This window comes from Passer domesticus, chromosome 9 (genome assembly GCF_036417665.1).
Source record: "Passer domesticus isolate bPasDom1 chromosome 9, bPasDom1.hap1, whole genome shotgun sequence".
NCBI classification, from domain to species: Eukaryota; Metazoa; Chordata; class Aves; order Passeriformes; family Passeridae; genus Passer; species Passer domesticus.
In genome coordinates this window covers 26453199-26521981 of record NC_087482.1, presented here as the reverse complement: position 1 = coordinate 26521981, position 68783 = coordinate 26453199, and the positions used below count along the sequence as shown (strand labels likewise).

The 68783-nt window shown below is 52.6% G+C and overlaps 3 protein-coding genes across 5 annotated transcripts; all 3 read left to right on the top strand.

Moving 5' to 3' along the window:
• Positions 1–7738: 7738 nt before the first annotated feature.
• LOC135307743 (uncharacterized) lies at positions 7739–11733 on the top strand. 2 transcript variants are annotated; one of them, XM_064432177.1, is made up of 7 exons: positions 7739–7866; positions 8960–9016; positions 9218–9289; positions 9389–9475; positions 9920–10033; positions 10661–10826; positions 11357–11733. In XM_064432177.1, exons 1-7 carry the CDS (start codon positions 7761–7763, stop codon positions 11517–11519), a joined length of 765 nt encoding a protein of 254 aa, XP_064288247.1. In that variant the 5' UTR covers positions 7739–7760; the 3' UTR covers positions 11520–11733. The 2 variants fall into 2 exon arrangements, with proteins under 2 accessions (XP_064288247.1, XP_064288246.1); XM_064432176.1 differs by having other exon boundaries at positions 7741–7866; positions 9377–9475.
• Positions 11734–17179: 5446 nt separating this feature from the next.
• LOC135307742 (uncharacterized) lies at positions 17180–58599 on the top strand. Its single transcript, XM_064432175.1, has 32 exons — positions 17180–17267; positions 17626–17697; positions 18063–18119; positions 18321–18392; positions 18492–18581; positions 19011–19127; positions 19447–19518; positions 19607–19678; positions 19765–19866; positions 20325–20432; positions 21088–21159; positions 21248–21328; positions 21415–21516; positions 21946–22062; positions 22382–22453; positions 50973–51044; positions 51131–51232; positions 51690–51797; positions 52453–52524; positions 52613–52693; positions 52780–52881; positions 53311–53427; positions 53746–53817; positions 53906–53977; positions 54065–54166; positions 54625–54732; positions 55830–55886; positions 56082–56159; positions 56247–56345; positions 56788–56901; positions 57530–57695; positions 58226–58599. Exons 2-32 carry the CDS (start codon positions 17640–17642, stop codon positions 58386–58388), a joined length of 2877 nt encoding a protein of 958 aa, XP_064288245.1. The 5' UTR covers positions 17180–17267; positions 17626–17639; the 3' UTR covers positions 58389–58599.
• On the top strand, positions 25440–29410 carry LOC135307298 (uncharacterized). 2 transcript variants are annotated; one of them, XM_064431854.1, is made up of 7 exons: positions 25440–25543; positions 26637–26693; positions 26895–26966; positions 27066–27152; positions 27597–27710; positions 28338–28503; positions 29034–29410. In XM_064431854.1, the coding sequence occupies exons 1-7, from the start codon at positions 25522–25524 to the stop codon at positions 29194–29196; spliced, it is 681 nt and encodes a 226-aa protein (XP_064287924.1). In that variant the 5' UTR covers positions 25440–25521; the 3' UTR covers positions 29197–29410. The 2 variants fall into 2 exon arrangements, with proteins under 2 accessions (XP_064287924.1, XP_064287923.1); XM_064431853.1 differs by having other exon boundaries at positions 27054–27152.
• Positions 58600–68783: the final 10184 nt, after the last annotated feature.

Genomic DNA, 68783 nt, shown 5'->3' with positions numbered 1-68783 from the left:
TTCTCACCCATGAACCGCACACAAGGTACCCTTAAGTATCTGTTAAGAAACATTCCAATTTTTCTATTTGCTACTTTGTTAAGGTTACTGGGTGTGACTTTGTATAATCAGCACCAGTCATATCCTACCAGTTAATAAAATCAAACTACACAACCTACAACAAGTTACCATTCACACCCACAGGAATGAATTTAACCCTAGTAAAACAATGTAACATCAGGATCTAATCAAAATTGTAAAAGAGATTCCAAAGAATGGGAGGAGAAATCTAGTAACTGTCCATCATGATGTAACAGAAAACCAAGAAAAATATACCCCCAAATGTGCACAAATAACTCCTTTAGCATGTCCTCCTTTTCTTTTCAGCTGGTTTTTCCATTGTTCTCTGCTATCTTGTCCTCATCTTTCCACAATTCCTGTGCCTATTCAAGTCCAGCCTGGGACCGTGCACGCATTTGCTTTAGTTCTGTAGTGATTTATGCCCAGCCATCCTGCCAACCACACCCATTTCAATGTTGCAACAACCTAACTCTGGGCTGCAGTATGTGAATCACACTCTGCTGTGTGAGCTGGCAGAGCACCAGAGCAGGCACTGAAGAAGGGCCATTCGGTACATTAGTGAAGCGAGTGCTGGAACCTGGGCTAGCTCTTAGAACTCCGGCACTACGGCAGGAGTCGGGAACTGCCTCGCTATGGGGATTTACCAGAGGCAGAACCTTTAGTGCCACTTGCTCTCCAGTGCCAGACACAAGCCACGACAGGAACGAAGCACAGGAGAAAGGAGGAGGGGTCCCGTCTTCAGGTTCCACAAGGAACAGCTTAGTCCAGGTGAAGAGAACGGGATGAAAAGCCCCTAGCTGTACTGCCCAAGGGGTTTTGTACACATACAAGTCATGGGGTGGATGCAAACAATGAACCAATAGGGAATCCTCAGGAGAGGAGTGAGGGGATTACGTCAAGTGTCTGGGGCCAATTGGGGTAGGAGGGTGGAGAGGATGGGTCACAAGGGCCAATGGGGCTCCCAGGAGCAGGGGAATTCCAAAGGGGAGTTGCAGTCAGGGATTGGCCCAAAGGTTGGGGAACCAAGGGGCTGGGTTGCCTTGACAGGCAGGGAAAGAGCTGGACCAAGGGGTGGGGAAGGGCACGAGGGACAGTTTGGAGGGAGGGTAAAACCCACAGGTAAACCAACTCAGGAAAAACATGGGGGCACAACAGAGCCCTTAAACAAGACTTGAAATGGAATCAATAAAATAAATTTGAACTGCAACAATAAGAGCATCTTGAGGGACGCAGCCTGACCAGCAATGTCAGCAGGCAAAAGAAAGGATTTGCTGAGCAATGGCCCTTTGATGAAGCAAAAAAATTACAATCAGGGCAGTCCATTCATGCGGATGGGCGCACACTCTGGGGGTACAGCTGAGGCCATGAGGTCACAGCAGGGCTCTGGGGTCACAGCAGGCTGAGCTCTCAGCAGGCCCTGAGGTCACAGAGGTGCCAGAGGTGCCAGAGCCCCGTGGTTGCACAGCAGCACAGGGAGCCAGCAGTCAGTCCCTGAGCACAACTGTTGCGGCAGCAGCGGCGGTGGCAGCAGCGGTGCTGACGTTGGGACAGCGGTGACAGGACAGCGGTGGCAGCAAGAGCTGCGGGACTGGCGGAGGACAAGGCAGCATGGCCCTTGCTCTGCGCCTCCTACTCCTGCTGCTCCTGGCCGTGGCCCTGCCTGCCAGGGCTGCCCAGGCTGCTCCGCTGCAAGCGCGGCGAGCAGGTGAGCCGCCAGCCTGGCTGCCCTTTCCCGGGACAGCGCTCCCTGCTCCCTGGGAAGCGCTGGGGATGGTTTTGCCCAGGGCTTTAGGGAGGGTTTCCTCTGTGGGAGGGAGAGAGACCCCACGGGCCCTGGGCTACTCCAACCACCCCTCCAGAGATGTTGCAAAGGGCCTGCAAAGAGGTTGGAGAGTGACCAGGAGCCAGCCCAGAGCTCCACAGGCCCCTATGTACCTTTGGCCATGTCCATTCACATCTGGCTCCCACAGCCTCACCCAACACCCCTGCATTGCCCAGTTCACTGTGGCAGATGGGGATCCCAGCACACCATGGAAATGTTTCTGATCTCTGCTCCCTTCTAGACTGGAATCGTGACATGGGTTCTCGGGAAATCCTGATGAATGATGGTTTGAAGTTCCTGGAGGATGCTGGAGGCAAGTTTTCATTCTGACCTTCCTTAGTGAATAATCAGGGTCAGCGCAACAGAAGCTCACTTATAAACCAATTCCCTTAATATAATCTTAAGATTGAAAGAATCTGGAAACCTTGCCCTGCTCCCTTCTGGAGGCCTGAGGGCTCCCACAGGATCACTGTCAGTGGGAGGAAGGAGCATTTAGCTTTCAATCTTCCTCCCGTGTGCAATGCCAGTGTGTCCTTCCGTGTGCTCTGTGCAATCACAGAGAAGAGCAGAGAGGGAAGGGGCCGGGCCCAGGGCTGTGCCCCGGGGCTGAGCCTTGTGGGCAGCCTGAGGATCTCCTGCAGTGCCACAGGAGCTCTTCTGTCCTGCCTTTCTTTGCAGCTGAACATGCTGGTGAAGGCCCCACATCCAGGACTGAGGCTCTGGGAGATGGTGAGGGTAGGTCAAGGCCTTTCCCCTGGGAGAGGTGCCAGCTCAGAGCCCAACGCTGGGCCAGGGAGGCATCGCTGCAGGTGCCAGCACAGAACCATGCACGTGTGTGCCCTCGCCCTGCACGATCCCCTCACCGCTCCTGCGGCTCAGTGGTGCCCGTGCAGATCAGCAGAGATGGCAGAAGCTTCTGTGGCTGTTGAGTTTCAGGTGTGTCTGTGGGGAGGACTTTTCCAGCTCCAGGGGTGGATGCTTGGCCCCAACCCAGCTCCCATGGCAGGGGTGAGTAGTGTGTCCCTGCTGACCCCACAGGCTGAGCCCTGCTTTTGTGGGATCCATTCCTGGGAAATGGAAGTATTTTTCTCTAAGTTCCTCTGACAGGGAAGATCCAAGACACAAGAGACAAGATATCCCTGGAACCACCCAAAGAGACGAAGCAAGAGCTGAAGGAAATACGGCAGAGAGGACAAGGTGGGTGCATTTCCCTCATGCTTCCCCTGGGACTCAGCAGCCGGGGGCTTTGGCTGCACATCTAGACACGCCGTGCCCGGCACAGCGGGAAGGGATCCATGGCAGCCTCGTTGCCCCGCAGCTGCTTTCACGCCCTGCAGGGCTGCTTCCCAGCCTGGCCTGGCTGCAGCTTGTGCCCAGCCTCTGACGGAAGTTATTTGGCATCAGCTGACAGGCAGCCCTAACTGTAACACACCCTGAGATCCCCCACTATAACCAGCCCTGCAGATTAGGAAAAGGGTGTCTGTTTGGAGGTGGAAGTGCTCTCATCATGCCACTGTAACCTGGCCATTTTTCTGCTCCATAAATTTCACAAATATTACCTATGATGCCACCGCCCAAGTGGGGAACAGCTCCATCTGATGCAGCTGTCTCCCTTCCTTTGTCAAGAGATTGACATAGAGCTTCAGTGGAAGGTGGCAATTCCTGAAGGAAGCACTCCATCTTCAGTGCGAGCCCCTGCTGCAGGAAGGAAGGCAATGCCAGACACGGGCACAGGCACAGCAGGTAATTGCTGTGCTGGGCTCAGCCCTGGCTGGGGCTGTGTGGCAGCAGCTCTTCCCCCAGGGCCTGCCCTTGCCCGGCCCGGCAGCAGCCAAAGCTGGAGGCGCCTCGGCTTCCAGGCCTCTGGAGCTCGCTCAGAGCCCCGGGGAAACGGGACTGGTGCAGCAACGTCCCTGGCGCTGCAGCTGCTGCGGAGCTGGCCCTGAGTGCCCAGAGGCCCAAGGCACAGCAGCACCAACGAGCGGGAGCCCTGCCTCCAGCCCAGGGCCAGAGCCAGCCCTGGCAGACAATGGAAACAGTTCTCATCTTGGTTTGCTTCCAGACTGGGAGGCTGGGAAGGATTCTCCATTAGCCTGGCGCTCTGAAGTTGTGAAGCCCTCCGAGCATTCTGCAGGTATGTTCTCACTGTCCCACCAAGGCGTAATGTTTGACATACTGCTCAGGACCAGGTGACAGAAGCTTCTCTGGCTGTTGTTTTACAGCCGTGTCTGAAGGGACAACTCCACCAACGCCTACCTTGGATGCTGCACATAAGCCCAGCTCCCATCACAGGGGTGAGCAGTGTGTCCCTGCTGACCCAAAGGCTGAGCCCTGCTTTTGTGGGATCCGTTCCTGGGAAATGGAACTACTTTCTCTTAAGGTCCTCCGACAGGAGAGACCAAAGTTATGGCAGACAAGAAATTCCAGGACCCATTAGAAATCATGTGGCAAATGCTGAAGGAACGTCTGCAGAGAAGACAAGGTGGGTGCATTTCCCTCATGCTTCCCCTGGGACTCAGCAGCCGGGGGCTTTGGCTGCACATCTGGACACGCCGTGCCCGGCACAGCGGGAAGGGATCCATGGCAGCCTCGCTGCCCCGCTGCTGCTTTCACGCCCTGCAGGGCTGTTTCCCAGCCTGGCCTGGCTGCAGCTTCTGCCCATCCTCTGCAGGAAGGCATTTGGCATCAGCTGACAGATAGCCCCAATTGCACCACCGGACATGCCCACCCTCAGATCCCCTGCAATTTCCTGGTGTCCAGGCAGATCAGATACTGGGGCTGTTTGGGGAAGGAAGCAGCCTTGGGTTGTCCCAAAATCCTGGGTGTTTTCTGATCCTTATCCATTCCTTTCAAAAATGATGCCTCCTGAAATTGTCCCCTTCCCCATTCCCAGTCAGGAATGTTTCCATCTGATCCAGCTGTCTCTTTTCCATTCTCCAGAAATGAAAGGAGAGCCTGTGCAGAAGGAAGCATTTCCCAGAGGAAGCAGTGGTTCTGTGCCAGCCTCTGCTGCAGGAAGGGAGGCCATGCCAGGCACAGGCACAGGAGGTAATTGCTGTGCCTCTGGGCCTGAGCCCTGCTGAGGCTTCAGCTGCCCTCTCTGCTGCTTGGCAGTGCGGGCACAGCCTGGACTAGAGCGGCACAGCTCAGGGGAATTATCCCGAGCAGGCTCAGGGCACTCGGGTACTGAGCAGTCCTGCTGGGGTCCCTCCGTGGGAGACATGTCCTGAAACCTGGCAGCGACTGCACGGGGTGCCCACAGTGGGGAAAGGACAGAGGGGGAGAGCAAGGCTCCAGTGTGTCCTGAGAGGGCCTGGCTGTTTGCCCTTGGGATCTGGGGGGTGTCCCCACAGAAGGAGGGCAAGAGGGACAGAGGGAGGTAGGGAGGTATAGCTGTGGCACTGCCTGCTGCAGTTTTCCCCAGGGCTTTAGGGAGGATTTCTTCTGTGTGTGTGGGGGAGAGTCCCAGGGCCCTGTGGTGCGCCAGCCACCCCTCCCTGGGATGTTGCTGAGGGCAGGGAAAGAGTGTGGAGAATGACCAGGAGCCAGCCCAGAGCTCCCCAGGCCCCTGTGCAGCTTTGGCCATGTCTATTCACATCTGGCTCCCACGGCCTTACCGACCCCCTGGCAGTGCCCAGTTCCCTGTGGCAGAAGGGGATCCCAGCACACCCTGAAAAATGTTCTCATCTGTGCTTCGTTCTAGATGAGGTTGCTGGGAAGGCTTCTCCATCAGCTTGGATGAATAAAGTTTTGAAGCCCTTGGAGCCTCCTGCAGGTATGTTCTCAGTGTGCCACCAAGGAAGAATTGTAGACAAGCGGGCAGGAAGCAGGTGACAGAAGCTTCTGTGGCTGTTGTGTTACAGATGTGTCTACAGGGAGGACTTCTCCAGCTTCTCCAGCTCCTACCTTGGATGTTATACGCAAGGCCAGCTCCCATGACAGGGGTGAGTAGTGTGTCCCTGCTGACCTCAAAGGCTGAGCCTTGCTTTTGTAGGATCCATTCCTGGGAAATGGAAATATTTTCTCTAAGGTACTCCAACAGGGAAAGTCCAAGATACAACAGATAAGATGTCCCTGCAACCATCCAAACAGATGAGGCAAGAGCTGAAGGAGCCCCTGCAGACAAGAGAAGGTGGGTGCATTTCTCTCATGCTTCCCCTGGGTCTCAGCAGCCGGGGCCTTTGGCTGCACATCTGGACACGCCGTGCCCGGCACAGCTGGAAGGGATCCATGGCAGCCTCGCTGCCCCGCTGCTGCTTTCACACCCTGCAGGGCTGTTTCCCAGCCTGGCCTGGCTGTAGCTTCTGCCCAGCCTCTGACGGAAGTTATTTGGCATCAGCTGACAGGCAGCCCAAACTGTAACACACCCTGAGATCCCCCACAATATCCAGCCCTGCAGATTAGGAAAAGGGTGTCTGTTTGGAGGTGGAAGTGCTCTCATCATGCCACTGTAACCTAGCCATTTTCCTGCTCCATAAATTTCACAAATATTACCTATGATGCCACCACCCTAGTGGGGAACAGCTCCATCTGATGCAGCTGTCTCCCTTCCTTTCTCAAGAGATGGACATAGTGCTTCAGTGGAAGCTGGCATTTCTTGAAGGAAGCACTCCATCTTCGGTGCCAGCCCCTGCTGCAGGAAGGAAGGCAATGCCAGACACGGGCACAGGCACAGCAGGTAATTGCCGTGCCGGGCTCAGCCCTGGCCGGGGCTGTGTGGCAGCAGCTCTTCCCCCAGGGCCTGCCCTTGCCCGGCCCGGCAGCAGCCAAAGCTGGAGGCGCCTCGGCTTCCAGGCCTCTGGAGCTGGTTCAGAGCCCCGGGGAAACGGGACTGGTGCAGCAACGTCCCTGGCGCTGCAGCTGCTGCGGAGCTGGCCCTGAGTGCCCAGAGGCCCAAGGCACAGCAGCACCAACGAGCGGGAGCCCTGCCTCCAGCCCAGGGCCAGAGCCAGCCCTGGCAGACAATGGAAACAGTTCTCATCTTGGTTTGCTTCCAGACTGGGATGCTGGGAAGGATTCTCCATTAGCCTGGCGCTCTGAAGTTGTGAAGCCCTCCGAGCATTCTGCAGGTATGTTCTCACTGTCCCACCAAGGCGTAATGTTTGACATACTGCTCAGGACCAGGTGACAGAAGCTTCTCTGGCTGTTGTTTTACAGCCGTGTCTGAAGGGACAACTCCACCAACTCCTACCTTGGATGCTGCACATAAGCCCAGCTCCCATCACAGGGGTGAGCAGTGTGTCCCTGCTGACCCCACAGGCTGAGCCCTGCTTTTGTTGGATCCATTGCTGAGAAATGGAACTACTTTCTCTTAAGGTCCTACGACAGGAGAGACCAAAGACATGGCAGGCAAGAAATTCCAGGACCCATTAGAAGTCATGTGGCAAATGCTGAAGGAATGTCTGCAGAGATGGCAAGGTGGGTGCATTTCCCACATACTGCCCCTGGGACTCAGCAGCCGGGGGCTTTGGCTGAAGATCTGGACACGCCGTGCCCGGCACAGCGGGAAGGGCTCCATGGCAGCCTCGCTGCCCCGCTGCTGCTTTCATGCCCTGCAGGGCTGTTTCCCAGCCTGGCCTGGCTGCAGCTTCTGCCCATCCTCTGCAGGAAGGCATTTGGCATCAGCTGACAGATAGCCCCAATTGCACCACCGGACATGCCCACCCTCAGATCCCCTGCAATTTCCTGATGTCCAGGCAGATCAGATACTGGGGCTGTTTGGGGAAGGAAGCAGCCTTGGGTTGTCCCAAAATCCTGGGTGTTTTCTGATCCTTATGCATTCCTTTCACAAGTGATGCTTCCTGAAGTTGTCACCTTCCCCATTCCCAGTCAGGAATGTTTCCATCTGATCCAGCTGTCTCTTTTCCATTCTCCAGAAATGAAAGGAGAGCCTGTGCAGAAGGAAGCATTTCCCAGAGGAAGCAGTGGTTCTGTGCCAGCCTCTGCTGCAGGAAGGGAGGCCATGCCAGGCACAGGCACAGGAGGTAATTGCTGTGCCTTTGGGCCTGAGCCCTGCTGAGGCTTCAGCTGCCCTCTCTGCTGCTTGGCAGTGCGGGCACAGCCTGGACTAGAGCGGCACAGCCCAGGGGAATTATCCCGAGCAGGCTCAGGGCACTCGGGTCCTGAGCAGTCCTGCTGGGGTCCCTCCGTGGGAGACATGTCCTGAAACCTGGCAGCGACTGCACTGGGTGCCCACGGTGGGGAAAGGACAGAGGGGGAGAGCAAGGCTCCAGTGTGTCCTGAGAGGGCTTGGCTGTTTGCCCTTGGGATCTGGGAGCTGTCCCAGCAGAAGGAGGGCAGGAGGGACAGAGGGAGGGAGGGAGCGACAGCTGTGGCACTGCCTGCTGCAGTTTTCCCCAGGGCTTTTGTGAGGATTTCTTTTGTATGTGAAGGAGAGAGCCCCGGGGCCCTGTGGTGCTCCAGCCACCCCTCCCTGGGATGTTGCTGAGTGCAGGGAAAGAGTGTGGAGAGTGACCAGGACCCAGCCCAGAGCTCCCCAGGCCCCTGTGCAACTTTGGCCATGTCTATTCACATCTGGCTCCCACGGCCTTACCCGACCCCCTGGCAGTGCCCAGTTCCCTGTGCCAGAAGGGGATCCCAGAATGCCACTGATATCGTTCTGATCTCTGATCCTTTCAAGACTGGAATCATGACTTGGATTTTTTGGAAGCCCTGCTGGAAAATGGCTTGAAATTCCTGGAGGATGCTGGAGGCTATTCCTCCGTGTGCCTTTCTTGACAGAATAATCAGGATCAATGTGACAAGAGCTCACTCATGAGCCATTTCCCTTAACATTATGTAAGGGCTGAAGAATTTTGAAATTCTTGCCCTGCTCCCTTCTGGATCCCTGAGGAGTCGCACAGTATCACTGTCAGTGGGAGGAAGGAGCATTTAGCTTTCAATCTTCCTCCCGTGTGCAATGCCAGTGTGTCCTTCCATGTGCTCTGTGCAATCACAGAGAAGAGCAGAGAGGGAAGGGGCTGGGTCCAGGGCTGTGCCCCGGGGCTGAGCCTTGTGGGCAGCCTGAGGATCTCCTGCAGTGCCACAGGAGCTCTTCTGTCCTGCCTTTCTTTGCAGCTGAACCTGCCGGTGAAGGCCCCACATCCAGGACTGAGGCTCTGGGAGATGCTGAGGGTAGGTCAAGGCCTTTCCCCTGGGAGAGGTGCCAGCTCAGAGCCCAACGCTGGGCCAGGGAGGCAGCGCTGCAGGTGCCAGCACAGAACCATGCACGTGTGTGCCCTCGATCTGTGCGATCCCCTCACCGCTCCTGCGGCTCAGTGGTGCCCGTGCAGATCAGCAGAGATGGCAGAAGCTTCTGTGGCTGTTGAGTTACAGGTGTGTCTGCAGGGAGGACTTCTCCAACTCCAGGGCTGGATGCTTGGCCCCAACCCAGCTCCCATGGCAGGGGTGAGTAGTGTGTCCCTGCTGACCCCACAGGCTGAGCCCTGCTTTTGTGGGACCCATTCCTGGGAAATGGAACTACTTTCTCTTAAGTTCCTCCAAAAGGGAAGACCCAAGATACTGCAGCTAAAAAGTCTCATGAGGCAGATGAATTCCTGACAGAAACACAGAAGGAAGCACCCGGAGGACAAGGTGGGTGCCTTTCCCTCATGCTTCCCCTGGGACTCAGCAGCCGGGGGCTTTGGCTGCACATCTGGACACGCCGTGCCCGGCACAGCAGGAAGGGATCCATGGCAGCCTCTCTGCCCCGCTGCTGCTTTCACGCCCTGCAGGGCTGTTTCCCATCCTGGCCTGGCTGCAATTCCTCCCCAGCCTCTGCAGGATGGAATTTGGCATTAGCTGATAGGGTGCCCCAACTGTACCATGGGCCTGAGATCCCCTGCCATTTCCCAGTCTCTGAGAAGATCAGGAGGTGCAGCTGTTTGCTGAAGGGAGTGCACTGGCCTAGCCCCAATTACCTGGGCATTTTCCTGATCTTTACCTGTGACTTTAACAAGCATTGCCTGATGAGGATGACACATCCCCAGTGGGGAATGTTTCCATTTGTTCCAGTTGTCCCTTTTTTCCTTTTTCAAGTGATGGACCAAAAGGCTCTGCAGGAGGAGGAACACCCAGGGAGAAGCAGTGGCTCATTGGAAGCCCCAGCTGCAGGAAGGAAGGCGATGCCAGACACGGGCACAGGCACAGCAGGTAATTGCTGTGCCGGGATCAGCCCTGGCCGGGGCTGTGTGGCAGCAGCTCTTCCCCCAGGGCCTGCCCTTGCCCAGCCCGGCAGCAGCCAAAGCTGGAGGCGCCTCGGCTTCCAGGCCTCTGGAGCTGGTTCAGAGCCCCGGGGAAACGGGACTGGTGCAGCAACGTCCCTGGCGCTGCAGCTGCTGCGGAGCTGGCCCTGAGTGCCCAGAGGCCCAAGGCACAGGAGCAGCCCCGAGCGGGAGCCCTGCCTCCGCTCAGGGCCAGAGCCAGCCCTGGCTCCCGACTGGGCAGGGGCTGCGCTGGGTCCTGACAGGGCCTGAGCCTGTCCCCTGGGGCTGGGGGAGCTGTCACGGGGCAGGGAGGGCCAGGGCTGGCAGTGGCTGCTCAGGGATGGCTTTGGCCCGTGTCCCTGGCAGCAGCCACTGCCCAAGCAGCTGCGCTGCCCCCGGGCTCTCCTCCCAGCCTGCTGGGCTTTGTTGGCTGGCACAGCCTGTGCCAAGGGCCGGCAAGGTGCCTGCAGGCCCCAGCTCTGGGGGAAACAGAGAACGTCCTGCCCGTATCCACCGTGCTGCCAGCTCAGCAGTGCAGCACAGCACGGGCTCACGCTCCCCATTGCACCCACAGATGCAGCCGGCACCACAAGACCTGTTCCCAATGCCCAGGATGGCCTCGGAAGGGGTTTCTGTCAGGGAACAGGCTGCTGGCTAGGGTTTCTGGCAGGCATGCTTTATTTCGAGTTTGTCTTCATCTTGTGCTGCATTGGAACCTGGTATTCCTGGAACAGAAAACAGTGAGTGTTTTATTGCCCGCCCCCTCCAACAGCTTCTTTTCAAAGTCCAGCGTGGACAGGGAACATTCCCATTTAGGCTGCAGTGGAGTTGTGGCCAGTCCATGGTTCTCCAAATAACTCGGCTGAGGGTTCTGCTGCTGCCCAGTGCTTCCAGTGGCCTCTCAATTGCTGGGCCTTGTCCTGGGGGCCCTGCTGGGGCAGCAGCCAGTGCTGGCTCCCACTGAGGCTGCCTGGCCAAGAGCAGCCCCAGGGGCACGGGGCAGAGGCAGAGGGAGGTGGGGAGGAGAAAGAGCAGGGCTGAGATTGCCCTTGAAAGGCAGAGGCGCTCTGGGGCCCGCTCCTGGCCAGGGACCCTGCCCAGAGCCGTGCCCTGCTGGCCGGGGCCTTGAGGGGCAGCTGTCCAGCTGGGCCCAGCTGTGCCAGCAGCTCCAGCCGTGCTGGGGAGCCTTGCCAGCTCTGGGCCCTACTGTGCACGAGGGTCCCTGTGTGCCACTGGCAGCTGGGGCCTCAGCCACCTCCTCTCTCCACAGGAGTACCTCGGGACAGGAGTTGGAAGACGGTGGCTGCACCTCACACCCAGACAGCGCGAGCAGCTCCTCCAGCAGCAGGAACGGCCTGGACAGCCCTCTCAAGTCTCCTGTGAAGAGGACCCCAGAACAACAGTCTACGAGGGAACCTCCTTTTACCCCGTAGATCCCACTGCCACCTGCTCTCCCCATGGGCCTCCCCAAGATGTCTTCATCCCTTTTTTTATCTTTGTCTGTCCCATCCCAGCCAACTCAAGTACCTCTAGGGACCCCAGGACCAGCCCAGCACCCTCCAGCCCTTCCTGAGACCAACACATCCCTCCCACTGCCCCTGAGCCCCCTGGCCTTGCCCTCTAGGAGTCACTGAAGGTGACACCCCACCCCACCCCCCACCCCCCCTCCCCGCTTGCAGGGTAGGCAATGGCCTATTCTTCTGTTTAAATAAAGAGAAGGATCTTTGTTCTGGTTGGAAAGCAAGAGCAGTGAGAGACTCCAAGTCAGAAATACAATTTATTAGAAAAAGGGAAAAAATCAAAACACATGCAATAATACAAAAGAAAAACCACTGACAGGGTCAGAATACAGCCTGCTGACACCCTGCTAGTTAGGGTGGTGGTAGCAGTCCAGATGAAATGGACTTGTGGAAGTGGTGATCCTGTAGAAACAATCTGGTAGCTCTCATCCTCTGGAAAAGCAGTGGGTAAGGGCGACAGTTCCTCTGAGAATCCAGTGGAAAGACTGCTTGTTGTGTCCCAAAACCCAGATTATATCCAGCTGGGGATGCTTAGCTCCTCCCCCGTGGGCAGAGCATCTCACAGTGGGCTGATATCATTCTGCCTCATGCTGTGGGTCCTTGATTAGCCATGAAACAGAAATGGCTCTGGGAGGGAGTTATCTCTGAGTCATGTGGCAAGACATTGATGGGCCCATTAACAGGAGATAAGGAAGAAACAATGCCCCTCCTGGTTTCAGCAGCTCTTGAGGATGGCATTAGAATACATCTTTATACTGCAACCTAGGACAAGTGGTCACCCCAGTGTCCAGGTGGCAGCAGCAGCAAAGCCCACCCAGCAGCAGCACTGACTGAGCTCCATGCCCAGGAGGAGCTGTGGATGCCCACGGTGTGGGCAGGCAGGAGCCAGGCAGGGGACTCCAAGGGTGCCGGGTATCAAAGAAAAAGGCTCAAGCAGTAAAACAGAAATTAACTTATCTGGGATACAAAGTCAGTACTGGACAACGTACCCTGGGCCAAAGCCGGAAGGAGGCAATATGCCAGACCCCAAAACCTCAGACTGCAAAAGAACTAGGAACTTTCCTGGGGATGATGAGGTGGTGCAGGTTATGGATCTGTTACTATGGACTGTTTGTTAAGCCCTTATATGAACTTATTGCAACTGAAAGCAGGGAAATCCAATGGACAAAGGAAGCTATGCAGGCCTTCCACCAGCTGAAAAAAGCCCTCATGTCAGCTCCAGCTCTGGGATTGCCAGACGTGAGTAAGCCTTTCCTCTTGTTCTCCAATGAGAAGCAAGGAATGGCCTTGGGAATATTAGCACAGGACCTTGGCCCATACCGGAGACCAGCTGATTACTTCTCTAAGCAATTGGATGCAGCAGCTAAAGGGTGGCCTGGATGCCTCAGAGCTGCTGGAGGAGTCGTACTGAATATCCAAGAGGCAAGTAAATTCACCCTGGGCCACAAAATGACTGTGCCAGTGTCTCACACGGTGTCTGCAGTGCTGAAGGTAAAAGGCGGACATTGGCTTTTCCCGCAACGATTTCTGAGATACCAAGCTATTATGGTGGAGCAAGATGCTGTGGACATTGTGGTGACTAATATTGTCAAACCAGCCTCCTTCCTCAGTGGAAACCAAGGGGAGCCAGTGGAGCATGACGGCCTGGAGGTACTCCCGGTACTTGGGGTACAGGGCTCGATGCACCAGTACATGATGTGCAGGCTGGAGACTATGTATATGTTAAGTCTCTTACAGAGAAGGCCCTGGAACCACAATGGGAGGGACCATACCAAGTGCTCCTTACTACCTTCACTGCAATCAAGACTAAGGAACAAAGTGCTTGGATCCACCACAGCCGTGTTAAGAAAGCTCCAGAAGCCCCTTGGAGAATAACACCGGGTGATGGTAAACTGGAACTGAAACTTACCCGCACAAAATGAATGCATCATGGTGGGTGGGGATTTGCGCTGAAGTGTTGTTTACAATCATTGCTGTAATCCAAAAATTAGAAAGTACTCCTAGCCAGAACAATGCTGAATGGCCTTGGTCCCAAGCCCTTACTCAATACACCGGATCCATGGGAAAACCTTCCCATTTAAAAGGTTTAAACCTAACAACTGTGGTCATGTGCAAAAAGCAAATATAAAAAACGCTGCAGTGGCAGAAACAGAGGTTGTGGTGACTTCAAGGGACCATGGGGGAGGTAATTAAGATAGGGTGTAGAATGATTATTGGGACTACCTATAGTAAAGCAACCCAAATCAGTGTAAATAAGCACTGGAAGATTTGCAATCGTCCAAATGAATTGGACTGTTGGCACAACTTCACATTAAGACAAACTGTCGACATGGTTTGCCTCTGGGCCTGCAACACTATTGGGCTGTCTTTCAAATTTAAAATAAATGCTATAGCTAAGCCTGTTACAACCCACCCCAGCACTCAAGGACAAACCCAAAATACGCCATTGAAGCTTGAACCTAGAGTTTATGAAATTGGCCCATACATAATAAGGAATACGGATCAACAACAACAGTTATTTAATCCAGGATTATGACATTTCAAACTGTTAATGCAAACTACTATCTCGACAGTTCAGCCACCTTGTTCCCCCTTCATAAGGTCATCCTTCGAGGGATGGACAAGATGGCTACAAAAACACACGCACTTCAGAGACAGAATGCAAAGGGATTTAACCAAGATGTTAGGGACTGGGCTAGGGGTTTTGAATAGGATTGACTCAGAAATATTAATGAACAAATTAGCTGTAGCAGCTAGCCATCCAATAAAATTAAAACAGCCTTTACATTCATCTCTTTTGGCACAGGAAAACAGTCAGTGGCAAGTCTCGAGGGTGCTGCCGAAATGGAGAGAAATTGAAGATCAAGACCATAGCTTGCTAGCAGACACATTAAAGGGGGCACAGGATAACATATCTTTAGCCCTCAGCTATATACAAACACAATTATGGGTACAGTCAACAGCTGCTTTAATCGTAAGAGAAGGAAGTGAAGGAGTCTTTCCAACTGAAGTGCAAAAGGTGGTCTGGGGCAGTGCTACAGACATTGAGAAAGATTTCCAGTCTTGGTGGACCATGGTAATTTTACATATAATCCCCCCACTAACACAGCTCCAGCCTTCGTGCTCACTCTGCGTAATGGCACAGTTCACGCTATTCACGCCATTGCTACCTTAGGGCTCAGTCACGAGCAGCCAGCATTACACCCCTCAGAATACAGGGTATGGGCTTGGAAAATCCAGGGGAGATGGCAAACCGTAAACTTGGAACCTTGCATTGCTCAAGAACAACAGGGATTCATCTGTGACAGTAATGTGATTAGTGCTCAAGACATATGCCTTGACAATGACCAAGGCATTTGCCACTTTGAGATCCACCCAGATACCAACAAATAAATGGTACTAGTGTACATAGGTGATGCCTGTGTGTGTTTAAGGACTGTGTGTGATGTCACAGAAATTGATAAGAGCAAGGTTGCCGGGGTCAGGATTTTCACCCGCTCGACCCAGGCTAGATGTTTCTCTTCACCAGACAGAAGGAGGGCAGCTCAAGTCCTGGATAATTTCAACTGATTTATTGCAGGGTCCAAAAAGGATAGGAAAACACGGAGGGTAGGCTGAGGGACACTCGGTGAGTCCAAGGGACAGCAAGGATGGTAACACCAGCAGAGGGACACCAGGGCGAGTGTGAGATCTCTGGGGAAAGTTACAGATTTTGTGCACAGCTACATGGAGGGGGATGGGAGGGGAAAAGTTTTCACAGGAGTAACTAATGAAAGATACAAAGGGTATAGGATGAGTGGGATGGGAAAGGGAGTACAGCATTCGAACCATGGGAAAGGAATGAATTTTCACTGACTTAGACAATGGTGCTTTCCCAGGGCATTCCTGAGATAGCTTTCTCACCCATGAACCGCACACAAGGTACCCTTAAGTATCTGTTAAGAAACATTCCAATTTTTCTATTTGCTACTTTGTTAAGGTTACTGGGTGTGACTTTGTATATTCAGCACCAGTCATATCCTACCAGTTAATAAAATCAAACTACACAACCTACAACAAGTTACCATTCACACCCACAGGAATGAATTTAACCCTAGTAAAACAATGTAACATCAGGATCTAATCAAAATTGTAAAAGAGATTCCAAAGAATGGGAGGAGAAATCTAGTAACTGTCCATCATGATGTAACAGAAAACCAAGAAAAATATAGCCCCAAATGTGCACAAATAACTCCTTTAGCATGTCCTCCTTTTCTTTTCAGCTGGTTTTTCCATTGTTCTCTGCTATCTTGTCCTCATCTTTCCACAATTCCTGTGCCTATTCAAGTCCAGCCTGGGACCGTGCACGCATTTGCTTTAGCTCTGTAGTGATTTATGCCCAGCCATCCTGCCAACCACACCCATTTCAATGTTGCAACAACCTAACTCTGGGCTGCAGTATGTGAATCACACTCTGCTGTGTGAGCTGGCAGAGCACCAGAGCAGGCACTGAAGAAGGGCCATTCGGTACATTAGTGAAGCGAGTGCTGGAACCTGGGCTAGCTCTTAGAACTCCGGCACTACGGCAGGAGTCGGGAACTGCTTCGCTATGGGGATTTACCAGAGGCAGAACCTTTAGTGCCACTTGCTCTCCAGTGCCAGACACAAGCCACGACAGGAACGAAGCACAGGAGAAAGGAGGAGGCGTCCCGTCTTCAGGTTCCACAAGGAACAGCTTAGTCCAGGTGAAGAGAACGGGATGAAAAGCCCCTAGCTGTACTGCCCAAGGGGTTTTGTACACATACAAGTCATGGGGTGGATGCAAACAATGAACCAATAGGGAATCCTCAGGAGAGGAGTGAGGGGATTATGTCAAGTGTCTGGGGCCAATTGGGGTAGGAGGGTGGAGAGGATGGGTCACAAGGGCCAATGGGGCTCCCAGGAGTAGGGGAATTCCAAAGTGGAGTTGCAGTCAGGGATTGGCCCAAAGGTTGGGGAACCAAGGGGCTGGGTTCCCTTGACAGGCAGGGAAAGAGCTGGAACAAGGGGTGGGGAAGGGCACGAGGGACAGTTTGGAGGGAGGGTAAAACCCACAGGTAAACCAACTCAGGAAAAACATGGGGGCACAACAGAGCCCTTAAACAAGACTTGAAATGGAATCAATAAAATAAATTTGAACTGCAACAATAAGAGCATCTTGAGGGACGCAGCCTGACCAGCAATGTCAGCAGGCAAAAGAAAGGATTTGCTGAGCAATGGCCCTTTGATGAAGCAAAAAAATTACAATCAGGGCAGTCCATTCATGCGGATGGGCGCACACTCTGGGGGTACAGCTGAGGCCATGAGGTCACAGCAGGGCTCTGGGGTCACAGCAGGCTGAGCTCTCAGCAGGCCCTGAGGTCACAGAGGTGCCAGAGGTGCCAGAGCCCCGTGGTTGCACAGCAGCACAGGGAGCCAGCAGTCAGTCCCTGAGCACAACTGTTGCGGCAGCAGCGGCGGTGGCAGCAGCGGTGCTGACGTTGGGACAGCGGTGACAGGACAGCGGTGGCAGCAAGAGCTGCGGGACTGGCGGAGGACAAGGCAGCATGGCCCTTGCTCTGCGCCTCCTACTCCTGCTGCTCCTGGCCGTGGCCCTGCCTGCCAGGGCTGCCCAGGCTGCTCCGCTGCAAGCGCGGCGAGCAGGTGAGCCGCCAGCCTGGCTGCCCTTTCCCGGGACAGCGCTCCCTGCTCCCTGGGAAGTGCTGGGGATGGTTTTGCCCAGGGCTTTAGGGAGGGTTTCCTCTGTGGGAGGGAGAGAGACCCCACGGGCCCTGGGCTACTCCAACCACCCCTCCAGAGATGTTGCAAAGGGCCTGCAAAGAGGTTGGAGAGTGACCAGGAGCCAGCCCAGAGCTCCACAGGCCCCTATGTACCTTTGGCCATGTCCATTCACATCTGGCTCCCACAGCCTCACCCAACACCCCTGCATTGCCCAGTTCACTGTGGCAGATGGGGATCCCAGCACACCATGGAAATGTTTCTGATCTCTGCTCCCTTCTAGACTGGAATCGTGACATGGGTTCTCGGGAAATCCTGATGAATGATGGTTTGAAGTTCCTGGAGGATGCTGGAGGCAAGTTTTCATTCTGACCTTCCTTAGTGAATAATCAGGGTCAGCGCAACAGAAGCTCACTTATAAACCAATTCCCTTAATATAATCTTAAGATTGAAAGAATCTGGAAACCTTGCCCTGCTCCCTTCTGGAGGCCTGAGGGCTCCCACAGGATCACTGTCAGTGGGAGGAAGGAGCATTTAGCTTTCAATCTTCCTCCCGTGTGCAATGCCAGTGTGTCCTTCCGTGTGCTCTGTGCAATCACAGAGAAGAGCAGAGAGGGAAGGGGCCGGGCCCAGGGCTGTGCCCCGGGGCTGAGCCTTGTGGGCAGCCTGAGGATCTCCTGCAGTGCCACAGGAGCTCTTCTGTCCTGCCTTTCTTTGCAGCTGAACATGCTGGTGAAGGCCCCACATCCAGGACTGAGGCTCTGGGAGATGCTGAGGGTAGGTCAAGGCCTTTCCCCTGGGAGAGGTGCCAGCTCAGAGCCCAACGCTGGGCCAGGGAGGCATCGCTGCAGGTGCCAGCACAGAACCATGCACGTGTGTGCCCTCGCCCTGCACGATCCCCTCACCGCTCCTGCGGCTCAGTGGTGCCCGTGCAGATCAGCAGAGATGGCAGAAGCTTCTGTGGCTGTTGAGTTTCAGGTGTGTCTGTGGGGAGGACTTTTCCAGCTCCAGGGGTGGATGCTTGGCCCCAACCCAGCTCCCATGGCAGGGGTGAGTAGTGTGTCCCTGCTGACCCCACAGGCTGAGCCCTGCTTTTGTGGGATCCATTCCTGGGAAATGGAAGTATTTTTCTCTAAGTTCCTCTGACAGGGAAGATCCAAGACACAAGAGACAAGATATCCCTGGAACCACCCAAAGAGACGAAGCAAGAGCTGAAGGAAATACGGCAGAGAGGACAAGGTGGGTGCATTTCCCTCATGCTTCCCCTGGGACTCAGCAGCCGGGGGCTTTGGCTGCACATCTAGACACGCCGTGCCCGGCACAGCGGGAAGGGATCCATGGCAGCCTCGTTGCCCCGCAGCTGCTTTCACGCCCTGCAGGGCTGCTTCCCAGCCTGGCCTGGCTGCAGCTTGTGCCCAGCCTCTGACGGAAGTTATTTGGCATCAGCTGACAGGCAGCCCTAACTGTAACACACCCTGAGATCCCCCACTATAACCAGCCCTGCAGATTAGGAAAAGGGTGTCTGTTTGGAGGTGGAAGTGCTCTCATCATGCCACTGTAACCTGGCCATTTTTCTGCTCCATAAATTTCACAAATATTACCTATGATGCCACCGCCCAAGTGGGGAACAGCTCCATCTGATGCAGCTGTCTCCCTTCCTTTGTCAAGAGATTGACATAGAGCTTCAGTGGAAGGTGGCAATTCCTGAAGGAAGCACTCCATCTTCAGTGCGAGCCCCTGCTGCAGGAAGGAAGGCAATGCCAGACACGGGCACAGGCACAGCAGGTAATTGCTGTGCTGGGCTCAGCCCTGGCTGGGGCTGTGTGGCAGCAGCTCTTCCCCCAGGGCCTGCCCTTGCCCGGCCCGGCAGCAGCCAAAGCTGGAGGCGCCTCGGCTTCCAGGCCTCTGGAGCTCGCTCAGAGCCCCGGGGAAACGGGACTGGTGCAGCAACGTCCCTGGCGCTGCAGCTGCTGCGGAGCTGGCCCTGAGTGCCCAGAGGCCCAAGGCACAGGAGCAGCCCCGAGTGGGAGCCCTGCCTCCGGCCCAGGGCCAGAGCCAGCCCTGGCAGACAATGGAAACAGTTCTCATCTTGGTTTGCTTCCAGACTGGGAGGCTGGGAAGGATTCTCCATTAGCCTGGCGCTCTGAAGTTGTGAAGCCCTCCGAGCATTCTGCAGGTATGTTCTCACTGTCCCACCAAGGCGTAATGTTTGACATACTGCTCAGGACCAGGTGACAGAAGCTTCTCTGGCTGTTGTTTTACAGCCGTGTCTGAAGGGACAACTCCACCAACTCCTACCTTGGATGCTGCACATAAGCCCAGCTCCCATCACAGGGGTGAGCAGTGTGTCCCTGCTGACCCAAAGGCTGAGCCCTGCTTTTGTGGGATCCGTTCCTGGGAAATGGAACTACTTTCTCTTAAGGTCCTCCGACAGGAGAGACCAAAGTTATGGCAGACAAGAAATTCCAGGACCCATTAGAAATCATGTGGCAAATGCTGAAGGAACGTCTGCAGAGAAGACAAGGTGGGTGCATTTCCCTCATGCTTCCCCTGGGACTCAGCAGCCGGGGGCTTTGGCTGCACATCTGGACACGCCGTGCCCGGCACAGCGGGAAGGGATCCATGGCAGCCTCGCTGCCCCGCTGCTGCTTTCACGCCCTGCAGGGCTGTTTCCCAGCCTGGCCTGGCTGCAGCTTCTGCCCATCCTCTGCAGGAAGGCATTTGGCATCAGCTGACAGATAGCCCCAATTGCACCACCGGACATGCCCACCCTCAGATCCCCTGCAATTTCCTGGTGTCCAGGCAGATCAGATACTGGGGCTGTTTGGGGAAGGAAGCAGCCTTGGGTTGTCCCAAAATCCTGGGTGTTTTCTGATCCTTATGCATTCCTTTCAAAAATGATGCCTCCTGAAATTGTCCCCTTCCCCATTCCCAGTCAGGAATGTTTCCATCTGATCCAGCTGTCTCTTTTCCATTCTCCAGAAATGAAAGGAGAGCCTGTGCAGAAGGAAGCATTTCCCAGAGGAAGCAGTGGTTCTGTGCCAGCCTCTGCTGCAGGAAGGGAGGCCATGCCAGGCACAGGCACAGGAGGTAATTGCTGTGCCTCTGGGCCTGAGCCCTGCTGAGGCTTCAGCTGCCCTCTCTGCTGCTTGGCAGTGCGGGCACAGCCTGGACTAGAGCGGCACAGCTCAGGGGAATTATCCCGAGCAGGCTCAGGGCACTCGGGTACTGAGCAGTCCTGCTGGGGTCCCTCCGTGGGAGACATGTCCTGAAACCTGGCAGCGACTGCACGGGGTGCCCACGGTGGGGAAAGGACAGAGGGGGAGAGCAAGGCTCCAGTGTGTCCTGAGAGGGCCTGGCTGTTTGCCCTTGGGATCTGGGGGGTGTCCCCACAGAAGGAGGGCAAGAGGGACAGAGGGAGGTAGGGAGGTATAGCTGTGGCACTGCCTGCTGCAGTTTTCCCCAGGGCTTTAGGGAGGATTTCTTCTGTGTGTGTGGGGGAGAGTCCCAGGGCCCTGTGGTGCGCCAGCCACCCCTCCCTGGGATGTTGCTGAGGGCAGGGAAAGAGTGTGGAGAATGACCAGGAGCCAGCCCAGAGCTCCCCAGGCCCCTGTGCAGCTTTGGCCATGTCTATTCACATCTGGCTCCCACGGCCTTACCGACCCCCTGGCAGTGCCCAGTTCCCTGTGGCAGAAGGGGATCCCAGCACACCCTGAAAAATGTTCTCATCTGTGCTTCGTTCTAGATGAGGTTGCTGGGAAGGCTTCTCCATCAGCTTGGATGAATAAAGTTTTGAAGCCCTTGGAGCCTCCTGCAGGTATGTTCTCAGTGTGCCACCAAGGAAGAATTGTAGACAAGCGGGCAGGAAGCAGGTGACAGAAGCTTCTGTGGCTGTTGTGTTACAGATGTGTCTACAGGGAGGACTTCTCCAGCTTCTCCAGCTCCTACCTTGGATGTTATACGCAAGGCCAGCTCCCATGACAGGGGTGAGTAGTGTGTCCCTGCTGACCTCAAAGGCTGAGCCTTGCTTTTGTAGGATCCATTCCTGGGAAATGGAAATATTTTCTCTAAGGTACTCCAACAGGGAAAGTCCAAGATACAACAGATAAGATGTCCCTGCAACCATCCAAACAGATGAGGCAAGAGCTGAAGGAGCCCCTGCAGACAAGAGAAGGTGGGTGCATTTCTCTCATGCTTCCCCTGGGTCTCAGCAGCCGGGGCCTTTGGCTGCACATCTGGACACGCCGTGCCCGGCACAGCTGGAAGGGATCCATGGCAGCCTCGCTGCCCCGCTGCTGCTTTCACACCCTGCAGGGCTGTTTCCCAGCCTGGCCTGGCTGTAGCTTCTGCCCAGCCTCTGACGGAAGTTATTTGGCATCAGCTGACAGGCAGCCCAAACTGTAACACACCCTGAGATCCCCCACAATATCCAGCCCTGCAGATTAGGAAAAGGGTGTCTGTTTGGAGGTGGAAGTGCTCTCATCATGCCACTGTAACCTAGCCATTTTCCTGCTCCATAAATTTCACAAATATTACCTATGATGCCACCACCCTAGTGGGGAACAGCTCCATCTGATGCAGCTGTCTCCCTTCCTTTGTCAAGAGATGGACATAGTGCTTCAGTGGAAGCTGGCATTTCTTGAAGGAAGCACTCCATCTTCGGTGCCAGCCCCTGCTGCAGGAAGGAAGGCAATGCCAGACACGGGCACAGGCACAGCAGGTAATTGCTGTGCCGGGCTCAGCCCTGGCCGGGGCTGTGTGGCAGCAGCTCTTCCCCCAGGGCCTGCCCTTGCCCGGCCCGGCAGCAGCCAAAGCTGGAGGCGCCTCGGCTTCCAGGCCTCTGGAGCTGGTTCAGAGCCCCGGGGAAACGGGACTGGTGCAGCAACGTCCCTGGCGCTGCAGCTGCTGCGGAGCTGGCCCTGAGTGCCCAGAGGCCCAAGGCACAGCAGCACCAACGAGCGGGAGCCCTGCCTCCAGCCCAGGGCCAGAGCCAGCCCTGGCAGACAATGGAAACAGTTCTCATCTTGGTTTGCTTCCAGACTGGGATGCTGGGAAGGATTCTCCATTAGCCTGGCGCTCTGAAGTTGTGAAGCCCTCCGAGCATTCTGCAGGTATGTTCTCACTGTCCCACCAAGGCGTAATGTTTGACATACTGCTCAGGACCAGGTGACAGAAGCTTCTCTGGCTGTTGTTTTACAGCCGTGTCTGAAGGGACAACTCCACCAACTCCTACCTTGGATGCTGCACATAAGCCCAGCTCCCATCACAGGGGTGAGCAGTGTGTCCCTGCTGACCCCACAGGCTGAGCCCTGCTTTTGTTGGATCCATTGCTGAGAAATGGAACTACTTTCTCTTAAGGTCCTACGACAGGAGAGACCAAAGACATGGCAGGCAAGAAATTCCAGGACCCATTAGAAGTCATGTGGCAAATGCTGAAGGAATGTCTGCAGAGAAGGCAAGGTGGGTGCATTTCCCACATACTGCCCCTGGGACTCAGCAGCCGGGGGCTTTGGCTGAAGATCTGGACACGCCGTGCCCGGCACAGCGGGAAGGGCTCCATGGCAGCCTCGCTGCCCCGCTGCTGCTTTCATGCCCTGCAGGGCTGTTTCCCAGCCTGGCCTGGCTGCAGCTTCTGCCCATCCTCTGCAGGAAGGCATTTGGCATCAGCTGACAGATAGCCCCAATTGCACCACCGGACATGCCCACCCTCAGATCCCCTGCAATTTCCTGATGTCCAGGCAGATCAGATACTGGGGCTGTTTGGGGAAGGAAGCAGCCTTGGGTTGTCCCAAAATCCTGGGTGTTTTCTGATCCTTATGCATTCCTTTCACAAGTGATGCTTCCTGAAGTTGTCCCCTTCCCCATTCCCAGTCAGGAATGTTTCCATCTGATCCAGCTGTCTCTTTTCCATTCTCCAGAAATGAAAGGAGAGCCTGTGCAGAAGGAAGCATTTCCCAGAGGAAGCAGTGGTTCTGTGCCAGCCTCTGCTGCAGGAAGGGAGGCCATGCCAGGCACAGGCACAGGAGGTAATTGCTGTGCCTTTGGGCCTGAGCCCTGCTGAGGCTTCAGCTGCCCTCTCTGCTGCTTGGCAGTGCGGGCACAGCCTGGACTAGAGCGGCACAGCTCAGGGGAATTATCCCGAGCAGGCTCAGGGCACTCGGGTACTGAGCAGTCCTGCTGGGGTCCCTCCGTGGGAGACATGTCCTGAAACCTGGCAGCAACTGCACGGGGTGTCCACGGTGGGGAAAGGACAGAGGGGGAGAGCAAGGCTCCAGTGTGTCCTGAGAGGGCTTGGCTGTTTGCCCTTGGGATCTGGGAGCTGTCCCAGCAGAAGGAGGGCAGGAGGGACAGAGGGAGGGAGGGAGCGACAGCTGTGGCACTGCCTGCTGCAGTTTTCCCCAGGGCTTTTGTGAGGATTTCTTTTGTACGTGAAGGAGAGAGCCCCGGGGCCCTGTGGTGCTCCAGCCACCCCTCCCTGGGATGTTGCTGAGTGCAGGGAAAGAGTGTGGAGAGTGACCAGGAGCCAGCCCAGAGTTCCCCAGGCCCCTGTGCAACTTTGGCCATGTCTATTCACATCTGGCTCCCACGGCCTTACCCGACCCCCTGGCAGTGCCCAGTTCCCTGTGCCAGAAGGGGATCCCAGAATGCCACTGATATCGTTCTGATCTCTGATCCTTTCAAGACTGGAATCATGACTTGGATTTTTTGGAAGCCCTGCTGGAAAATGGCTTGAAATTCCTGGAGGATGCTGGAGGCTATTCCTCCGTGTGCCTTTCTTGACAGAATAATCAGGATCAATGTGACAAGAGCTCACTCATGAGCCATTTCCCTTAACATTATGTAAGGGCTGAAGAATTTTGAAATTCTTGCCCTGCTCCCTTCTGGATCCCTGAGGAGTCGCACAGTATCACTGTCAGTGGGAGGAAGGAGCATTTAGCTTTCAATCTTCCTCCCGTGTGCAATGCCAGTGTGTCCTTCCATGTGCTCTGTGCAATCACAGAGAAGAGCAGAGAGGGAAGGGGCTGGGTCCAGGGCTGTGCCCCGGGGCTGAGCCTTGTGGGCAGCCTGAGGATCTCCTGCAGTGCCACAGGAGCTCTTCTGTCCTGCCTTTCTTTGCAGCTGAACCTGCCGGTGAAGGCCCCACATCCAGGACTGAGGCTCTGGGAGATGCTGAGGGTAGGTCAAGGCCTTTCCCCTGGGAGAGGTGCCAGCTCAGAGCCCAACGCTGGGCCAGGGAGGCAGCGCTGCAGGTGCCAGCACAGAACCATGCACGTGTGTGCCCTCGATCTGTGCGATCCCCTCACCGCTCCTGCGGCTCAGTGGTGCCCGTGCAGATCAGCAGAGATGGCAGAAGCTTCTGTGGCTGTTGAGTTACAGGTGTGTCTGCAGGGAGGACTTCTCCAACTCCAGGGCTGGATGCTTGGCCCCAACCCAGCTCCCATGGCAGGGGTGAGTAGTGTGTCCCTGCTGACCCCACAGGCTGAGCCCTGCTTTTGTGGGACCCATTCCTGGGAAATGGAACTACTTTCTCTTAAGTTCCTCCAAAAGGGAAGACCCAAGATACTGCAGCTAAAAAGTCTCATGAGGCAGATGAATTCCTGACAGAAACACAGAAGGAAGCACCCGGAGGACAAGGTGGGTGCCTTTCCCTCATGCTGCCCCTGGGACTCAGCAGCCGGGGGCTTTGGCTGAAGATCTGGACACGCCGTGCCCGGCACAGCGGGAAGGGCTCCATGGCAGCCTCGCTGCCCCGCTGCTGCTTTCATGCCCTGCAGGGCTGTTTCCCAGCCTGGCCTGGCTGCAGCTTCTGCCCATCCTCTGCAGGAAGGCATTTGGCATCAGCTGACAGATAGCCCCAATTGCACCACCGGACATGCCCACCCTCAGATCCCCTGCAATTTCCTGATGTCCAGGCAGATCAGATACTGGGGCTGTTTGGGGAAGGAAGCAGCCTTGGGTTGTCCCAAAATCCTGGGTGTTTTCTGATCCTTATGCATTCCTTTCACAAGTGATGCTTCCTGAAGTTGTCCCCTTCCCCATTCCCAGTCAGGAATGTTTCCATCTGATCCAGCTGTCTCTTTTCCATTCTCCAGAAATGAAAGGAGAGCCTGTGCAGAAGGAAGCATTTCCCAGAGGAAGCAGTGGTTCTGTGCCAGCCTCTGCTGCAGGAAGGGAGGCCATGCCAGGCACAGGCACAGGAGGTAATTGCTGTGCCTTTGGGCCTGAGCCCTGCTGAGGCTTCAGCTGCCCTCTCTGCTGCTTGGCAGTGCGGGCACAGCCTGGACTAGAGCGGCACAGCTCAGGGGAATTATCCCGAGCAGGCTCAGGGCACTCGGGTACTGAGCAGTCCTGCTGGGGTCCCTCCGTGGGAGACATGTCCTGAAACCTGGCAGCAACTGCACGGGGTGTCCACGGTGGGGAAAGGACAGAGGGGGAGAGCAAGGCTCCAGTGTGTCCTGAGAGGGCTTGGCTGTTTGCCCTTGGGATCTGGGAGCTGTCCCAGCAGAAGGAGGGCAGGAGGGACAGAGGGAGGGAGGGAGCGACAGCTGTGGCACTGCCTGCTGCAGTTTTCCCCAGGGCTTTTGTGAGGATTTCTTTTGTACGTGAAGGAGAGAGCCCCGGGGCCCTGTGGTGCTCCAGCCACCCCTCCCTGGGATGTTGCTGAGTGCAGGGAAAGAGTGTGGAGAGTGACCAGGAGCCAGCCCAGAGTTCCCCAGGCCCCTGTGCAACTTTGGCCATGTCTATTCACATCTGGCTCCCACGGCCTTACCCGACCCCCTGGCAGTGCCCAGTTCCCTGTGCCAGAAGGGGATCCCAGAATGCCACTGATATCGTTCTGATCTCTGATCCTTTCAAGACTGGAATCATGACTTGGATTTTTTGGAAGCCCTGCTGGAAAATGGCTTGAAATTCCTGGAGGATGCTGGAGGCTATTCCTCCGTGTGCCTTTCTTGACAGAATAATCAGGATCAATGTGACAAGAGCTCACTCATGAGCCATTTCCCTTAACATTATGTAAGGGCTGAAGAATTTTGAAATTCTTGCCCTGCTCCCTTCTGGATCCCTGAGGAGTCGCACAGTATCACTGTCAGTGGGAGGAAGGAGCATTTAGCTTTCAATCTTCCTCCCGTGTGCAATGCCAGTGTGTCCTTCCATGTGCTCTGTGCAATCACAGAGAAGAGCAGAGAGGGAAGGGGCTGGGTCCAGGGCTGTGCCCCGGGGCTGAGCCTTGTGGGCAGCCTGAGGATCTCCTGCAGTGCCACAGGAGCTCTTCTGTCCTGCCTTTCTTTGCAGCTGAACCTGCCGGTGAAGGCCCCACATCCAGGACTGAGGCTCTGGGAGATGCTGAGGGTAGGTCAAGGCCTTTCCCCTGGGAGAGGTGCCAGCTCAGAGCCCAACGCTGGGCCAGGGAGGCAGCGCTGCAGGTGCCAGCACAGAACCATGCACGTGTGTGCCCTCGATCTGTGCGATCCCCTCACCGCTCCTGCGGCTCAGTGGTGCCCGTGCAGATCAGCAGAGATGGCAGAAGCTTCTGTGGCTGTTGAGTTACAGGTGTGTCTGCAGGGAGGACTTCTCCAACTCCAGGGCTGGATGCTTGGCCCCAACCCAGCTCCCATGGCAGGGGTGAGTAGTGTGTCCCTGCTGACCCCACAGGCTGAGCCCTGCTTTTGTGGGACCCATTCCTGGGAAATGGAACTACTTTCTCTTAAGTTCCTCCAAAAGGGAAGACCCAAGATACTGCAGCTAAAAAGTCTCATGAGGCAGATGAATTCCTGACAGAAACACAGAAGGAAGCACCCGGAGGACAAGGTGGGTGCCTTTCCCTCATGCTTCCCCTGGGACTCAGCAGCCGGGGGCTTTGGCTGCACATCTGGACACGCCGTGCCCGGCACAGCAGGAAGGGATCCATGGCAGCCTCTCTGCCCCGCTGCTGCTTTCACGCCCTGCAGGGCTGTTTCCCATCCTGGCCTGGCTGCAATTCCTCCCCAGCCTCTGCAGGATGGAATTTGGCATTAGCTGATAGGGTGCCCCAACTGTACCATGGGCCTGAGATCCCCTGCCATTTCCCAGTCTCTGAGAAGATCAGGAGGTGCAGCTGTTTGCTCAAGGGAGTGCACTGGCCTAGCCCCAATTACCTGGGCATTTTCCTGATCTTTACCTGTGACTTTAACAAGCATTGCCTGATGAGGATGACACATCCCCAGTGGGGAATGTTTCCATTTGTTCCAGTTGTCCCTTTTTTCCTTTTTCAAGTGATGGACCAAAAGGCTCTGCAGGAGGAGGAACACCCAGGGAGAAGCAGTGGCTCATTGGAAGCCCCAGCTGCAGGAAGGAAGGCGATGCCAGACACGGGCACAGGCACAGCAGGTAATTGCTGTGCCGGGATCAGCCCTGGCCGGGGCTGTGTGGCAGCAGCTCTTCCCCCAGGGCCTGCCCTTGCCCAGCCCGGCAGCAGCCAAAGCTGGAGGCGCCTCGGCTTCCAGGCCTCTGGAGCTGGTTCAGAGCCCCGGGGAAACGGGACTGGTGCAGCAACGTCCCTGGCGCTGCAGCTGCTGCGGAGCTGGCCCTGAGTGCCCAGAGGCCCAAGGCACAGGAGCAGCCCCGAGCGGGAGCCCTGCCTCCGCTCAGGGCCAGAGCCAGCCCTGGCTCCCGACTGGGCAGGGGCTGCGCTGGGTCCTGACAGGGCCTGAGCCTGTCCCCTGGGGCTGGGGGAGCTGTCACGGGGCAGGGAGGGCCAGGGCTGGCAGTGGCTGCTCAGGGATGGCTTTGGCCCGTGTCCCTGGCAGCAGCCACTGCCCAAGCAGCTGCGCTGCCCCCGGGCTCTCCTCCCAGCCTGCTGGGCTTTGTTGGCTGGCACAGCCTGTGCCAAGGGCCGGCAAGGTGCCTGCAGGCCCCAGCTCTGGGGGAAACCGAGAACGTCCTGCCCGTATCCACCGTGCTGCCAGCTCAGCAGTGCAGCACAGCACGGGCTCACGCTCCCCATTGCACCCACAGATGCAGCCGGCACCACAAGACCTGTTCCCAATGCCCAGGATGGCCTCGGAAGGGGTTTCTGTCAGGGAACAGGCTGCTGGCTAGGGTTTCTGGCAGGCATGCTTTATTTCGAGTTTGTCTTCATCTTGTGCTGCATTGGAACCTGGTATTCCTGGAACAGAAAACAGTGAGTGTTTTATTGCCCGCCCCCTCCAACAGCTTCTTTTCAAAGTCCAGCGTGGACAGGGAACATTCCCATTTAGGCTGCAGTGGAGTTGTGGCCAGTCCATGGTTCTCCAAATAACTCGGCTGAGGGTTCTGCTGCTGCCCAGTGCTTCCAGTGGCCTCTCAATTGCTGGGCCTTGTCCTGGGGGCCCTGCTGGGGCAGCAGCCAGTGCTGGCTCCCACTGAGGCTGCCTGGCCAAGAGCAGCCCCAGGGGCACGGGGCAGAGGCAGAGGGAGGTGGGGAGGAGAAAGAGCAGGGCTGAGATTGCCCTTGAAAGGCAGAGGCGCTCTGGGGCCCGCTCCTGGCCAGGGACCCTGCCCAGAGCCGTGCCCTGCTGGCCGGGGCCTTGAGGGGCAGCTGTCCAGCTGGGCCCAGCTGTGCCAGCAGCTCCAGCCGTGCTGGGGAGCCTTGCCAGCTCTGGGCCCTACTGTGCACGAGGGTCCCTGTGTGCCACTGGCAGCTGGGGCCTCAGCCACCTCCTCTCTCCACAGGAGTACCTCGGGACAGGAGTTGGAAGACGGTGGCTGCACCTCACACCCAGACAGCGCGAGCAGCTCCTCCAGCAGCAGGAACGGCCTGGACAGCCCTCTCAAGTCTCCTGTGAAGAGGACCCCAGAACAACAGTCTACGAGGGAACCTCCTTTTACCCCGTAGATCCCACTGCCACCTGCTCTCCCCATGGGCCTCCCCAAGATGTCTTCATCCCTTTTTTTATCTTTGTCTGTCCCATCCCAGCCAACTCAAGTACCTCTAGGGACCCCAGGACCAGCCCAGCACCCTCCAGCCCTTCCTGAGACCAACACATCCCTCCCACTGCCCCTGAGCCCCCTGGCCTTGCCCTCTAGGAGTCACTGAAGGTGACACCCCACCCCACCCCCCACCCCCCCTCCCCGCTTGCAGGGTAGGCAATGGCCTATTCTTCTGTTTAAATAAAGAGAAGGATCTTTGTTCTGGTTGGAAAGCAAGAGCAGTGAGAGACTCCAAGTCAGAAATACAATTTATTAGAAAAAGGGAAAAAATCAAAACACATGCAATAATACAAAAGAAAAACCACTGACAGGGTCAGAATACAGCCTGCTGACACCCTGCTAGTTAGGGTGGTGGTAGCAGTCCAGATGAAATGGACTTGTGGAAGTGGTGATCCTGTAGAAACAATCTGGTAGCTCTCATCCTCTGGAAAAGCAGTGGGTAAGGGCGACAGTTCCTCTGAGAATCCAGTGGAAAGACTGCTTGTTGTGTCCCAAAACCCAGATTATATCCAGCTGGGGATGCTTAGCTCCTCCCCCGTGGGCAGAGCATCTCACAGTGGGCTGATATCATTCTGCCTCATGCTGTGGGTCCTTGATTAGCCATGAAACAGAAATGGCTCTGGGAGGGAGTTATCTCTGAGTCATGTGGCAAGACATTGATGGGCCCATTAACAGGAGATAAGGAAGAAACAATGCCCCTCCTGGTTTCAGCAGCTCTTGAGGATGGGAATAGAATACATCTTTATACTGCAACCTAGGACAAGTGGTCACCCCAGTGTCCAGGTGGCAGCAGCAGCAAAGCCCACCCAGCAGCAGCACTGACTGAGCTCCATGCCCAGGAGGAGCCGTGGATGCCCATGGTGTGGGCAGGCAGGAGCCAGGCAGGGGCTGCTGTTGAAATGGAGGTTTTTTGGGGGGTTCAATTAAGTTAGCAATATGGACTAAGCATTTAAATTTTAAATTGTAGAATTATGTGTTGAATTTTAACCTTTTACTTAAGAAACCTCTGCCAAGGTACAAAGGGCATAGGAAAATGCAAATTTCTGAAGCTTCTTGCTATGAAGGACATTGCCAGTGTCATAAACAGGGCAGGAGATCTTTCTCCTTTTTAATGCCTTTATTAAAAAAATTCAGCTCAGGTTGGGGAGAAACAACAGGTCGCCCGCACCCCCGCTGCTCCCAGGAGTGGCACGGAGGAGGAGGATGATGCAGCTGTGCCCGCTGGTATGCAGGCAGAGCTGGGGCTTCCGTCCTCGAGGGAGTAGTGGGAATTCCGCTTTTTTGGTCTAACATTCCAGGTCCTCTTTCTAGCTGACATCCTTTCAGGTTAGGGTGAGGAGTAAAAAGGATCTTAGCAGATACTAAGGATTAAGTTCCTCACCTTTAGACATTACTTATGTTTCTTAATTCCATGTTGGCTTGTTTTTAGGAGTTTTTTTCCTGGAAAATTGCAAAATTTGGTGAAATGCATTCTCATCTGCATACTAGCTCTGATGTCACCTCCCCCTGCTACCTGCAGGCTCTGGGGAAGCAGCAGGGGGAAAATTGTGCTTGATTTCTAACCATTAACAGGTAATTGAAGAAAAACTATTAACAAGAGGTGATTGCAACATGAAGCTATCAACAACAAATAGTCAACATTTCAACTCTCAACAACTGGCCCAACCTGTTTAACTTTGCAGCCTTAAAAAAAAATGGATAATTTGTTGGGGAGGACACCCCAGGTGTGGAGGCACGAGGCTTGACTCCATTTCAGAAGGCTGATTTATTATATATTCTATTAAAATAGTACATTAAAACTATACTAAAACAACAGAGAGGAAAAAATGACCAGAAGGCTACAAAGAAGAAGAACAGAATGGAGTGCATAACAAAAATCCTGTGACTTCTCACAGGCTCAACACAGTTGGCTGTGATTGGTCATCAAGTGAAAACAATCCACATGGACCAATGGAAGATGCACCTGTTGCATTCCACAGCAGCAGATAGTTATTGTTTGCATTTCTTTCCTGAGGCCCTCAGCTCCTCAGGAGGGGAAAAATCCTAGGAAAGGGTTTTTAATAAAATATCATAGCTACAGATAACTTTTTTACTCATAACACCAGGAGAAGACCAGGGAATTCAGGAAACCTAGACTAAGGAGCTCCTCTGTCTCCAAGCTGATGGACAGAAGTGGTATGTATTCCTTTCCTTTTTTTAGGGTTGGCTACTGATAAGTCACATAAGAGACGTCTTTGTGTGCAGTTTTGCACAAGCAGTTTGCAAGCAATCGTCTGCCGGGGAGAGGCCGGTGGTGGGGGGTCCCCAGCTGACAGAGCAGCTGGCGGAGCGTTGGTTTGAACTGTGATTGTGTATGGTTATCATGTCTGGACGTGCGTGCTTGCGTGTGTGAGTGAACGGTGAAACACGCTGCGGGGAGTGAGGTCTTGGTTTAGTTTCTCGGGTAACTGTGGTTTTTCAAAGAACATTTCAAGGGCGCCGGGTCGCCGTGAGCGTGGCGCAGGTCGGCGCGGCGGGCAGAGGCGGCGCAAAGCCGGGGCAGCGGCGGCCAGCCGGCAGCGCCTGGGAGAGCAAGCAGCGCATGCCCAGCGCAGGCAGCCCCTGGCCGGCAGCACATGCGTGGTGCGGGGCGGCTCTAACGAGCGGGGCCAGCGCGGTGCAGGGCCATGAGCCGGGCCTTGCCAAATTGCTCTCGGCGCAGCAGGCCGACAGCACGGCTGGTAGGCACTCGGGGCATCAGCCGCGCTTTGTAGGGTTGCTTTGGACACCGCTAGCTGATAGCCCAGCTAGCAGGAGCACGGCACAAGTTGGCATTTGCAAGCAAGCGCCGCTGGTTGGTAAGGGGCAGGAACCACCTGAAGGCAGCCAGCAAGCCCGCCTGGGCTAAGAGTTAAGTGTTTGCTGTGCGATAACACTGCCCTTCAGTCTAGACAGCTGTTACTATGAGAGCCTTTGCATTAAGGGGTTTGCTGCTTTTTTTGTTTGTTTTTTTTTTTTTTTGGTACAAGCTGAAATAAATGGGCAGGAGATCTTTCTCCTATTTAACACCGTTATTTAAAAGGATCAGCTCAGGTGGAGAGCAATCGACGGATCGTGCCCACGCCGCCGATGCTCCCAGGAGTGGCACAGAGGAGAAGGGTGATGCAGCTTTGTCCGCTGGTCTGCAGGCAGAGCTGGGGATTCCATCCTCACGAGAGATTAGGAGATTCCACCTTTTTGGTCCATCACCTTGGTTCCTCTCTCTAGTCAACATTCTTTCCGGTTAGGGTGAGAAGCAAAAAGGATCCAAGCAGGCACTGGACTATGCTCCCATCCCTAGACATCACCTACGTACCCATAGTTCTATGTTGGCTCGTTGTTTTTAGGGGTTTTCCTGGAAAACTGCAAAATTTGGTGCAATGCATTTCTCATCTGCATACTCGCTCTGATGCCACTCCCATTCTCCTGGTACTCCCAGGGTCCCTGTGTCCCTCCCTGGAAAGCCTCAGGGGGACAATGGTTAAATGCTAACCATTAACAGGTAATTGAAGAAGAACTCTTAACAATGAAGCTAACTTAACAGCAACTGATCCAACTTGTTTTAACTCTGCAATCTGAAAAACAATAGATAACAATTTATTCATAACACAAGGGAGAGTTGCTTTGTCCACAGTGGCTCCCTATCTTCAAGCCTGGGCTGGGAGAGCCCGGCCTCCAAGACATGCTCTGCACAGGTGGTTTCAGCTTGAACCGAGTCAGTCTCTTCATTCATCAGGGGCTGGGTAGTCATAGAACGGGAGGACGGAGGGAGAGACAGAGTGTTCTTGGGAGTGATATACCGCAGTTCAACACGTTGCTATCGAGCCTTTGACTGGGAACAACCCACAGCTAAAAGACTGCTTACAAATGCCTTGACCTGGGGGCTGGAAGGGGTGATTCCCTGTTTTGTGTGCAGATTGACAGCTTTTCACTGGGAGCCAGACTGGCACACAGCTTGGGTTCTCCTTCAGTGCAGAAAGTGTCAGAGGAGGTGGTATTGTGTTTCATATAGACAGAGACCTGCATGCCGTGCATGTACCCCTGAACTGCCAAGATACCATAACCAAGAGGTACATGCAAGGTGTGAAATAGTGAATTTAATCCGTGGAAAAAGTCACCTAGACCCTGAGACATGGGAAGACATCTTTGAAGAGGATTGGGAAAGGATAAAGGAGTAGCACAGCCGTATCAAAAGGAAGAATTAAGGAATTTTTTCCTTTTCTTTTCTCCCCAGTGGTTTGGATTGTACCCTTAGGAGTTTGTAACTTTGTGTGGGACTGAGCAAACAACAAACATGTAAAAGTTAATGGTGGATTGTTATATATTAATTATTAAATTAAGTTGTATTTAATGTTAATAACATTTAATTAATTAAAGTATTATTGGTTGTTAAATTGGTTATTAATATTTTTCTACATTGATTATTTGATGAATTATTACTTTTTAAAAATAACTCAGAACAAGCGGGAAAAAAAGGAGTTTTGATTTGAGACTCACATCTGGACATTGGGAACTGAGTAAGCTAAAGCTTGCTCTAAAAAGACATCATGGGAACAAGGCAGAGTTAGGAAGTACCTAATGCCAGCCCATTAGGGTGTGTCTTAGCACATTGGAGAGAAATAGCAGGCAAAGGGGGCAGGCAAAATTTTAAAAAGCCTAATTATATATTGCTCCCATTGGTGGCAATTATATCACCTGGAGGATGAGGCAAGGTGGCCTCCTACAGGTACATTGGAATAGAATACCCTGTTACAGCTAATGTTGTTTCTATAGAAGGAAGGGAAATGGGAGGAGGTTTCTTACTGTGATATGCTTTTCTCCCTCCAAAATAACCCTGATTGGCAAAGGGACTGTGGCATCAGAGCCCCCCTCTGACCCCCTCGTTTTGGCTCTTGAAAGAGAAAACAGAAGCAAAATGGGAGAACTGAAATGGGGCTGCTCGGCCTGTAGCATAAGACAGAGATGCAGCAGGACAAATAAAGTTTATCGCACAGCACTAGAGGAACAAGAACAAGATCTAGCTGACCTATTTAGTCTTCACTTGGGAGGGCAGGGAGGAAGGGGTAGAGACTTGAGAGGGGCTCCATCTACACCACCTACACCACCTACACCACCTAGTCAACCGCTTCCACTGTTCCTCCTACTCCTACTCCTCCTCCTCCTCCTTTGGAGAAGACACCAGCTCCAACCCCTCCAGGCAGCCCAATAGCATCCCGAACCAGAGGACAAATACTGCAGGCCCCTTTACAGGAGACAGTAAAACCAGGCAGAGAAAAGATATTAGTTAAGGTGCCCTTCTCCACCCTTGATTTGGAAGCATGGGAAAGGGTTGCAGGAAAGTACCAAAGTTACTCCATTTCCCACCCCACTCATTCTGTACACGTTGTATCTTTCACTATTTACTCCTGTGAAAACTTTTCCCCTCCCATCCCCCTCCATGTAGCTGTGCACAAAAAGTGTAACTTTCTCCAGAGATCTCACACTCGCCCTGGTGTCCCTCTGCTGGTGGTTACCCGAACCTGCTGTCTCTCCGGTCCACCGTCTGTCCCTCAGCCTACCCTCCATGTATTCCTATCCTTTTTGGACCCTGCAATAAATCAGTTGAAATTATCCAGGACTCGAGCTGCCCTCCTTCTATCTGGTGAAGAGAAACATCTAGCCGGGCTCCAGCGGGTCAAAATCCTGACCCCGGCAGTTGGAGCCCTGGAACAGGGACTCTGGACTCTGTCTCCTTTGTCCTGGAGAGCGTCTCCTGAAAACCGAAATTCTGCGAGAAGCGATTTTTGGGAAATAAGCGCCGTTCCGAGCCAACCCTTTGGGAGTGAAGCTTTCGTTAAAGGAAGCCATCTCCCCGAGGCTGCAGTGACAACTGGACGTTTGTGAGTTTCCACATCGACTTGAGAGAGCAGGTATTCTACTGATGATGGATCACTGTGCTTCACCAGCCTTTTCTGAGGACTTTTGGCAAGCAGCGTGTTACTATTGTTCCGGTGTGGTGAGTTTGCAGCAGGGTGCTGCATGTTATCCTGGGGGGGTGGGGATGAGCACTGCTCATGTGTTTTTTACTTTCTGTTTTGTGTTTTACCTCAGAAAAGAGCAATTTAAGCGGTGAGAACAATGGGAAACAAACTTTCTCCTTCTGAGAAGAAGTTTTATACCCAAATTAGAGCTTCTGTTTTGTTAGAAAATATTTCTGTTAAGAAGAGAGAGCTGAAAGCCTTTGTTAAGTTGTTGTTCATGCATTTTCCAAATGCGGGTAGAGAGGAAGTGTTATCAGTTGCCTTTTGGGGAAAGGTGGGGCATTGCATTTATCAATGGCAAGTGTCGAGGGACTTGGGAGTGGCAAAGTTTTACCCTGTTTTCGACGTCATACATGAGTTTGTGAAAAGGAAGGAAGGAGTTAAGAACCCGAGTTCGCCTTCCCTGTGTTCCTCCCCTTCCGATCCTATTCCCTCTTCCCCCATGGACCAGACAGGACTCAGATTGTGCCCAAAGCTTGCACAAGGTGGTAACCTGCTCCCTGCTGGCTCCTGCCTGGCTCAAATCCCTCGTCCAGCTGATACTGGCCACGTCAGTTTGGATCCTGCCCTTACCCTCGCTCCTAAATCCCCTGATTCCAGTTTGGATTCCTGTTGTAATGTTTATAGTTGTCCCGATTTGGGGTCACAAAATGGCTGCGACCACGTGGTCGCCATCCCTGATTTAAGGGTGAAAAATGATGGCTCATCTTTTCCACTTTTGTCCTCAGTCCCAGCCACCACCTCTGAGGCTTTTCCAGTTGTGTGCTCCTTCCCTGCATCGGGTTCCCCCCTTCACTTGCATTGTCGGGATTTGCCCCCTCTGCCCCTCCCCTCTCTGACGTGTTACTGGGAAAGCCTTCGGGGGCGGCTCGGTTTCTTCAGATAGTCACACCCCACGGGGTGGATCTAGCCGTTCGTCATCGGGCCACACCTCGGGGGAAGGGACAGATTGCGCGTCACCAGAACCCGCCCCTTCACCCCCTCCTACTCCTTCCCTTTCCCACGGTGCCCGTGACGGGAAGGCAGTCACCTTGGTCGGCAAAAATTCCAGCCATCGGTCCCCGACAGCCAAAGAAAAAATCCCCGCCCTCTCTCACTCCGCTTCATCCGGTGAGGATGAGGACAGAAGCAGCCCCGGTAAAAACCTCCAGCCGCATGAGAACTGGGGCAGGATCTGGGAAGAAGCAGTAAGGGATGGAGACATGGAGTTAGTGAGAGATTTAGATTTGTTAGCCGCGCCATTCGTCTATGACAACAATGACCAAGCGCGGTGGGAATATATTCCATACACAGAGTTAAAAGAGCTGGAAAAAATGACTTAAACCTTTGATTAAAAAACACTACCACCTAGCACAGATTTTCAAAGAGGATGACATTTTAAAGGCATTGGCAGGGGAGGGTGAATATTGTAAGCCTGCAGTACAAGCAGAACTCCCTGCTGAAATCTTAAATGACGTAAAAGCTGCTGGCAAATCTGCATTGCCGAGAATCTGAGATGGGAGCAGCCCTTTGCATAATTTCTCTGCCATTGTGCAGGGAGTGGTTGAATACTTAATAAAATTTGTAGATCAATTGCATGAAGCTATCGAGAGACAAACTGACAACAAACAAGCCAGAGAGGAATCAATACGCAAAATGGCAATGACAAATGCTAATGCAGAAAAAAAAAAAAAGATTTAAGAGCATCACCTCAGGATCCTGGGCCAACCATAGCCCAAATGGTTGACGCATGCACAAAAGCATCATTCCTAGAAACTACACTTGCCTTTGCAGTGAGCAAGGGAGTGGGGGAAGCCAGGACAAACATTAGCAATGTCCGTTGCTTTTACTGCGGCCAACTTGGACATTTCCAGAAAGACTGTCCTCATCTTCCTTTTGGGCAATTTATTAACTATTTATTAACTATTAACCTCCTAGGCCTCCTCCTTTCCAACAGCCCTATCGGCCCACATACAACTTTCAGCAGCAATCTTATCAGCCGATCCAGGAAAACGCTTGGCGGAGCGCGGGGCCACGCCATGCGACAACAGCAAATTACCGGCCTTGCCTGCAAAGCCCACCTTAGCTGCCAGCCATCCAGGAGTCCCCCGCCCCAACAGGCTCTTCGCAGAGGACCGCAGTCATGAGGACGGACTCCGGTTGTTCCGCAGAACCCGGAACTTTCCCCAAAGCCTCCGACAAGTGTTAGTATGTTCTGTCCATCTGCTTTTCCCCAATGAAGATCTAGTTTGAGTTCCAGCTGGGTACCTTGAGCCCCCTTTCCACCATCAACCAACTACAGTCCTGCTGTTTGGGGACAGTGAACACACTCCAGATCAGGTAAGTATATTACCAGAAGTTGTGACTGTAAATCCAGGCAATGAAATTACTGTGGCAGTTGTTTGTTACAATCCACCATTTCCACTGTTCAAATTCTCATCTTTTGCACAAATGTTAATTTTACCCCACCAGGATTCAGAGGTTGACCCTGATTCAAATTTTGATGTGTTTGCATGTCACTAGATTTGTAAAGACAAACCCCTGATTGATTCTTGTATTTCCAAAAATGGGAAATCCATTGAACTTCATCTCATGGCTGACACAGGAGTGGACGTTACTCTCCTCCCCAGAGCAAAGTGGCCCTGCGACTGGGCGCTGGTGTCCCCTTGTGGCACAATCTCCGGTGTTGGTGGAGCTGTCAATTCCATGAGAAGATTTCGTCTGGTAAGTGCAGAGGGGCCTGAGGGGCAAGTCTCCACCATCCGACCATTTGTCGTGTCATCCAATATCTCTCTGTTAGGCAGGGAAGTTTTATACCAGTGGGGTGCCCACCTTGATATCCCTGACCCAAGTGGGATTTTTAGCATGGGCCACTGCGGAGCGCACTTCTCCACCACTGAATTAGAAAACCAATGTTCCGGTGTGGGTGGATCAGTGGCCCCTCCCATCAGACAAATTAAATGCGCTCATTGAATTAGTCGAGAAGCAAGAACAACTCGGGTAATTAGTTCCATCAACTAGCCCATGGAATACCCCAGTTTTGTCATACGAAGACATGGCAAAGACCGTTGGTGTCTGCTCCAAGACCTTTGAAAAATTAATGAGGTTATTGAGGATATGGCGCCCTTCAGTCTGGCCTCCCCTCCCCTTCTATGCTTCCCCAAGATTGGCAGCTTGCTGTCATTGATATCAAGGACTGCTTCTTTAACATCCCACTTTACCCAGGAGATGCCCCCAGATTTGCATTTTCAGTACCATCTCTGAACAGAAGTGAGCCATTTAAAATGTATCAATGGGTATCAATCCTCAAGGACTGAAAAACTACCCCAGGTTATGCCAAATGTATGTTGCTCAGATTTTATCACTTGTCAGGAAACAGTTTCCTGAAGAAATCACAATCCATTACATGGATGACAAACATATTTCTGCTGCCACCAAAAGTTACCTTACCGCCACTCTCGAAAAGACTGTTTCTACTATTGAGAAAGCAGGTTTTGTAATTGCTCAGGACAAAATACAAATGTCAGCACTGTGGACATACCTTGGGTATCTCATCACTGGGAGAACTGTAACACCACAGATTTTTTCTATTAATGAACAGCCACAGACTCTAGAGGACATTCAACGCATTTGTGGGATCATCACTTGGGTCTGGCCTTTGCTCGGCTTGACAACACAAGAGCTGGCTCCACTGTTCTCCTTGCTGAAGAAAGACACCGACCCCACAGCCCCACGGACCCTGACACCAGAGGCAGAGGAAACATTGCAGAAAGTAGCAGAGGCAATGAGGACACGACAGGCTCATCGAGTCAGAAAAAACCTTCCGCTTGAATTTGTCATCCTGGGAAAGTGCCCACACTTTCATGGGCTCCTGTTTCAGTGGGACACGACACAGAAAGACCCACTCATCATACTCGAGTGGTTGTTTCTCCCATATCAGCCTGTGAAAACAGTGTCCACACCATCAGAGTTGCTAGCAAAATTAATTGCCAAAAGTCGCCATCTCCTCCGAAGCCTCGCAGGCTGTGATCCCTCATGCATTTACCTGCCTTTGAAGTTAGGTCAGTTGGACGCCTTATTACAAACAAATGAAAACATCCAAATTGCTTTAGATAGCTATCCCTGGAAAGTCTCAATTCACTACCCAAAGCACAAATTATTCAATGATTCGTTCCATTTAGTTCCAAAAACATTCAAAAGGTATCTTCCCATTAAAGGCGCAGTCACAGTGTTCACTGATGGGTCTGGCAGGTCCCACAGATTGGTATTTACCTGGAAAGACATGAACACTCAAAAGTGGGAAGCTGATGTCCAGACCATTGATGGTTCTCCCCAAATTGCAGAGCTTTTTCCAGTTGTGAGGGCCTTCAGGAAATTCCAGCAACCATTTAACTTAGTGACTGATTCATCTTATGTTGCCGGGATAGCTGATGGAGCAGAGCATGCTCTGCTCAAAGACGTGCAAAACAAACAGCTGTTTTCCTTGCTTTCAGAATTAATCTGGCTCATCTCTCATGGAGAGCAACCCTATCATATTCTACATGTAAGATCCCACACTGACATGCCTGGCTTCCTTACTGAGGGGAACCAGAGGGCAGACGCATTGGCAATGACAGTCACCACCACAATTACTTCACCAACTTTACCTGACATTTTTAAACAAGCACAATTGAGCCACATTTTTTACCACCAAAACGTGCCAGTCCTGGCACGTCAGTTGAAATTGTCACAAGAACAAGCCCGTGCCATTGTTGCCACATGTCCAAATTGCCAATCCCATGCCCTTCCAACAGTAACAACAGGTGTCAGTCCTAGGGGACTGAATGCTCTTGAGCTGTGGCCATCAGACATTACTCATTACCCACCTTTTGGGAAATTAAAATGTATTCACGTATCGATAGATACATTTTCTGGCGCAATCTTTGTATCTCTGAATGCAGGAGAGAAAGCCAAAGATGTCACCTGACGCCGGCAGTTTATATACAGACACGAACAGAACGGGACCACACCTGAACAGCGTCGTGAGCTGTTTATTTAAGAAGCATCAGTCTCATTACATGGCTATGGCAATGGATGGATGCGAGCAGCTCGCTATCCAAACAGAAGGCCGAGGAAACTTAATGTTGCAACATATTATAAGATAGTTTCAGACCCAGTTTCAGCCAATTACATAGAGCAAAAGCATATTGACAGTCGTTCTATCCAACCACATGAAGCACGCGTAGCTTTGCTTAAAACAATAGCAGCTTTTCTCTCATACAATGGCTTTTTTATAAAGACAAAGCACAGAGCCCTATTCATATTTAATCTTCTAAATATTTACTAAAATATACCTTTTTGCAACTTAGAAAGCCAAACTACATAGCTTTATTGTTCTATTTCTCATGTCTTCACTACTGCCGATATCTCTTTTCTGTTGCTTTAGCATTTCACTATCCTTACTGTTTCTGAGGCCTTTCTTTTTCCCAGCTTTCCTAAAATCCTCTAATGCCATGGATTCCAACAGTCACCAAACACTTTTACATGGCCTTTGCTACCCTAGGAGTTCCAAAAAAGATTAAGACAGATAATGGACCAAGTTACACCTCCAAAGCATTTCAAAATTTTCTCTCAGCTTGGGGAAATCCCCATCACACCTCTATCTATGTGCCTGGTGGGAATGCCTCTGTCGCAAAAAGATTATCTATATGCGGGGAAGAAATCAAATCCGATTGATACCTGGGACACCTGGACAAAGATTTTACCACATGCCACACAAGAGCGTCAGGAGTTAGATCTCTTGGGCTCTGCTCCAGCTGCATACTGTGTTAGGTTTTTCTATCTACAAAACACACCCATTTGGCATGACTCTGCAGTCTCAGGCACAATAACTCATCCTGTACTCTTTGTATCTTTCATTAGTTACTCCTGTGAAAACTTTTCCCCTCCCATCCCCCTCCATGTAGCTGTGCACAAAATCTGTAACTTTCCCCAGAGAGCTCACACTCGCCCTGGTGTCCTTCTGCTGGTTGTTACCTGAACCTGCTGTCTCTCCAGTCCACCGACTGTCCCTCAGCCTACCGTCCGTGTTTTCCTACCCCTTTGAACCCTGTAATAAATCAGTTGAAATTATCCAGGACTTGAGCTACTCTCCTTCTATCTGGTGAAGAGAAACATCTAGCCGGGCTCCAGCGGGTGAAAATCCTGACCCTGGCAGCAGACCACTTTAGACAACAAGCAGTGGATCTAAAGGAACATTTTCCACTTCAGGACCCAGGCTGGAACCTGAACCAACCAGTACAAAGAGGCTAAAAAATTACCAGGGTTGGCTTATATTGGGTGTGGAAAGAGCAACGCCTGAAACTATAAATTGGTCAGCTTTATATGCTATTAAACAGGCACCCTCAGAATCCCCCAGAGAGTTCCTAGACCACCTGAGAAACACAATGCGACGCTACGCACCACTGGACCCTGCATCTTATGTGGGGATATGCTGGAACCCAGGACACCCCTCTGGGTGCCCTGGATGACACGTGCCCCTGGCAGGGGGCTGGGGAGTCCTGGCAGGAAGCCAGAGACACTTGGGATTTCGATCTTAACCCATGGAGCAAATTACCGACCTTGTATGAAGAATCACAAGTCACAGAAGTTTAAGTAGAGTGATAATGAATTAATCCCAGGGTGAAAAGTGGAATTTCAGGGATTTTACTAGAGAGGGTCTAGGAGGCAAGATGGAGGGATTTGCATGTTTTCCTATTTTTCTTCCTTCTTCTTCCTAGCCTCCATCTTCTTGGTGATGGTGGCACATTTGGATTGGTTTAGACTAGAAGCAGACAGTCTAACAGAGGTGATAGGTATTGGAAAATAATGACAAATAAAGTACATGTAATTCATAGTATAAAATGTAGGGGGGTGGCAGCATGCCCATGACAGATCTGCAGATCAGACATCTGCAGGTCTGAAAAAGAATGGTTTAGATAAGAGACAATAAACAACTTTGTGAACCAGAGCTGAAGAATTCCGACTCTTTCTTCCACTGTCGGGCTGGGAAAAAAGAACTCTCGGGGAGGGTCATTCTGACTGCAGGAAACCCGAGAGGGATACAACAACTAATTAATCTTTTTTTGGGACAGTCCACGGGGGATGTTAGGAGCAAACTCCAGAAAGTCTCAACAGAAGATATACGGAATTTAGAAACTTTATTGGGGGAGGCTTGGAGAGTCTTTAGCAACAGAGAAGAAGGGGATAAACAAGGGATGAAAAACTTAATAGCAATAGTGCAGGAGGAACGGAAAGAAAGACGTGAAAGCGGGCAGGGAGCACCCGGGCAAGGCCCTCCTCGATCCGGCAGAAATCAATGTGCAAACTGTAAGAAACAGAGCCATTGGAAGAAGGACTGTCCAGAGCAGAAAGAGAATGGTGAAGGGAATCAAAGGAGAGGAGGGGTGGTTGCCCATGTGCAAGAGGATTAGGGGGGACTGGAGGAGACTACCCTGGCAGGCTCTCTGGTTGTCAAACTAAAGCTGGGGGAAATGGAAAAAGAAGGGAAATTCCTAGTCAACCTTTAGAAGCAAGTACCTTCCTGGGGCATGGTACTCGGTTCTAAATACAGCCTTGATGCCCGTAGGCGATGATTATGCTACAGTTACGGGAGGGACTGGCCAAACTGAAAAGGCATTTTTCTTTAGGCCACTGAAATACAAACTGGGAAAGCAGTGGGGGATCCACAAATTTCTATATATGCCCAACTCCCCTGAGCAACTTCTGGGCAGAGATTTGCTGGGAAAATGACAGCCAACTATTGCATTCAAAAATGGGGAAATTACTCTGGAGGGAAATGATCAAAAGTATGTAGAAATATTGAGTTTGATATTAACCACCAGTCAAGTCACAAGGGAAACTGAAATCGATGAAGACGTAATGAATCAGGTGTTCTCTGGGGTATGGGCCTCTGATGTATCAGGGAGAGCAAAAAACTCTCCCCCTATACAGATCAGACTAAAAGAGGGAATGCAACCTGGCAGAGTTAAACAGTATCCCCTGAGGAGGGAAGATAAGGAAGGAATTAGCCCAGTAATTGAGAACTTTTTAACATCTAGGATTATTAAAAGAATGTCAATCTGATTTTAATGCCCCTAACCTACCAGCCAGCAAACCTGATGAGTCATAGAGGTTAGTACAGGAGCTGCAAGCCATGAACAAGGTAACTGAGGATCTGTATCATGTGGTGGCCAATCCCTACACGTTATTAAATTGCTTAACACCTGAACTAACTTGGTTTACCGTTTCAGGTTTTAAAGACGCCTTCTTTTGCCTTCCTATCCACCTAGCCAGCCAGAAAATTTTTGCATTTGAATGGGAAAGTCCTAAAAGTGGGCAAAGAACTCAACTTACATGGACAGTACCCCCACAGGGATTTAAAAACTCACCCACTTTGTTTGGAGAACAACTTGCAAAGGAATTAGAGGCCTGGGAAGCCCCTCCAGAGGAAGCGAAGCTGCTATGAAGATGACATCCTCATAGCCACACGGACAAGTGAAGCATGCATGGCCTGGACAGTAAGCCTCTTGAACTTTCTGGGACTCCAAGGGTGCCGGGTATCAAAGAAAAAGGCTCAAGCAGTAAAACAGAAATTAACTTATCTGGGATACAAAGTCAGTACTGGACAATGTACCCTGGGCCAAAGCCGGAAGGAGGCAATATGCCAGACCCCAAAACCTCAGACTGCAAAAGAACTAGGAACTTTCCTGGGGATGATGAGGTGGTGCAGGTTATGGATCTGTTACTATGGACTGTTTGTTAAGCCCTTATATGAACTTATTGCAACTGAAAGCAGGGAAATCCAATGGACAAAGGAAGCTATGCAGGCCTTCCACCAGCTGAAAAAAGCCCTCATGTCAGCTCCAGCTCTGGGATTGCCAGACGTGAGTAAGCCTTTCCTCTTGTTCTCCAATGAGAAGCAAGGAATGGCCTTGGGAATATTAGCACAGGACCTTGGCCCATACCGGAGACCAGCTGATTACTTCTCTAAGCAATTGGATGCAGCAGCTAAAGGGTGGCCTGGATGCCTCAGAGCTGCTGGAGGAGTCGTACTGAATATCCAAGAGGCAAGTAAATTCACCCTGGGCCACAAAATGACTGTGCCAGTGTCTCACACGGTGTCTGCAGTGCTGAAGGTAAAAGGCGGACATTGGCTTTTCCCGCAACGATTTCTGAGATACCAAGCTATTATGGTGGAGCAAGATGCTGTGGACATTGTGGTGACTAATATTGTCAAACCAGCCTCCTTCCTCAGTGGAAACCAAGGGGAGCCAGTGGAGCATGACGGCCTGGAGGTACTCCCGGTACTCGGGGTACAGGGCTCGATGCACCAGTACATGATGTGCAGGCTGGAGACTATGTATATGTTAAGTCTCTTACAGAGAAGGCCCTGGAACCACAATGGGAGGGACCATACCAAGTGCTCCTTACTACCTTCACTGCAATCAAGACTAAGGAACAAAGTGCTTGGATCCACCACAGCCGTGTTAAGAAAGCTCCAGAAGCCCCTTGGAGAATAACACTGGGTGATGGTAAACTGAAACTGAAACTTACCCGCACAAAATGAATGCATCATGGTGGGTGGGGATTTGCGCTGAAGTGTTGTTTACAATCATTGCTGTAATCCAAAAATTAGAAAGTACTCCTAGCCAGAACAATGCTGAATGGCCTTGGTCCCAAGCCCTTACTCAATACACCGGATCCATGGGAAAACCTTCCCATTTAAAAGGTTTAAACCTAACAACTGTGGTCATGTGCAAAAAGCAAATATAAAAAACGCTGCAGTGGCAGAAACAGAGGTTGTGGTGACTTCAAGGGACCATGGGGGAGGTAATTAAGATAGGGTGTAGAATGATTATTGGGACTACCTATAGTAAAGCAACCCAAATCAGTGTAAATAAGCACTGGAAGATTTGCAATCGTCCAAATGAATTGGACTGTTGGCACAACTTCACATTAAGACAAACTGTCGACATGGTTTGCCTCTGGGCCTGCAACACTATTGGGCTGTCTTTCAAATTTAAAATAAATGCTATAGCTAAGCCTGTTACAACCCACCCCAGCACTCAAGGACAAACCCAAAATACGCCATTGAAGCTTGAACCTAGAGTTTATGAAATTGGCCCATACATAATAAGGAATACGGATCAACAACAACAGTTATTTAATCCAGGATTATGACATTTCAAACTGTTAATGCAAACTACTATCTCGACAGTTCAGCCACCTTGTTCCCCCTTCATAAGGTCATCCTTCGAGGGATGGACAAGATGGCTACAAAAACACACGCACTTCAGAGACAGAATGCAAAGGGATTTAACCAAGATGTTAGGGACTGGGCTAGGGGTTTTGAATAGGATTGACTCAGAAATGTTAATGAACAAATTAGCTGTAGCAGCTAGCCATCCAATAAAATTAAAACAGCCTTTACATTCATCTCTTTTGGCATAGGAAAACAGTCAGTGGCAAGTCTCGAGGGTGCTGCCGAAATGGAGAGAAATTGAAGATCAAGACCATAGCTTGCTAGCAGACACATTAAAGGGGGCACAGGATAACATATCTTTAGCCCTCAGCTATATACAAACACAATTATGGGTACAGTCAACAGCTGCTTTAATCGTAAGAGAAGGAAGTGAAGGAGTCTTTCCAACTGAAGTGCAAAAGGTGGTCTGGGGCAGTGCTACAGACATTGAGAAAGATTTCCAGTCTTGGTGGACCATGGTAATTTTACATATAATCCCCCCACTAACACAGCTCCAGCCTTCGTGCTCACTCTGCGTAATGGCACAGTTCACGCTATTCACGCCATTGCTGCCTTAGGGCTCAGTCACGAGCAGCCAGCATTATACCCCTCAGAATACAGGGTATGGGCTTGGAAAATCCAGGGGAGATGGCAAACCGTAAACTCGGAACCTTGCATTGCTCAAGAACAACAGGGATTCATCTGTGACAGTAATGTGATTAGTGCTCAAGACATATGCCTTGACAATGACCAAGGCATTTGCCACTTTGAGATCCACCCAGATACCAACAAATAAATGGTACTAGTGTACAGAGGTGATGCCTGTGTGTGTTTAAGGACTGTGTGTGATGTCACAGAAATTGATAAGAGCAAGGTTGCCGGGGTCAGGATTTTCACCCGCTCGACCCAGGCTAGATGTTTCTCTTCACCAGACAGAAGGAGGGCAGCTCAAGTCCTGGATAATTTCAACTGATTTATTGCAGGGTCCAAAAAGGATAGGAAAACACGGAGGGTAGGCTGAGGGACACTCAGTGAGTCCAAGGGACAGCAAGGATGGTAACACCAGCAGAGGGACACCAGGGCGAGTGTGAGATCTCTGGGGAAAGTTACAGATTTTGCGCACAGCTACATGGAGGGGGATGGGAGGGGAAAAGTTTTCACAGGAGTAACTAATGAAAGATACAAAGGGTACAGGATGAGTGGGATGGGAAAGGGAGTACAGCATTCGAACCATGGGAAAGGAATGAATTTTCACTGACTTAGACAATGGTGCTTTCCCAGGGCATTCCTGAGATAGCTTTCTCACCCATGAACCGCACACAAGGTACCCTTAAGTATCTGTTAAGAAACATTCCAATTTTTCTATTTGCTACTTTGTTAAGGTTACTGGGTGTGACTTTGTATAATCAGCACCAGTCATATCCTACCAGTTAATAAAATCAAACTACACAACCTACAACAAGTTACCATTCACACCCACAGGAATGAATTTAACCCTAGTAAAACAATGTAACATCAGGATCTAATCAAAATTGTAAAAGAGATTCCAAAGAATGGGAGGAGAAATCTAGTAACTGTCCATCATGATGTAACAGAAAACCAAGAAAAATATAGCCCCAAATGTGCACAAATAACTCCTTTAGCATGTCCTCCTTTTCTTTTCAGCTGGTTTTTCCATTGTTCTCTGCTATCTTGTCCTCATCTTTCCACAATTCCTGTGCCTATTCAAGTCCAGCCTGGGACCGTGCACGCATTTGCTTTAGCTCTGTAGTGATTTATGCCCAGCCATCCTGCCAACCACACCCATTTCAATGTTGCAACAACCTAACTCTGGGCTGCAGTATGTGAATCACACTCTGCTGTGTGAGCTGGCAGAGCACCAGAGCAGGCACTGAAGAAGGGCCATTCGGTACATTAGTGAAGCGAGTGCTGGAACCTGGGCTAGCTCTTAGAACTCCGGCACTACGGCAGGAGTCGGGAACTGCCTCGCTATGGGGATTTACCAGAGGCAGAACCTTTAGTGCCACTTGCTCTCCAGTGCCAGACACAAGCCACGACAGGGACGAGGCACAGGAGAAAGGAGGAGGCGTCCCGTTTTCAGGTTCCACAAGGAACAGCTTAGTCCAGGTGAAGAGAATGGGATGAAAAGCCCCTAGCTGTACTGCCCAAGGGGTTTTGTACACATACAAGTCATGGGGTGGATGCAAACAATGAACCAATAGGGAATCCTCAGGAGAGGAGTGAGGGGATTACATCAAGTGTCTGGGGCCAATTGGGGTAGGAGGGTGGAGAGGATGGGTCACAAGGGCCAATGGGGCTCCCAGGAGTAGGGGAATTCCAAAGTGGAGTTGCAGTCAGGGATTGGCCCAAAGGTTTGGGAACCAAGGGGCTGGGTTCCCTTGACAGGCAGGGAAAGAGCTGGACCAAGGGGTGGGGAAGGGCACGAGGGACAGTTTGGAGGGAGGGTAAAACCCACAGGTAAACCAACTCAGGAAAAACATGGGGGCACAACAGAGCCCTTAAACAAGACTTGAAATGGAATCAATGAAATAAATTTGAACTGCAACAATAAGAGCATCTTGAGGGACGCAGCCTGACCAGCAATGTCAGCAGGCAAAAGAAAGGTTTTGCTGAGCAATGGCCCTTTGATGAAGCAAAAAAATTACAATCAGGGCAGTCCATTCATGCGGACGGGCACACATTCTGGGGGTACAGCTGAGGCCATGAGGTCACAGCAGGGCTCTGGGGTCACAGCAGGCTGAGCTCTCAGCAGGCCCTGAGGTCACAGAGGTGCCAGAGGTGCCAAAGCCCCGTGGTTGCACAGCAGCACAGGGAGCCAGCAGTCAGTCCCTGAGCACAACTGTTGCGGCAGCAGCGGCGGTGGCAGCAGCGGTGCTGACATTGGGACAGCGGTGACAGGACAGCGGTGGCAGCAAGAGCTGCGGGACTGGCAGAGGACAAGGCACCATGGCCCTTGCTCTGCGCCTCCTACTCCTGCTGCTCCTGGCCGCGGCCCTGCCTGCCAGGGCTGCCCAGGCTGCTCCGCTGCAAGCGCGGCGAGCAGGTGAGCCGCCAGCCTGGCTGCCCTTTCCCAGCACAGCGCTCCCTGCTCCCTGGGAAGCGCTGGGGATGGTTTTGCCCAGGGCTTTGGGGAGGGTTTCCTCTGTGGGAGGGAGAGAGACCCCACAGGCCCTGGGCTACTCCAACCACCCCTCCAGAGATGTTGCAAAGGGCCTGCAAAGAGGTCGGAGAGTGACCAGGAGCCAGCCCAGAGCTCCACAGGCCCCTATGTACCTTTGGCCATGTCCATTCACTTCTGGCTCCCACAGCCTCACCCAACACCTCTGCATTTCCCAGTTCACTGTGGCAGATGGGGATCCCAGCACACCATGGAAATGTTTCTGATCTCTGCTCCCTTCTAGACTGGAATCGTGACATGGGTTCTCGGGAAATCCTGATGAAGGATGCTTTCAATTTCCTGGAGGATGCTGGAGGCAAGTTTTTATTCTGATCTTCCTTAGTGAATAATCAGGGTCAGCGCAACAGAAGCTCACTTATAAACCAATTCCCTTAATATAATCTTAAGATTGAAAGAATCTGGAAACCTTGCCCTGCTCCCTTCTGGAGGCCTGAGGGCTCCCACAGGATCACTGTCAGTGGGAGGAAGGAGCATTTAGCTTTCAATCTTCCTCCCATGTGCAATGCCAGTGTGTCCTTCCGTGTGCTCTGTGCAATCACAGAGAAGAGCAGAGAGGGAAGGGGCCGGGCCCAGGGCTGTGCCCCGGGGCTGAGCCTTGTGGGCAGCCTGAGGATCTCCTGCAGTGCCACAGGAGCTCTTGTGTCCTGCCTTTCTTTGCAGCTGAACCTGCCGGTGAAGGCCCCACATCCAGGACTGAGGCTCTGGGAGATGCTGAGGGTAGGTCAAGGCCTTTCCCCTGGGAGAGGTGCCAGCTCAGAGCCCAAAGCTGGGCCAGGGAGGCATCGCTGCAGGTGCCAGCACAGAACCATGCACGTGTGTGCCCTCGCCCTGCACGATCCCCTCACCGCTCCTGCGGCTCAGTGGTGGCCGTGCAGATCAGCAGAGATGGCAGAAGCTTCTGTGGCTGTTGAGTTTCAGGTGTGTCTGTGGGGAGGACTTTTCCAGCTCCAGGGGTGGATGCTTGGCCCCAACCCAGCTCCCATGGCAGGGGTGAGTAGTGTGTCCCTGCTGACCCCACAGGCTGAGCCCTGCTTTTGTGGGATCCATTCCTGGGAAATGGAAGTATTTTTCTCTAAGTTCCTCTGACAGGGAAGATCCAAGACACAAGAGACAAGATATCCCTGGAACCACCCAAAGAGACGAAGCAAGAGCTGAAGGAAATACGGCAGAGTGGACAAGGTGGGTGCATTTCCCTCATGCTTCCCCTGGGACTCAGCAGCTGGGGGCTTTGGCTGCACATCTGGACACGCCGTGCCCGGCACAGCTGGAAGGGATCCATGGCAGCCTCGCTGCCCCGCTGCTGCTTTCACGCCCTGCAGGGATGCTTCCCATCCTGGCCTGGCTGCAGCTTGTGCCCAGCCTCTGACGGAAGTTATTTGGCATCAGCTGACAGGCAGCCCAAACTGTAACACACCCTGAGATCCCCCACTATAACCAGCCCTGCAGATTAGGAAAAGGGTGTCTGTTTGGAGGTGGAAGTGCTCTCATCATGCCACTGTAACCTAGCCATTTTTCTGCTCCATAAATTTCACAAATATTACCTATGATGCCACCGCCCAAGTGGGGAACAACTCCATCTGATGCAGCTGTCTCCCTTCCTTTCTCAAGAGATTGACATAGAGCTTCAGTGGAAGGTGGCAATTCCTGAAGGAAGCACTCCATCTTCAGTGCGAGCCCCTGCTGCAGGAAGGAAGGCAATGCCAGACACGGGCACAGGCACAGCAGGTAATTGCTGTGCCGGGCTCAGCCCTGGCTGGGGCTGTGTGGCAGCAGCTCTTCCCCCAGGGCCTGCCCTTGCCCGGCCCGGCAGCAGCCAAAGCTGGAGGCGCCTCGGCTTCCAGGCCTCTGGAGCTCGCTCAGAGCCCCGGGGAAACGGGACTGGTGCAGCAACGTCCCTGGTGCTGCAGCTGCTGCGGAGCTGGCCCTGAGTGCCCAGAGGCCCAAGGCACAGGAGCAGCCCCGAGTGGGAGTCCTGCCTCCAGCCCAGGGCCAGAGCCAGCCCTGGCAGACAATGGAAACAGTTCTCATCTTGGTTTGCTTCCAGACTGGGAGGCTGGGAAGAATTCTCCATTAGCCTGGCGCTCTGAAGTTGTGAAGCCCTCTGGGCATTCTGCAGGTATGTTCTCACTGTCCCACCAAGGCGTAATGTTTGACATACTGCTCAGGACCAGGTGACAGAAGCTTCTCTGGCTGTTGTTTTACAGCCGTGTCTGAAGGGACAACTCCACCAACTCCTACCTTGGATGCTGCACATAAGCCCAGCTCCCATGGCAGGGGTGAGTAGTGTGTCCCTGCTGACCCAAAGGCTGAGCCCTGCTTTTGTGGGATCCGTTCCTGGGAAATGGAACTACTTTCTCTTAAGGTCCTCCGACAGGAGAGACCAAAGATATGGCAGACAAGAAATTCCAGGACCCATTAGAAATCATGTGGCAAATGCTGACGGAACGTCTGCAGAGAAGACAAGGTGGGTGCATTTCCCTCATGCTTCCCCTGGGACTCAGCAGCTGGGGGCATTGGCTGCACATCTGGACACGCCGTGCCCGGCACAGCGGGAAGGGATCCATGGCAGCCTCGCTGCCCCGCTGCTGCTTTCACGCCCTGCAGGGCTGTTTCTCAGCCTGGCCTGGCTGCAGCTTCTGCCCAGCCTCTGCAGGAAGGCATTTGGCATCAGCTGACAGATAGCCCCAATTGCACCACCGGACATGCCCACCCTCAGATCCCCTGCAATTTCCTGGTGTCCAGGCAGATCAGATACTGGGGCTGTTTGGGGAAGGAAGCAGCCTTGGGTTGTCCCAAAATCCTGGGTGTTTTCTGATCCTTATCCTTTCCTTTCAAAATGATGCCTCCTGAAATTATCCCCTTCCCCATTCCCAGTCAGGAATGTTTCCATCTGATCCAGCTGTCTCTTTTCCATTCTCCAGAAATGAAAGGAGAGCCTGTGCAGAAGGAAGCATTTCCCAGAGGAAGCAGTGGTTCTGTGCCAGCCTCTGCTGCAGGAAGGGAGGCCATGCCAGGCACAGGCACAGGAGGTAATTGCTGTGCCTCTGGGCCTGAGCCCTGCTGAGGCTTCAGCTGCCCTCTCTGCTGCTTGGCAGTGCAGGCACAGCCTGGACTAGAGCGGCACAGCCCAGGGGAATTATCCCGAGCAGGCTCAGGGCACTCGGGTACTGAGCAGTCCTGCTGGGGTCCCTCCGTGGGAGACATGTCCTGAAACCTGGCAGCGACTGCACGGGGTGCCCACAGTGGGGAAAGGACAGAGGGGGAGAGCAAGGCTCCAGTGTGTCCTGAGAGGGCCTGGCTGTTTGCCCTTGGGATCTGGGGGGTGTCCCCACAGAAGGAGGGCAAGAGGGACAGAGGGAGGTAGGGAGGTATAGCTGTGTCACTGCCTGCTGCAGTTTGCCCCAGGGCTTTAGGGAGGATTTCTTCTGTGTGTGTGGGGGAGAGTCCCAGGGCCCTGTGCTGCTCCAGCCACCCCTCCCTGGGATGTTGCTGAGGGCAGGGAAAGAGTGTGGAGAATGACCAGGAGCCAGCCCAGAGCTCCTCAGGCCCCTGTGCAGCTTTGGCCATGTCTATTCACATCTGGCTTCCACGGCCTTACCGACCCCCTGGCAGTGCCCAGTTCCCTGTGGCAGAAGGGGATCCCAGCACACCCTGAAAAATGTTCTCATCTGTGCTTCGTTCTAGATGAGGTTGCTGGGAAGGCTTCTCCATCAGCTTGGATGAATAAAGTTTTGAAGCCCTTGGAGCCTCCTGCAGGTATGTTCTCAGTGTGCCACCAAGGAAGAATTGTAGACAAGCGGGCAGGAAGCAGGTGACAGAAGCTTCTGTGGCTGTTGTGTTACAGATGTGTCTACAGGGAGGACTTCTCCAGCTTCTCCAGCTCCTACCTTGGATGTTATACGCAAGGCCAGCTCCCATGACAGGGGTGAGTAGTGTGTCCCTGCTGACCTCAAAGGCTGAGCCTTGCTTTTGTAGGATCCATTCCTGGGAAATGGAAATATTTTCTCTAAGGTACTCCAACAGGGAAAGTCCAAGATACAACAGATAAGATGTCCCTGCAACCATCCAAACAGATGAGGCAAGAGCTGAAGGAGGCCCTGCAGACAAGAGAAGGTGGGTGCATTTCTCTCATGCTTCCCCTGGGTCTCAGCAGCCGGGGCCTTTGGCTGCACATCTGGACACGCCGTGCCCGGCACAGCTGGAAGGGATCCATGGCAGCCTCGCTGCCCCGCTGCTGCTTTCACACCCTGCAGGGCTGTTTCCCAGCCTGGCCTGGCTGTAGCTTCTGCCCAGCCTCTGACGGAAGTTATTTGGCATCAGCTGACAGGCAGCCCAAACTGTAACACACCCTGAGATCCCCCACAATATCCAGCCCTGCAGATTAGGAAAAGGGTGTCTGTTTGGAGGTGGAAGTGCTCTCATCATGCCACTGTAACCTAGCCATTTTCCTGCTCCATAAATTTCACAAATATTACCTATGATGCCACCACCCTAGTGGGGAACAGCTCCATCTGATGCAGCTGTCTCCCTTCCTTTCTCAAGAGATGGACATAGTGCTTCAGTGGAAGCTGGCATTTCTTGAAGGAAGCACTCCATCTTCGGTGCCAGCCCCTGCTGCAGGAAGGAAGGCAATGCCAGACACGGGCACAGGCACAGCAGGTAATTGCTGTGCCGGGCTCAGCCCTGGCTGGGGCTGTGTGGCAGCAGCTCTTCCCCCAGGGCCTGCCCTTGCCCGGCCCGGCAGCAGCCAAAGCTGGAGGCGCCTCGGCTTCCAGGCCTCTGGAGCTGGTTCAGAGCCCCGGGGAAACGGGACTGGTGCAGCAACGTCCCTGGCGCTGCAGCTGCTGCGGAGCTGGCCCTGAGTGCCCAGAGGCCAAGGCACAGGAGCACCAATGAGCGGGAGCCCTGCCTCCAGCCCAGGGCCAGAGCCAGCCCTGGCAGACAATGGAAACAGTTCTCATCTTGGTTTGCTTCCAGACTGGGATGATGGGAAGGATTCTCCATTAGCCTGGCGCTCTGAAGTTGTGAAGCCCTCCGAGCATTCTGCAGGTATGTTCTCACTGTCCCACCAAGGCGTAATCTTTGACTGACTGGTAAGAAGCAGGTGACAGAAGCTTCTCTGGCTGTTGTGTTACAGGCGTGTCTGCAGAGACGCCTTCACCAACTCCTACCTTGGATGCTGCACATAATCCCAGCTCCCATGGCAGGGGTGAGTAGTGTGTCCCTGCTGACCCCACAGGCTGAGCCCTGCTTTTGTTGGATCCATTGCTGAGAAATGGAACTACTTTCTCTTAAGGTCCTACGACAGGAGAGACCAAAGACATGGCAGGCAAGAAATTCCAGGACCCATTAGAAGTCATGTGGCAAATGCTGAAGGAATGTCTGCAGAGAAGGCAAGGTGGGTGCATTTCCCACATACTGCCCCTGGGAGTCAGCAGCCGGGGCCTTTGGCTGAAGATCTGGACAGGCCGTGCCCGGCACAGAGGGAAGGGATCCATGGCAGACTCGCTGCCCCGCTGCTGCTTTCACGCCCTGCAGGGCTATTTCCCAGCCTGGCCTGGCTGCTGCTTCTGCCCATCCTCTGCAGGAAGGCATTTGGCATCAGCTGACAGATAGCCCCAATTGCACCACCGGACATGCCCACCCTCAGATCCCCTGCAATTTCCTGGTGTCCAGGCAGATCAGATACTGGGGCTGTTTGGGGAAGGAAGCAGCCTTGGGTTGTCCCAAAATCCTGGGTGTTTTCTGATCCTTATGCATTCCTTTCACAAGTGATGCTTCCTGAAGTTGTCACCTTCCCCATTCCCAGTCAGGAATGTTTCCATCTGATCCAGCTGTCTCTTTTCCATTCTCCAGAAATGAAAGGAGAGCCTGTGCAGAAGGAAGCATTTCCCAGAGGAAGCAGTGGTTCTGTGCCAGCCTCTGCTGCAGGAAGGGAGGCCATGCCAGGCACAGGCACAGGAGGTAATTGCTGTGCCTCTGGGCCTGAGCCCTGCTGAGGCTTCAGCTGCCCTCTCTGCTGCTTGGCAGTGCGGGCACAGCCTGGACTAGAGCGGCACAGCCCAGGGGAATTATCCCGAGCAGGCTCAGGGCACTTGGGTACTGAGCAGTCCTGCTGGGGTCCCTCCATGGGAGACATGTCCTGAAACCTGGCAGCGACTGCACGGGGTGTCTACGGTGGGGAAAGGACAGAGGGGGAGAGCAAGGCTCCAGTGTGTCCTGAGAGGGCTTGGCTGTTTGCCCTTGGGATCTGGGGGCTGTCGCAGCAGAAGGAGGGCAGGAGGGACAGAGGGAGGAAGGGAGGGAGCGACAGCTGTGGCACTGCCTGCTGCAGTTTTCCCCAGGGCTTTTGTGAGGATTTCTTTTGTATGTGAAGGAGAGAGCCCCGGGGCCCTGTGGTGCTCCAGCCGCCCCTCCCTGGGATGTTGCTGAGTGCAGGGAAAGAGTGTGGAGAGTGACCAGGAGCCAGCCCAGAGCTCCCCAGGCCCCTGTGCAACTTTGGCCATGTCTATTCACATCTGGCTCCCACGGCCTTACCCGACCCCCTGGCAGTGCCCAGTTCCCTGTGCCAGAAGGGGATCCCAGAATGCCACTGATATCGTTCTGATCTCTGATCTTTTCAAGACTGGAATCATGACTTGGATTTTTTGGAAGCCCTGCTGGAAAATGGCTTGAAATTCCTGGAGGATGCTGGAGGCTATTCCTCCGTGTGCCTTTCTTGACAGAATAATCAGGATCAATGTGACAAGAGCTCACTCATGAGCCATTTCCCTTAACATTATGTAAGGGCTGAAGAATTTTGAAATTCTTGCCCTGCTCCCTTCTGGATCCCTGAGGAGTCACACAGTATCACTGTCAGTGGGAGGAAGGAGCATTTAGCTTTCAATCTTCCTCCCGTGTGCAATGCCAGTGTGTCCTTCCATGTGCTCTGTGCAATCACAGAGAAGAGCAGAGAGGGAAGGGGCTGGGTCCAGGGCTGTGCCCTGGGGCTGAGCCTTGTGGGCAGCCTGAGGATCTCCTGCAGTGCCACAGGAGCTCTTCTGTCCTGCCTTTCTTTGCAGCTGAACCTGCCGGTGAAGGCCCCACATCCAGGACTGAGGCTCTGGGAGATGCTGAGGGTAGGTCAAGGCCTTTCCCCTGGGAGAGCTGCCAGCTCAGAGCCCAAAGCTGGGCCAGGGAGGCATCGCTGCAGGTGCCAGCACAGAACCAGGCACGTGTGTGCCCTCGATCTGCGCGATTCCCTCACCGCTCCTGCGGCTCAGTGGTGCCCGTGCAGATCAGCAGAGATGGCAGAAGCTTCTGTGGCTGTTGAGTTTCAGGTGTGTCTGCAGGGAGGACTTCTCCAACTCCAGGGCTGGATGCTTGGCCCCAACCCAGCTCCCATGGCAGGGGTGAGTAGTGTGTCCCTGCTGACCCCACAGGCTGAGTCCTGTTTTTGTGGGACCCATTCCTGGGAAATGGAACTACTTTCTCTTAAGTTCCTCCAAAAGGGAAGACCCAAGATACTGCAGCTAAAAAGTCTCATGAGGCAGATGAATTCCTGACAGAAACACAGAAGGAAGCACCCGGAGGACAAGGTGGGTGCCTTTCCCTCATGCTTCCCCTGGGACTCAGCAGCCGGGGGCTTTGGCTGCACATCTGGACACGCCGTGCCCGGCACAGCAGGAAGGGATCCATGGCAGCCTCTCTGCCCCGCTGCTGCTTTCACGCCCTGCAGGGCTGTTTCCCATCCTGGCCTGGCTGCAATTCCTCCCCAGCCTCTGCAGGATGGAATTTGGCATTAGCTGATAGGGTGCCCCAACTGTACCGTGGGCCTGAGATCCCCTGCCATTTCCCAGTCTGAGAAGATCAGGAGGTGCAGCTGTTTGCTCAAGGGAGTGCACTGGCCTAGCCCAAATTACCTGGGCATTTTCCTGATCTTTACCTGTGACTTTAACAAGCATTGCCTGATGAGGATGACACATCCCCAGTGGGGAATGTTTCCATTTGTTCCAGTTGTCCCTTTTTTCCTTTTTCAAGTGATGGACCAAAAGGCTCTGCAGGAGGAGGAACACCCAGGGAGAAGCAGTGGCTCATTGGAAGCCCCAGCTGCAGGAAGGAAGGCGATGCCAGACACGGGCACAGGCACAGCAGGTAATTGCTGTGCCGGGCTCAGCCCTGGCCGGGGCTGTGTGGCAGCAGCTCTTCCCCCAGGGCCTGCCCCTGCCCGGCCCGGCAGCAGCCAAAGCTGGAGGCGCCTCGGCTTCCAGGCCTCTGGAGCTGGTTCAGAGCCCCGGGGAAACGGGACTGGTGCAGCAACGTCCCTGGCGCTGCAGCTGCTGCGGAGCTGGCCCTGAGTGCCCAGAGGCCCAAGGCACAGGAGCAGCCCCGAGCGGGAGCCCTGCCGCCAGCCCAGGGCCAGAGCCAGCCCTGGCTCCCGAGTGAGCAGGGGCTGCGCTGGGTCCTGACAGGGCCTGAGCCTGTCCCCTGGGGCTGGGGGAGCTGTCACGGGGCAGGGAGGGCCAGGGCTGGCAGTGGCTGCTCAGGGATGGCTTTGGCCCGTGTCCCTGGCAGCAGCCACTGCCCAAGCAGCTGCGCTGCCCCCGGGCTCTCCTCCCGGCCTGCTGGGCTTTGTTGGCTGGCACAGCCTGTGCCAAGGGCCGACAAGGTGCCTGCAGGCCCCAGCTCTGGGGGAAACAGAGAACGTCCTGCCCGTATCCACCGTGCTGGCAACTCAGCAGTGCAGCACAGCACGGGCTCACACTCCCCATTGCATCCACAGATGCAGCCGGCACCACAAGACCTGTTCCCAATGCCCAGGATGGCCTCGGAAGGGGTTTCTGTCAGGGAACAGGCTGCTGGCTAGGGTTTCTGGCAGGCATGTTTTATTTGGAGCTTGTCTTCATCTTGTGCTGCATTGGAATCTGGTATTCCTGGAACAGAAAACAGTGAGTGTTTTATTGCCCGCCCCCTCCAACAGCTTCTTTTCAAAGTCCAGCGTGGACAGGGAACATTCCCATTGAGGCTGCAGTGGAGTTGTGGCCAGTCCATGGTTCTCCAAATAACTCGGCTGAGGGTTCTGCTGCTGCCCAGTGCTTCCAGTGGCCTCTCAATTGCTGGGCCTTGTCCTGGGGGCCCTGCTGGGGCAGCAGCCAGTGCTGGCTCCCACTGAGGCTGCCTGGCCAAGAGCAGCCCCAGGGGCACGGGGCAGAGGCAGAGGGAGGTGGGGAGGAGAAAGAGCAGGGCCGAGATTGCCCTTGAAAGGCAGAGGCGCTCTGGGGCCCGCTCCTGGCCAGGGACCCTGCCCAGAGCCGTGCCCTGCTGCCCGGGGCCTTGAGGGGCAGCTGTCCAGCTGGGCCCGGCTGTGCCAGCAGCTCCAGCCGTGCTGGGGAGCCTTGCCAGCTCTGTGCCCTACTGTGCAGGAGGGTCCCTGGGTGCCACTGGCAGCTGGGGCCTCAGCCACCTCCTCTCTCCACAGGAGTACCTCGGGACAGGAGTTGGAAGACGGTGGCTGCACCTCACACCCAGACAGCGCGAGCAGCTCCTCCAGCAGCAGGAACGGCCTGGACAGCCCTCTCAAATCTTCTGTGAAGAGGACCCCAGAACAACAGTCTACGAGGGAACCTCCTTTTACCCTGTAGATCCCACTGCCACCTGCTCTCCCCATGGGCCTCCCCAAGCTGTCTTCATCCCTTTTTTTATCTTTGTCTGTCCCATCCCAGCCAACTCAAGTACCTCTAGGGACCTCAGGACCAGCCCAGCACCCTCCAGCCCTTCCTGAGACCAACACATCCCTCCCTCTGCCCCTGAGCCCCCTGGCCTTGCCCTCTAGGAATCACTGAAGGTGACACCCCACCCCACCCCCCCACCCCCCCCCCCGCCGCTTGCAGGGTAGGCAATGGCCTATTCTTCTGTTTAAATAAAGAGAAGGATCTTTGTTCTGGTTGGAAAGCAAGAGCAGTGAGAGACTCCAAGTCAGAAATACAATTTATTAGAAAAAGGGAAAAAATCAAAACACATGCAATAATACAAAAGAAAAACCACTGACAGGGTCAGAATACAGCCTGCTGACACCCTGCTAGTTAGGGTGGTGGTAGCAGTCCAGATGAAATGGACTTGTGGAAGTGGTGATCCTGTAGAAACAATCTGGTAGCTCTCATCCTCTGGAAAAGCAGTGGGTAAGGGCGATAGTTCCTGTGAGAATCCAGTGGAAAGACTGCTTGTTGTGTCCCAAAACCCAGATTATATCCAGCTGGGGATGTTTAGCTCCTCCCCCGTGGGCAGAGCATCTCACAGTGGGCTGATATCATTCTGCCTCATGCTGTGGGTCCTTGATTAGCCATGAAACAGAAATGGCTCTGGGAGGGAGTTATCTCTGAGTCATGTGGCAAGACATTGATGGGCCCATTAACAGGAGATAAGGAAGAAACAATGCCCCTCCTGGTTTCAGCAGCTCTTGAGGATGGCATTAGAATACATCTTTATACTGCAACCTAGGACAAGTGGTCACCCCAGTGTCCAGGTGGCAGCAGCAGCAAAGCCCACCCAGCAGCAGCACTGACTGAGCTCCATGCCCAGGAGGAGCCGTGGATGCCCACGGTGTGGGCAGGTAGGAGCCAGGCAGGGGCTGCTGTTGAAATGGAGGTTTTTGGGGGGGTTCAATTAAGTTAGCAATATGGACTAAGCATTTATATTTTAAATTGTAGAATTATGTGTTGAATTTTAACCTTTTACTTAAGAAACCTCTGCCAAGGTACAAAGGGCATAGGAAAATGCAAATTTCTGAAGCTTCTTGCTGTGAAGGACATTGCCAGTGTCATAAACAGGGCAGGAGATCTTTCTCCTTTTTAATGCCTTTATTAAAAACATTCAGCTCAGTTTGGGGAGAAACAACAGGTCGCCCGCACCCCCGCTGCTCCCAGGAGTGGCACGGAGGAGGAGGATGATGCAGCTGTGCCCGCTGGTATGCAGGCAGAGCTGGGGCTTCCGTCCTCGAGGGAGTAGTGGGAATTCCGCTTTTTTGGTCTAACATTCCAGGTCCTCTTTCTAGCTGACATCCTTTCAGGTTAGGGTGAGGAGTAAAAAGGATCTTAGCAGATACTAAGGATTAAGTTCCTCACCTTTAGACATTACTTATGTTTCTTAATTCCATGTTGGCTTGTTTTTAGGAGTTTTTTTCCTGGAAAATTGCAAAATTTGGTGAAATGCATTCTCATCTGCATACTAGCTCTGATGTCACCTCCCCCTGCTACCTGCAGGCTCTGGGGAAGCAGCAGGGGGAAAATTGTGCTTGATTTCTAACCATTAACAGGTAATTGAAGAAAAACTATTAACAAGAGGTGATTGCAACATGAAGCTATCAACAACAAATAGTCAACATTTCAACTCTCAACAACTGGCCCAACCTGTTTAACTTTGTAGCCTTAAAAAAAAAAATGGATAATTTGTTGGGCAGAACACCCCAGGTGTGGAGACACGAGGCTTGACTCCATTTCAGAAGGCTGATTTATTATATATTCTATTAAAATAGTACATTAAAACTATACTAAAACAACAGAGAGGAAAAAATGACCAGAAGGCTACAAAGAAGAAGAACAGAATGGAGTGCATAACAAAAATCCTGTGACTTCTCACAGGCTCAACACAGTTGGCTGTGATTGGTCATCAAGTGAAAACAATCCACATGGACCAATGGAAGATGCACCTGTTGCATTCCACAGCAGCAGATAGTTATTGTTTGCATTTCTTTCCTGAGGCCCTCAGCTTCTCAGGAGGGGAAAAATCCTAGGAAAGGGTTTTTAATAAAATATCATAGCTACAGATAACTTTTTTACTCATAACACCAGGAGAAGACCAGGGAATGCAGGAAACCTAGACTAAGGAGCTCCTCTGTCTCCAAGCTGATGGACAGAAGTGGTATGTATTCCTTTCCTTTTTTTAGGGTTGGCTACTGATAAGTCACATAAGAGACGTCTTTGTGTGCAGTTTTGCACAAGCAGTTTGCAAGCAATCGTCTGCCGGGGAGAGGCCGGTGGTGGGGGGTCCCCAGCTGACAGAGCAGCTGGCGGAGCGTTGGTTTGAACTGTGATTGTGTATGGTTATCACGTCTGGACGTGCGTGCTTGCGTGTGTGAGTGAACGGTGAAACACGCTGCGGGGAGTGAGGTCTTGGTTTAGTTTCTCGGGTAACTGTGGTTTTTCAAAGAACATTTCAAGGGCGCTGGGTCGCCGTGAGCGTGGCGCAGGTCGGCGCGGCGGGCAGAGGCGGCGCAAAGCCGGGGCAGCGGCGGCCAGCCGGCAGCGCCTGGGAGAGCGAGCAGCGCATGCCCAGCGCAGGCAGCCCCTGGCCGGCAGCACATGCGTGGTGCGGGGCGGCTCTAACGAGCGGGGCCACCGCGGTGCAGGGCCATGAGCCGGGCCTTGCCAAATTGCTCTCGGGGCAGCGGGCCGACAGCACGGCTGGCAGGCACTCGGGGCATAAGCCGCGGTTTGTAGGGTTGCTTTGGACACCGCTAGCTGATAGCCCAGCTAGCAGGAGCACGGCACAAGTCGGCATTTGCAAGCAAGCGCCGCTGGTTGGTAAGGGGCAGGAACCACCTGAAGGCAGCCAGCAAGCCCGCCTGGGCTAAGAGTTAAGTGTTTGCTGTGCGATAACACTGCCCTTCAGTCTAGACAGCTGTTACTATGAGAGCCTTTGCATTAAGGGGTTTGCTGCTTTTTTTGTTTGGTTTTTTTTTTTTGGTACAAGCTGAAATAAATGGGCAGGAGATCTTTCTCCTATTTAACGCCGTTATTTAAAAGGATCAGCTCAGGTGGAGAGCAATCGACGGATCGTGCCCACGCCGCCGATGCTCCCAGGAGTGGCACAGAGGAGAAGGGTGATGCAGCTTTGTCCGCTGGTCTGCAGGCAGAGCTGGGGATTCCATCCTCACGAGAGATTAGGAGATTCCACCTTTTTGGTCCATCACCTTGGTTCCTCTCTCTAGTCAACATTCTTTCCGGTTAGGGTGAGAAGCAAAAAGGATCCAAGCAGGCACTGGACTATGCTCCCATCCCTAGACATCACCTACGTACCCATAGTTCTATGTTGGCTCGTTGTTTTTAGGGGTTTTCCTGGAAAACTGCAAAATTTGGTGCAATGCATTTCTCATCTGCATACTCGCTCTGATGCCACTCCCATTCTCCTGGTACTCCCAGGGTCCAGGCATCCCTCCCTGGAAAGCCTCAGGGGGACAATGGTTAAACGCTAACCATTAACAGGTAATTGAAGAAGAACTCTTAACAATGAAGCTAACTTAACAGCAACTGATCCAACTTGTTTTAACTCTGCAATCTGAAAAAAAATAGATAACAATTTATTCATAACACAAGCGAGAGTTGCTTTGTCCACAGTGGCTGCCTAACTTCAAGCCTGGGCTGGGAGAGCCCGGCCTCCGAGACATGCTCTGCACAGGTGGTTTCAGCTTGAACCGAGTCAGTCTCTTCATCCATCAGGGGCTGGGTAGTCATAGAACGGGAGGACGGAGGGAGAGACAGAGTGTTCTTGGGAGGGATATACCGCAGTTCAACACGTTGCTATCGAGCCTTTGACTGGGAACACCCCGCCGCTGAAAGACTGCTTACAAATGCCTTGACCTGGGGGCTGGAAGGGGTGATTCCCTGTTTTGTGTGCAGATTGACAGCTTTTCACTGGGAGCCAGACTGGCACACAGCTTGGGTTCTCCTTCAGTGCAGAAAGTGTCAGAGGAGGGGGTATTGTGTTTCATATAGACAGAGACCTGCATGCCATGCATGTACCCCTGAACTGCCAAGATACCATAACCAAGAGGTACATGCAAGGTGTGAAATAGTGAATTTAATCTGTGGAAAAAGTCACCTAGACCCTGAGACATGGGAAGACATCTTTGAAGAGGATTGGGAAAGGATAAAGGAGTAGCACAGCCGTATCAAAAGGAAGAATTAAGGAATTTTTTCCTTTTCTTTTCTCCCCAGTGGTTTGGATTGTACCCTTAGGAGTTTGTAACTTTGTGTGGGACTGAGCAAACAACAAACATGTAAAAGTTAATGGTGGATTGTTATATATTAATTATTAAATTAAGTTGTATTTAATGTTAATAACATTTAATTAATTAAAGTATTATTGGTTGTTAAATTGGTTATTAATATTTTTCTACATTGATTATTTGATGAATTATTACTTTTTAAAAATAACTCTGAAGAAGGGGAAAAAAGGAGTTTTGATTTGAGACTCACATCTGGACATTGGGAACTGAGTAAGCTAAAGCTTGCTCTAAAAAGACATCATGGGAACAAGGCAGAGTTAGGAAGTACCTAATGCCAGCCCATTAGGGTGTGTCTTAGCACATTGGAGAGAAATAGCAGGCAAAGGGGGCAGGCAAAATTTTAAAAAGCCTAATTATATATTGCTCCCATTGGTGGCAATTATATCACCTGGAGGATGAGGCAAGGTGGCCTCCTACAGGTACATTGGAATAGAATACCCTGTTATAGCTAATGTTGTTTCTATAGAAGGAAGGGAAATGGGAGGAGGTTTCTTACTGTGATATGCTTTTCTCCCTCCAAAATAACCCTGATTGGCAAAGGGACTGTGGCATCAGAGCCCCCCTCTGACCCCCTCGTTTTGGCTCTTGAAAGAGAAAACAGAAGCAAAATGGGAGAACTGAAATGGGGCTGCTCGGCCTGTAGCATAAGACAGAGATGCAGCAGGACAGATAAAGTTTATCGCACAGCACTAGAGGAACAAGAACAAGATCTGGCTGACCTATTTAGTCTTCACTTGGGAGGGCAGGGAGGAAGGGGTAGAGACTTGAGAGGGGCTCCATCTACACCACCTACACCACCTAGTCAACCGCTTCCACTGTTCCTCCTACTCCTACTCCTCCTCCTCCTCCTTTGGAGAAGACACCAGCTCCAACGCCTCCAGGGAGCCCAATAGCATCCCGAACCAGAGGACAAATACTGCAGGCCCCTTTACAGGAGACAGTAAAACCAGGCAGAGAAAAGATATTAGTTAAGGTGCCCTTCTCCACCCTTGATTTGGAAGCATGGGAAAGGGTTGCAGGAAAGTACCAAAGTTACTCCATTTCCCACCCCACTCATTCTGTACACGTTGTATCTTTCACTATTTACTCCTGTGAAAACTTTTCCCCTCCCATCCCCCTCCATGTAGCTGTGCACAAAAAGTGTAACTTTCTCCAGAGATCTCACACTCGCCCTGGTGTCCCTCTGCTGGTGGTTACACGAACCTGCTGTCTCTCCGGTCCACCGTCTGTCCCTCAGCCTACCCTCCATGTATTCCTATCCTTTTTGGACCCTGCAATAAATCAGTTGAAATTATCCAGGACTCGAGCTGCCCCCTTCTATCTGGTGAAGAGAAACATCTAGCCGGGCTCCAGCGGGTCAAAATCCTGACCCCGGCAGTTGGAGCCCTGGAACAGGGACTCTGGACTCTGTCTCCTTTGTCCTGGAGAGCGTCTCCTGAAAACCGAAATTCTGCAAGAAGCGATTTTTGGGAAATAAGCGCCATTCCGAGCCAACCCTTTGGGAGTGAAGCTTTCGTTAAAGGAAGCCATCTCCCCGAGGCTGCAGTGACAACTGGACGTTTGTGAGTTTCCACATCGACTTGAGAGAGCAGGTATTCTACTGATGATGGATCACTGTGCTTCACCAGCCTTTTCTGAGGACTTTTGGCAAGCAGCGTGTTACTATTGTTCCGGTGTGGTGAGTTTGCAGCAGGGTGCTGCATGTTATCCTGGGGGGGTGGGGATGAGCACTGCTCATGTGTTTTTTACTTTCTGTTTTGTGTTTTACCTCAGAAAAGAGCAATTTAAGCGGTGAGAACAATGGGAAACAAACTTTCTCCTTCTGAGAAGAAGTTTTATACCCAAATTAGAGCTTCTGTTTTGTTAGAAAATATTTCTGTTAAGAAGAGAGAGCTGAAAGCCTTTGTTAAGTTGTTGTTCATGCATTTTCCAAATGCGGGTAGAGAGGAAGTGTTATCAGTTGCCTTTTGGGGAAAGGTGGGGCATTGCATTTATCAATGGCAAGTGTCGAGGGACTTGGGAGTGGCAAAGTTTTACCCTGTTTTCGACGTCATACATGAGTTTGTGAAAAGGAAGGAAGGAGCTAAGAACCCGAGTTTGCCTTCCCTGTGTTCCTCCCCTTCCGATCCTATTCCCTCTTCCCCCATGGACCAGACAGGACTCAGATCGTGCCCAAAGCTTGCACAAGGTGGTAACCTGCTCCCTGCTGGCTCCTGCCTGGCTCAAATCCCTCGTCCAGCTGATACTGGCCACGTCAGTTTGGATCCTGCCCTTACCCTCGCTCCTAAATCCCCTGATTCCGGTTTGGATTCCTGTTGTAATGTTTATAGTTGTCCCGATTTGGGGTCACAAAATGGCTGCGACCACGTGGTCGCCATCCCTGATTTAAGGGTGAAAAATGATGGCTCATCTTTTCCACTTTTGTCCTCAGTCCCAGCCACCACCTCTGAGGCTTTTCCAGTTGTGTGCTCCTTCCCTGCATCGGGTTCCCCCCTTCACTTGCATTGTCAGGATTTGCCCCCTCTGCCCCTCCCCTCTCTGACGTGTTACTGGGAAAGCCTTCGGGGGCGGCTCGGTTTCTTCAGATAGTCACACCCCACGGGGTGGGTCTAGCCATTCGTCATCGGGCCACACCTCGGGGGAAGGGACAGATTGCGCGTCACCAGAACCCGCCCCTTCACCCCCTCCTACTCCTTCCCTTTCCCACGGTGCCCGTGACGGGAAGGCAGTCACCTTGGTCGGCAAAAATTCCAGCCATCGGTCCCCGACAGCCAAAGAAAAAATCCCCGCCCTCTCTCACTCCGCTTCATCCGGTGAGGATGAGGACAGAAGCAGCCCCGGTAAAAACCTCCAGCCGCATGAGAACTGGGGCAGGATCTGGGAAGAAGCAGTAAGGGATGGAGACCTGGAGTTAGTGAGAGATTTAGATTTGTTAGCCGCGCCATTCGTCTATGACAACAATGACCAAGCGCGGTGGGAATCTATTCCATACACAGAGTTAAAAGAGCTGGAAAAAATGACTTAAACCTTTGATTAAAAAACACTACCACCTAGCACAGATTTTCAAAGAGGATGACATTTTAAAGGCATTGGCAGGGGAGGGTGAATATTCTAAGCCTGCAGTACAAGCAGAACTCCCTGCTGAAATCTTAAATGACGTAAAAGCTGCTGGCAAATCTGCATTGCCGAGAATCTGAGATGGGAGCAGCCCTTTGCATAATTTCTCTGCCATTGCGCAGGGAGTGGTTGAATACTTAATAAAATTTGTAGATCAATTGCATGAAGCTATCGAGAGACAAACTGACAATAAACAAGCCAGAGAGGAATCAATACGCAAAATGGCAATGACAAATGCTAATGCAGAAAAAAAAAAGATTTAAGAGCATCACCTCAGGATCCTGGGCCAACCATAGCCCAAATGGTTGACGCATGCACAAAAGCATCATTCCTAGAAACTACACTTGCCTTTGCAGTGAGCAAGGGAGTGGGGGAAGCCATGACAAACATTAGCAATGTCCGTTGCTTTTACTGCGGCCAACTTGGACATTTCCAGAAAGACTGTCCTCATCTTCCTGTTGGGCAATTTATTAACTATTTATTAACTATTAACCTCCTAGGCCTCCTCCTTTCCAACAGCCCTATCGGCCCACATACAACTTTCAGCAGCAATCTTATCAGCCGATCCAGGAAAACGCTTGGCGGAGCGCGGGGCCACGCCGCGCGACAACAGCAAATTACCGGCCTTGCCTGCAAAGCCCACCTTAGCTGCCAGCCATCCAGGAGTCCCCCGCCCCAACAGGCTCCTCGCAGAGGACCGCAGTCATGAGGATGGACTCCGCTTGTTCCGCAGAACCCGGAACTTTCCCCAAAGCCTTCGACCAGTGTTAGTAAGTTGTGTCCATCTGCTTTTCCCCAATGAAGATCTAGTTTGAGTTCCAGCTGGGTACCTTGAGCCCCCTTTCCACCATCAACCAACTACAGTCCTGCTGTTTGGGGACAGTGAACACACTCCAGATCAGGTAAGTATATTACCAGAAGTTGTGACTGTAAATCCAGGCAATGAAATTACTGTGTCAGTTGTTTGTTACAATCCACCATTTCCACTGTTCAAATTCTCACCTTTTGCACAAATATTAATTTTACCCCACCAGGATTCAGAGGTTGACCCTGATTCAAATTTTGATGTGTTTGCATGTCACTAGATTTGTAAAGACAAACCCTTGACTGATTCTTGTATTTCCAAAAATGGGAAATCTATTGAACTTCATCTCATGGCTGACACAGGAGTGGACGTTACTCTCCTCCCCAGAGCAAAGTGGCCCCGCGACTGGGCGCTGGTGTCCCCTTGTGGCACAATCTCCGGTGTTGGTGGAGCTGTCAATTCCATGAGAAGATTTCGTCTGGTAAGTGCAGAGGGGCCTGAGGGGCAAGTCTCCACCCTCCGACCATTTGTCGTGTCATCCAATATCTCTCTGTTAGGCAGGGAAGTTTTATCCCAGTGGGGTGCCCACCATGATATCCCTGACCCAAGTGGGATTTTTAGCATGGGCCACTGCGGAGCGCACTTCTCCACCACTGAATTAGAAAACCAATGTTCCGGTGTGGGTGGATCAGTGGCCCCTCCCATCAGACAAATTAAATGCGCTCATTGAATTAGTCGAGAAGCAAGAACAACTCGGGTAATTAGTTCCATCAACTAGCCCATGGAATACCCCAGTTTTGTCATACGAAGACATGGCAAAGACCGTTGGTGTCTGCTCCAAGACCTTTGAAAAATTAATGAGGTTATTGAGGATATGACGCCCTTCAGCCTGGCCTCCCCTCCCCTTCTATGCTTCCCCAAGATTGGCAGCTTGCTGTCATTGATATCAAGGACTGCTTCTTTAACATCCCACTTTACCCAGGAGATGCCCCCAGATTTGCATTTTCAGTACCATCTCTGAACAGAAGTGAGCCTTTTAAAATGTATCAATGGGTATCAATCCTCAAGGACTGAAAAACTACCCCGGGTTATGCCAAATGTATGTTGCTCAGATTTTATCACTTGTCAGGAAACAGTTTCCTGAAGAAATCACAATCCATTACATGGATGACAAACATATTTCTGCTGCCACCAAAAGTTACCTTACTGCCACTCTCGAAAAGACTGTTTCTACTATTGAGAAAGCAGGTTTTGTAATTGCTCAGGACAAAATACAAATGTCAGCACTGTGGACATACCTTGGGTATCTCATCACTGGGAGAACTGTAACACCACAGTTTTTTTCTATTAATGAACAGCTACAGACTCTAGAGGACATTCAACACATTTGTGGGATCATCACTTGGGTCTGGCCTTTGCTCGGCTTGACAACACAAGAGCTGGCTCCACTGTTCTCCTTGCTGAAGAAAGACACCGACCCCACAGCCCCACGGACCCTGACACCAGAGGCAGAGGAAACATTGCAGAAAGTAGCAGAGGCAATGAGGACACGACAGGCTCACCGAGTCAGAAAAAACCTTCCGCTTGAATTTGTCATCCTGGGAAAGTGCCCACACTTTCATGGGCTCCTGTTTCAGTGGGACACGACACAGAAAGACCCACTCATCATACTCGAGTGGTTGTTTCTCCCATATCAGCCTGTGAAAACAGTGTCCACACCATCAGAGTTGCTAGCAAAATTAATTGTCAAAAGTAAGTCGCCATCTCCTCCGAAGCCTCGCAGGCTGTGATCCCTCATGCATTTACCTGCCTTTGAAGTTCGATCAGTTGGACTCCTTGTTACAAACAAAGGAAAACATCCAAATTGCTTTAGATAGCTATCCCTGGAAAGTCTCAATTCACTACCCAAAGCACAAATTATTCAATGATTCGTTCCATTTAGTTCCAAAAACATTCAAAAGTTATCTTCCCATTAAAGGCGCAGTCACAGTGTTCACTGATGGGTCTGGCAGGTCCCACAGATTGGTATTTACCTGGAAAGACGTGAACACT

What these genes read in the sequence shown, in the direction of transcription:
- LOC135307743 (XM_064432176.1), top strand. Translation starts at nt 7,761, where the DNA reads ATGAAAGGAGAGCCTGTGCAGAAGGAAGCATTTCCCAGAGGAAGCAGT. An exon ending in GGCTCTGGGAGATGCTGAGG is followed by an intron (nt 9,017 to 9,217) that starts GTAGGTCAAGGC and finishes GTTGAGTTACAG; the next exon opens with GTGTGTCTGCAGGGAGGACT. An exon ending in TATTCCTGGAACAGAAAACA is followed by an intron (nt 10,827 to 11,356) that starts GTGAGTGTTTTA and finishes CTCTCTCCACAG; the next exon opens with GAGTACCTCGGGACAGGAGT.
- LOC135307742 (XM_064432175.1), top strand. Translation starts at nt 17,640, where the DNA reads ATGGGTTCTCGGGAAATCCTGATGAATGATGGTTTGAAGTTCCTGGAG. An exon ending in GCCCCTGCAGACAAGAGAAG is followed by an intron (nt 21,517 to 21,945) that starts GTGGGTGCATTT and finishes TCCTTTGTCAAG; the next exon opens with AGATGGACATAGTGCTTCAG. An exon ending in GCCCTTGGAGCCTCCTGCAG is followed by an intron (nt 52,525 to 52,612) that starts GTATGTTCTCAG and finishes GTTGTGTTACAG; the next exon opens with ATGTGTCTACAGGGAGGACT.
- LOC135307298 (XM_064431853.1), top strand. Translation starts at nt 25,522, where the DNA reads ATGCCAGGCACAGGCACAGGAG. An exon ending in CACGGGCACAGGCACAGCAG is followed by an intron (nt 27,711 to 28,337) that starts GTAATTGCTGTG and finishes TTGCACCCACAG; the next exon opens with ATGCAGCCGGCACCACAAGA. An exon ending in TATTCCTGGAACAGAAAACA is followed by an intron (nt 28,504 to 29,033) that starts GTGAGTGTTTTA and finishes CTCTCTCCACAG; the next exon opens with GAGTACCTCGGGACAGGAGT.